General features: G+C 46.7%; 1 protein-coding gene across 1 annotated transcript; it reads left to right on the top strand.

The window, feature by feature from the left end:
* The first annotated feature begins 31,158 nt into the window (after positions 1-31,158).
* LOC135192917 (uncharacterized) lies at positions 31,159-56,394 on the top strand. Its single transcript, XM_064176310.1, has 3 exons — positions 31,159-31,358; positions 32,691-32,764; positions 54,917-56,394. The coding sequence occupies exons 1-3, from the start codon at positions 31,159-31,161 to the stop codon at positions 56,392-56,394; spliced, it is 1,752 nt and encodes a 583-aa protein (XP_064032380.1).
* The last annotated feature ends 15,695 nt before the right edge of the window (positions 56,395-72,089 follow it).

Here is a 72,089-nt window from a genome sequence, read left to right on the forward strand (position 1 = left end):
GTATGTTACACAACCTGCTTACTGCCATGGGTCCTGGCAGAAGAACATGTAGAGGCATAGAGAAGCCTCAGTTTTGGGGCTGCTGCCCCTCCACCACAGATGGAGGAATAGAAACAGGGGAATTAGATCCTAGAGAAGCTGAGCAGTTGGCTATTAACACTGGTGGAGCACCTGGGCAAAATGACTCTTTGTTCACCAATATGGTTAAATGGTCATAGTCTGCTTTATTTCTGTGATGCAGAGACTTATATGCATTCTTGCAAGAGGTGTGCTCCACCAAGATTAGTTACATATAGAGGGTACAGGGTTACATGTAAGGCATGGATAGGGTAATATACCATAACAATCTGAGGGTCAGCCTCTTGGGCTGACTAACTCTACCCACATGCAGCTGGCACTCCACCCCCTGCATCTGCATGTGGGAGGAACTACCCAGCGCCTGGTATCTTAACTCCTAAGATGGATTCAAGGACGCTCCTAGCACACGTTGCTCATGTTTATCATTTGTGTCCTCTGCTAGCAAGAATCTCTCCAACAGTTGGTGCCCTTGCCAAGGGATGGGGGTGTGGATAAAGAGCTGGGGAGGCTAGATAGAAGGCACACACTCTGGGCCCAACTCCTTACAGCTGTAAGACACCATTACCCCTCAAAAGATGACATCATCTTCCATCTTCTTAAGTGGGCAAATATCGAACAGGGGATCTTACACTTGAGGCAAACAGGTGTACAAGGAATAATCCATGGAAATGAGTATCTGCCTCTGGACCCTGACTGTGTCTGCATGAAACCAGTCCTCTTAAAGAAACTGACCCTAGGTAGCCCTTCCACATATGCACACACACTAGGAAGACTGCTTTTGGGCAGAGACTTTAACAATCTTCCAACTGTCTGTGAGTTTGTTAATGATCTGAGGCAGTTTGAATATTGTATCTGCAGAAAGGCTCTAATATCAGCTGTGGAAACCCTTACCTGCAGGGTTGCGCGCTGTGAGCCAGGAACAACTGATAACCTTGGAGGAGTTACAACATAAACCTTGGGCCAGAGCCTGCGTAAAATAACACTACTCAGCGGAAGAGAAAAAGGAATTTATGACACACTGACCTGATTATACTGCAAGGTCTGCTGTACTGATAAGGAGTCAGAGCGTAAGGTTTCCTGTGCTAATTAGAAGTTAGAGCTAAGCAGAAGTTGTGAAATCTTAGCAAGAAGATGAGTTAGAATAGCCAATCAGCAGTATACACGAGAAACTTAATGAACCAATCACTAAGAGCCTTCTGTATGGAATAGAACTCCATTGCCTATAAAAGATTGTGGATTTGTTACAATAAACGGAACTTTCTTGGCATCCAAGAGTCTCCCCGTCCTCTGTTGCTGCACTTACCAGATGCATGAATGAACTTAAGGCCTCTGTTTCTGAACTGCAGAAAGGAGAGGATGCTTACTCTTCCCCTTCTGAATGTGTACACATTACAGATGTAAGAAACACACGCTGCCATGCTTCTTCTCATAGGAGACCAGCCCAAGCCAGACAGGGCACATCTTGGGGCTCACTGTGTAGAACTCTTTATGACCATGGGGAGAACATGGACAGATAGCCTTGTCAGCCCATCTCAGCTTCATGGGCCAGAGTAAGGGAACTGCAGGGTGCAAACACTGGGAATGACTCCTCCAGAAGAAGGACTTTTCCAATGTCCCACAGGCAATCCTCTCACCCGAGGGGTGGTTCTGCCAGTGGCTCAAGTCCATATGCTTCATTTGGTAACCATGTTCAGCATTAGAGGTGCCTTGTCTTCATCCAGGTGGAGGAAAGGGATAATAAAGTCTGCTGGGATGTTTTTGTAAAATGGTTTGGCACTTTGAAATCAAAGAAATACTGAGCTTTGGTGGACAGGGGTGCTCAATGAATTCTGATACCCTCAAGCTACAGAGGGACAGAAACCATACTAATTTCAGGAGTCACAGAGAAGTCACAAGAGTGACTGCAGGCTAAGATAATCCTCACTATAATGATTGGTCTTGATGCACCTTGCATCCTTGGTATTGACTTTCTGAGGGAAGGACATTTTAAGGACCTGAAATGGAACAAGTGTACTGTACTTTTGGGAGAGCAGCTGTAGAAACTGGAGACAAAGAGCAGCTGTCTATCATGCCTGGCCTGTCAGATGACACTTCTGTGGTTGGCACACACATTGTGCAGGATGTGAAGTTACCAGCTGCTTCCTGCAGAGTGCATTGCAGCTAATACCACACCAATCAAGACTTTTTGCTGCCTGTACACCAACTGATTCACTGGCTGGAGAAGCAGAGTGTCATCACAGAGAGAGTGATTTCCCATTGGAATGGGCTGCCCAGGGAGGTGGTGGAGGCGCCGTCCCTGGAGGTGTTCAAGAAAGGAGTGGATGGGGCACTTGGTGCCATGGTCTAGTTGACTGGATGGGGTTGGGTGATGGGTTGGACTGGATGATCCTGGAGGTCTCTTCCAACCTGGTTGATTCTATGATTCTATGATACTATGGTCAGTGCAAAAGAAGAATGCGGAATGGAGACTTACCGTGGACTACAGGGTCCCGAAGGAAGTGACTCCTCCAATCAGTGCAGCCGTGCTTGACATGTTTGGGCTCCAGTATGAACTGGAATCGAGGGAGGCCAAATGTATGCCACGACTGACATTGATAATGCTTTCTTCTCCATCCCCATTGTAGACGAATGTAGGCCACAGTTTGCTGTCATCTGGCGAGGTGTCCAGTACCACTGGAATACACTACCTCAGTGGTGGAAGCACAGCCCTGAAATCTGCCACAGCATGATCCAGACAACACTGGAGAAGAGTGGATCTCCTGAACACTTGCAATTCATTGATGACATCATTGTGTGGGGTGAGACAGTAGAGGAGGTATTGGAGAAGGCTGAGAAAATCATTAATATCCTGTTGGATGATGGTTTTGCCATTAAGAGAAGCAAAGTGAAAGGGCTTGTGTTGTGGCAGGCCTGATAGGGAGAATATAGGCTTATACATGTTCTGCCTTGCCTAGGCATATTTTCTGCTCCATGAGAGAGACAAGAGTGGGAAAAGGAGACAAAAGAACCTGTAGCCACTGAGTCTGAAATGCCCAGGGTCCTATGGTAAACGAGGTACACACACTTGGCTTATGCTTTTCTCACATTTGGGATAAGAGAGCCTATGGCTTTGCCTAATATAGTAAGGTTTGTCCAACTGCCATTCTGATTGGCTATTCTTGTGTCCAAAGGACAATTAATCTCAACCCACATTGATAAAAGGAGATATGCAGGTAAACAACATGCTTTTCTGCTGTGCTCTCTCTGTTGTGCTCAGCCATTCTCTGCCATTGCCTGCTGCAATTGCACACTGCCTTATTGTTTGCCGGTAAACTCCACTGCTGCGATTTACCAGGAGAAGACCCGGGATGCCTGCATGTGATTGGACTGTGTGGTCAGCATGACATCATGCTCAGACTGCACAACATAGAATCATAGAATCAACCAGGTTGGAAGAGACCTCCAAGATCATCCAGTCCAACCTATCACCCAGCTCCATCCAGTCAACAAGACCATGGCACTAAGTACCTCATCCAGTCCCTTCTTGAAGACCCCCAGGGACGGTGCCTCCACCACCTCCCTGGGCAGCCCATTCCAATGGGAAATCACTCTCTCTGTGAAGAACTTCCTCCTAATATCCAGCCTATACCTACCCTGGCACAACTTGAGACTGTGTCCCCTTGTTCTACTGCTGGTTGCCTGGGAGAAGAGGCCACCCCCCACCTGGCTACAATGTCCCTTCAGGTAGTTGTAGACAGTAATAAGATCACCCCTGAGCCTCCTCTTCTCCAGGCTAAACAGGCCCAGTTCCCTCAACCTCTCCTCATAGGATTTGTGCTCCAGGCCCCTCACCAGCTTTGTTGCCCTTCTCTGGACATGTTCCAGCACCTCAACATCCTTCTTGAATTGAGGGGCGCAGAACTCGACACAGTACTCACATGGCCTTCTTCAATCTCATCCCATTGGCCTCTGCCCACCCATCCAGCCTGTCCAGGTCCCTCTGCAAGGCTCTCCTACCTTCCAACAGATCAACACCTGCCCCTAGCTTGGTGTCATCTGCAAACTTACTGATGCTGGACTCACTTCCCTCCTCCAGATCATCAATAAAGGTATTGAACAGGACTGGGCTCAGCACTGATCCTTGGGGAACACCACTAGTGACTGGCTGCCAACTGGATGTGGCACCATTCACCACGACTCTCTGAGCTCTGCCATCCAGCCAGTTCTTGATCCAGCACAGAGTGAATCTGTCCAAACCATGAGCTGCCAGCTTGGCTAGGAGCTTCTTGTGGTAGACAGTGTCAAAGGCTTTGCTGAAATCTGCCTCTGCACCTGGAAGTCCTGCTTAGATGTCCTGGGCATACACACATCATCCAGATAAGCCAGAAGACAAGGTCAGAGATTGTCTATACCTCCTTTCTCCAGAAGCCAGGAAGAATTAAGTACCACAGCTGACAAGACAGAGGCCGCTGAAAGCATTTGGGCACTGTCTGGACTGTGCCTAGACCCCACAAATAGGATAATAATAATTTGTGAGTAAATTATTAAATGCCTCTTTGTAATACTCCATTGCCTTCTGTCATAAGCAGAAAGAGCTCCTTGAGTTCATCTAGTGGGCAAGTGGCATATTGACCACAAGCAGCATTTGACCACGGGAATCTTCTCTTCCAGTTCAATTAATGTTTATATATTTTGCTGGTTATTACTAGATCTAGATACTGTCCATAGAATGTTCCCATGACTGTGTAAGAACAGAAATATTATTTAAATTAGTGGTTGGGGGTGACAAGAGTTCTGAATATAAAAATTAATGAACAATAATAATTTAAAAAAAATCATCTCACATCAATTAATTTCCTCTTCACAATAGGCTGTCAGAGAAATCTGGTTTCTGGGAGTTTGATGGCAAGATGGCTGCCGCCATATCCCTATGGATGTGATGAATAAGGTAGCCACTAGAGTGGAACCCACTAACAAGAAAGAGACACAATCTTCCTTGAGATTTGTGGGTTTTTGGAAGATGCACATTCCTGGATACAGTCAAATTGTGAAGCCTCTTTTCAACATCACCAGAAAGAGAAATAACTTTGAGTGAGGGCCTGAACAACAGGTGGTATTTAACCAAATGGAGTCACCACTCCTTTTATCTCCAAGTCTTCCATTTCTGATTGGATGTTTAAAGGAAAAGATGACATCATGCCACAGATGCCACTTGGAGTAAATGGATGGCTCTAATAATCCAGAGAGTTAGAATGGGGAGCCTTGAATGCCCAGGTATTGTAGAAATGCTTACCTGTGGGAACGCCAAGTGAAGGATGTGAGAACGGAGTGAAGAATAAAAACAGATGGTCAGGACCTTGGTTCCCACTAGCTGCTGGCTACCTTATCTCAGAAGGGATAGATAATGCACACCTTGTTAATGAGAACAACAAGGCATGGTTTATGCTGATGTAGTGGGCTGTCCTTGACTAATTATGCTAATATGTTGGCGTGTGTTCTTCTGGCTGAGTGTATATATATATATGAGCGGCAACAAAATAAAACTGTCTCTGGCATAACTCACATTGAATCATCTGGAGTCCTGCATGGCAAGGCCTTGATCACACTGGTCTGCAGGCAAGCAATCATAACAAGCACCAAAGTCTGCAACACTCATCAACTGGCCAGAAGGCACTGACTTAGGAATGCCACCTGTCATGGAGGGGTGTTGTGGAGGCAGGAATTAATGTGTGGCCGAGTTGGGAATTTTTATACAAAAATAGTTATTTTATTTTCCCAAAAACCCACCCCCAAAACTATATATACAAAGATTAATTTAGTTTAAATAGCAGATTCAGTTGCTTGAGAATTATCTACAAGGATACCATCGATAATCTGACTATTTTGGAAGTCAGAAGTTGGAAAAGGCTTTAGCTATTAAATTATAGCGGTTTTCTTACTAATAAAGTGGAGCTGAGCCAAAATAACTCACAATTAGGCTGACTTCCTGGTGAGGTTCCTTTTCAGAAGTTGTCGAAGAGTCGTTAAGAGGTATTCAGTTCTTACAAAAGGTGTCAATGGGTGAAGCAGTCTTTGAAGATCTATCTGCATCCAAGGCGAGGGGGGAGTGGGGGAACTCTCAGGCAGGCACAAACGTCCAGGCAGTAACTAACCCCAAGCAGGACAAACTCCAAAGCGGGAACCCCCAAAGGCAGGAAGCCCCCTAATATTTATACCCTCGCTAGAAAAAGGCCAGAGTTACCACACCTTAGGCGCAAAAGCGCACAGCCAATCCCAGCTCAATTCCAGCCTGGGCACTGCACGGGGCACTCCTCACATGGACAGGACCCCTTTGCTCACCCCCTTCATAGCTGCAGGGCAGGCGAGGGTGGGAGAGAACCAGGCGGCCTTCCCTCTCCCCCAAAGTCACGGCAGGAGAGGAATTTAGGGGTATACAGGCCTCCAGGGCAAGGAGTATTCTGCCACCTACGCTGATTTTGCCAGAGGGGAGAAATTAATTGGGCCAAGATAATATTCTATTTAAAAAAAATTATTACATTCAATATTCTGAACTCTTGCCACCTCCAATCACTGTATATTAATATTAAAAGGATTCTTACATGGTGTTACAGAGGGGGATTCTCAATACCTATGCCTATTTGGCAGAGGGGAGAAATTAATTGGGGTGAGATAATTTTATATAAAAATATAGATTTATTAATCTCAATATTCTGAACTCTTGCCACCCCCAACCACTGTATATTAATATTAAATTTAGATACATGGTTATGAAAACATTCTAGGATTAATTATGTACAGAAACTTAATAATTACTAGAAAACATTCAAACTATAAACGGAGAGAGGCGTTTTCCCACGGCTTAATGCCACTTGAGGTCTCTATGCTATTTGCCCAGCAAAGGAGGCTGAAACTCTTTCTGCTCTATGGCAGGGACAACTTTATTACAGATGTATTAAAGCTTCTACTCACAACTCCTATTAATTATATAATCACCCTCCAAGGCTGTGTCACAGTCTGTGTCTAATGTGCAGACTTCAGGGGATCTCTGTCCATGGACTTGGAGTCTGGAATCCTCCCGGCTTGAGGGGAGAGGATAAATCTTCCCAGCTTCTGGAGAAATGGTGTTCTCTAACCTTGTTCTCCTGACAAGGGACTGAATCTCTGCCTTTGGTGTTGTTGGCTTCTTCTGGATGTCCTGTCCAGGAATTCTCAGCTGGCAGGATCTCAGGAGCAGGAGAATATCATGCTGTCTCTGACACGGTTGCTCATGGCTAGCAGGCCATGTGTGTGTGCAAACAATTCAGAATCTGCTTCCTGGTTATCTCAGCGGCAACAGCTCTTACCAGCAATGATAGGCAGCGGGCATGCAGGATGTATGCGGCTGCTGGGAGTCTGAGCTCCGTAGGTAAAGGCAATGCAGGATCTGGTCCTGATAACACAGTAGCGTGCAAATGTACACAGCTGGCCTAGGAGACTATAGACTGTTCATGTATATAGATGTGCAGGCTTAAATGAGCTCTGCATTTAAGGTGCGCAGGCAGGTGAGCTGTGAATAGGTCAAAGCATGAGGTCTGGGCCTCTGAGCATCGGAGCTATGCAATGGCATCTGAGCCTGGGAGTCTGAGTGGCTGAGCACTGCAAGTGAGGGTCAGAGACAAAAAGCCAATCAGAATACACACAAGATAAACACCCCACCCCGTGGCAGGTGGAGCGAGTTGGAAAAGGAGAAAAAATCCACCCGTAAGAAGAAGAGGTGGAATCAAAGCCCTAGTAAGAGGCGGGGTGGGCCAAGAAGGGGGGAGTCTACACACAAAGAAAGAGGGTGGGGCTGGAGTCCAACAAAAAGGTACCAAGATCTGGAAGCGATCAGTCAGCCTACTTCTGACTCGGGGTCAGACACCAGTGAGGATGCGTGGTCCAGCGATTTGAACACAGGGTGGGAGGGGGTGGAAATAAATAAAAACAAACATCAAGAGAATCCTAATCAAAATAAAAAAGAGTCATTAGGGAAACAACTGTCTGTCACAAACTGGAGACAAGTGAATGTAGTATGCGCCTAGTGGGTACCATCATCCAAGATAGTATACCTGGTCTGGGTGGCAGAGGGGGGACAAAGGACCTACTCTCCGGTGAATTCCAAGGAGGTGCAAGCTATTATTAAAGCAATCACAGAAAAAGGCCTTAACTTGGCCAGGGTGTCCACCCTCGTAGATGGTCTCTTTGGGAATGATGACATGATTCAGTTTGATATAAGACAAGCTTGTAGAATGATGTTTGATGGATCAGAGATGATTGTTTTTAAACAAGAATGGGAGGAGAACTGTATGAATAAAATAGCTGAAATAACAGGGGCAGATCACCCACTACACAGCTCCAGTGTACAGCATCTAATGGGCAGAGACCCAACGATGCACTCCCCGCAGCTGCAAGCTGCAGGCATACAGCCTCATGAAGTCCTGACAACTACCCGCGCAGCCAGAGAAGCTCTCTGCACAACTTTTGCTGCTGTCACAAAATCATCACCATGGCCTACGATAAGGCAAAGTGAAAATGAAAGTTTTAAAAAACGTGTGGATCGCCTTCAAGCCATGATTGATTCTTCAGCCCTAACCGCAGAAGCAAAAAGTCCAACAATGGCAGAATGCATGCGCCAACAGTGCAATCCAGCAACTAAAGAAATATTGCGATCACTGCCAAATATAGCAACAGTTGCAGAAGTGATCAGGCACATCGTGAAGGAAGAACAAGAGCTTCCAATCCAAGAGGTCGTATGCACTGCAATGGCTAAGACGCAGGAAATTGTGAATGGTATACATAGTGCAGTGAAAAATACAGTGGTGTGTATTAAATGAGGCCAGATGGGGTATCTAAAAGCAGATTGCCCCATGTGATGGTTTTGGTGTTCCCCGCCCCCCACACTTTATGAAATCACCCAGGCTAGGCTCAGCCAGCTCTGGGAACTTTAACCTGCCAGATATCTGCTGGGAACTTAATTCAGCAGAGAGGAGGCAGTCCAGGAGATTTCTAGAGTGTATGGAGGACAGCTTCATGTCCCAGCTGTCAAGTGAGCCTACTAGGGGTCAAGCTCAGCTTGACCTGCTGCTCTGCAGCAGAGAAGGGCTGGTAGGAGATGTGGCAGTGGGAGGCTGCCTGGGGTGTAGTGATCATGAGTTAGTGGAATTTTCAATATACAGGGAGGTAGGGAGGCACTACAACAAAACCTACACCTTGGACTTTCGGAGGGCAAACTTCAATTTGCTTAGGAAACTTATTTCCAAAGTCCCCTGGGCAGCAGTCCTCGAGAACAAAGGGGTCCAGGATAGTTGGACCTACTTTAAACAGGAGCTCTTGAAGGCACAGGAGCTGGCAGTTCCCATGTGCCGAAAGATGAGCCGGCGGGGAAGGCGACCAGCCTGGATGAGCAAACAGCTCCTGAAGGAATTGGGGGAAAAAAAGAGGGTGTATCACCTCTGGAAGGAGGGGAAGGCTTCTCCTGACGTGTTTAAGGAGGTAGCCAGATTATGCAGGAGAAAAATTAGAGAGGCTAAGGCCCAGCTAGAACTTAGGCTGGCCACTTCCGTGAAGGATAACAAAAAACACTTTTATAAATTTATCAACGCTAAAAGGAAGGGCAAGAAGAGCCTCCACTCCTTACTGGACCAGGAGGGGAATACTATAACTGATGATGTAGAAAAGGCTGAGGTCCTGAATGCCTTCTTTGCCTCAGTTTTCAACAGTAAGGAGAGAGGAGGAGAAGAATGGCCTCTTGAACTGGGGGATGGGGTCAGGGAGCGGTGTGTTCCCCTGGAAATTCATGAAGAATTAGTTCAGGACCTGCTGAGCCACCTGGACACCCACAAGTCCATGGGACCAGATGGGATCCATCCCAGGGTGCTGAGAGAGCTGCCAGATGAGCTGGCCAAGCCGCTCTCCATCATTTTCCAGCAGTCCTGGCTCACCGGAGAGGTCCCAGGAGACTGGAAAATGGCCAACGTGGTCCCCATCCACAAGAAGGGTCGGATGGAGGAACCTGGGAACTATAGACCCGTCAGCCTGAGCTCAGTGCCAGGGAAACTGATGGAGCAGGTTATCTTGGGGGTGATAAGAGCGCATCTAAGGGATGGCAAAGGGCTCAGGTCCAGCCAGCATGGGTTTAGGAAGGGCAGATCCTGCCTTTCTAACCTGATCTCCTTCTATGATCAGGTGACCCGCTTGGTGGATGTGGGGAGGCCTGTGGATGTGGTCCATCTGGACTTCAGCAAGGCCTTTGACACTGTCCCCCACAGCAAACTGCTGGCTAAGCTGTCAGCCCATGGCTTGGATGGCAACACTCTATGCTGGGTTAGGAACTGGCTGGAGGGCCGGACCCAGAGAGTGGTGGTGAATGGTGCCACATCCAGCTGGCGGCCAGTCACTAGTGGTGTCCCTCAGGGATCTGTGCTGGGCCCCATCCTCTTTAACATCTTCATAGATGATCTGGATGAGGGCATCGAGTCAGTCATCAGCAAGTTTGCAGATGACACCAAGCTGGGGGCAGATGTGACTGAGTTGGAAGGCAGAAGGGCTCTGCAGCAGGACCTTGACCGCCTGTACAGATGGGCAGAGTCCAATGGGATGGAGTTCAATAGCTCCAAGAGCAGGGTACTACACTTTGGCTACAACAACCCCATGCAGAGATACAGGCTAGGGACGGAGTGGCTGGAGAGCAGCCAGACAGAGAGGGATCTGGGGGTACTGATTGATACCCGCCTGAACATGAGCCAGCAGTGTGCCCAGGTGGCCAAGAGAGCCAGTGGCATCCTGGCCTGCATCAGGAATGGTGTGGTCAGCAGGAGCAGGGAGGTCATTCTGCCCCTGTACTCTGCACTGGTTAGACCACACCTCGAGTACTGTGTTCAGTTCTGGGCTCCCCAGTTTAAAAGGGACGTTGAGATGCTTGAGCGTGTCCAGAGAAGGGCGACGAGGCTGGCGAGAGGCCTTGAGCACAAGCCCTATGAGGAGAGGCTGAGGGAGCTGGGATTGTTTAGCCTGGAGAAGAGGAGGCTCAGGGATGACCTTATATCTATCTACAACTACCTGAGGGGTGGTTGTGGCCAGGAGGAGGTTGCTCTCTTCTCTCAGGTGGCCAGCACCAGAACAAGAGGACACAGCCTTAGGCTGCGCCAGGGGAGGTTTAGGCTCGAGGTGAGGAGAAAGTTCTTCACTGAGAGAGTCATTGGACACTGGAATGGGCTGCTCGGGGAGGTGGTGGAGTCGCCGTCCCTGGGGCACTTTAAGGCAAGATTGGACGTGGCACTTGGTGCCATGGTCTAGCCTTGAGCTCTGTGGTAAAGGGTTGGACTCGGTGATCTGTGAGGTCTCTTCCAACCCTGATGATACTATGATACTATGATAAATGAAGCTTTTTATTTACAGCTGGCACAATATACAAGCAGATATTTACTGTACATAGAGTTATATAAGGAAATAGACAAGGTAAAAGGTAATACAGAAACACAACTCCCCTCCCAGAAACCTGAGTCCCCAGGAGGGGCTCTCAATCACCCCTCACCTTCCTCCTGTCCCTCTCAACCTTACCCCAGTCCCAAGGAAGAATAGAGGTTCAGACAAAAGGTTAAGAAGCAAAGGTGAGTGGAGGGTGTGTTAGAGAGATGCAGCTCAGTCAGCAGCCCAGCCAGAGAGTGAGACAAAAAATGGCGAGAGGGTTATCTAATGTTTTCATTTCTTCTCTCCGAACTCCTCAGGGAGACTTCTGAGGGAAGTGGACATCACCATTGTTTTCCTTTCACAGCCTATTATCTAGTTCTTCTCACCAAGACATTCCAGCTATCTGCAAACTAGCACACTCCCAAAAAAGGGAATCATCACCAACACCTCCCCCATGTGGTAACCAGATCTGGATCTGCAATAAAAAAGGATGCTTTGCTCAAGATTGTAGACAAAAGAAGTCAGGAAACAGGTGAGTGAGGGGACACCTAGACTGCATCCAGCCCTCTCCTGGTTGGAGCATGAGGCAGTCCAACTACACCTACCCAGCATGGGATGAGGCATACCCCAGCCCACCTATCATGTACCCGTCACCCCCCAATTTCACAGATCAGCCAACAACCCAAACACCTCCGTACCAGGGGCAACCACAACCTTGTCCAGGGGAAGGAACCCCAGGGTAGCATTGGTAATATATGATTATCGACCAGTAGTTTGGGTAACACTTCAAATAGTGTTACCATTAGTATCCCTTTCCTAATCGATACTGGAGCAGATGTTACAGTCATCCCTGAAGCAAATTAGGCACCAGAGTGGAAGTTGATAGAAGCCCCCATGGTGGGAGGGGTGGGGTGCTTGTCAAAACCTCAAAAGAGTGCTGGGCTGATAGCAATAACACTTTACACTGAAAAAGGACCAGAGAAAACTATTACTATCCTGCCATATGTCATGTCTGGAATCCCACCCCTGCTGGGAAGAGATGCCCTAGTCCTACTAAAAGCCAGGGTGACAAATTTACCATAAGGGCCACTGCCGCATTCCCACTCCCACAAATCAGGCTAATGTGGAAATCATCTGATCCCTTATCAAAGCCTCAAATGGATGCTCTCTTTGAACTAGTAGATCATAAATTACAACGAGGCCACACAGAACCCTCTGCCAGCCCATGGAACACCTCAGTTTTCGTAATACCAAAAAGGAGCGGCAAAGGATTTTGCCTTCTGCATGACTTACGCGAGGTAAATAAGAGAATCCAGCCTATGGGTCCAAATGATGCTGCCTATGAATTTGATAATTCCAAAAGAACAACCCTGTGCCATACTCAACATTAAAGACTGTTTTTTCTCAATACCTCTGCATGAGAAAGACAAAGAGCAGTTTGCTTTTTGAGTTGTATTTCCAAACAGCCAGCATCCCAACTTGCACTTCCAATGGAAAGTACTACCTCAAGGAATGATTAATTTGCCTACTATCTGCCAAATTTCTGTGGATTGAGCATTGGCACCAGTTCGGCAAGACAACCCAAATGCAACAATCATTCAGTACATGGACGATATCCTGATCGCCACACGATCGGAAAATCAAGTAGATCAATTGGTGTCCACAGTATCAGAAACCTTAAAGTCAAATGGATTCTAAATCACAGACTCTAAAGTTAAAAAAGGTCCACATGTGAGTTTCTTGGGAGTTGGAATCACAAAATCCTACATGACCCCCCCCTCAAATAAAGATCCACCAAAACATCAAGACACTCTATGATATGCAACAACTAGTAGGATCCCTGCAGTGGCTTCGCAATATTGTCATGATTCCTCCTGAAGCCATGGCCCCCCTCTACAATCTGCTGAAAGGAAAAAATCCATGGGAAGAGAAGACCCTGACAACAGAAGCAGTGAATTCCCTTGACTTTATGGAGTGACAAATATCATCAAGCATGCTCGGCATATGGAATCCAGATGTACCACTCGATCTGTATGTACATTTCACAGAAGGTGGAGGGATAAGAGCACTAGCCCAAGGGCCCCCTGAGAAAGCTCAACCGATTCAGTGGGTAGTTCTGGGAAAGGTGTCACGTGCATTCACTCCAGGGGTTTAATGCCTTGGTAACCTCATCATGAAAGTAAGAAAGCTGGCCCTAAGTCATCTGGGTGCAGAACCTGCCAAAATATGTCTACCCTTCTGAAAACAGCTTCCGACGCAATCAGTGGTGATGTCAGAGCATCTAGCCGTGGCTTTTGTAGGATTTGGCAGAGAAATCAAGTACGCTGAAAAACCTTCTTGGACCCAAATGCTGTCAATTGTTGATGTCAATCTCCCACAAAAAGTCATGGACTGGCCGTTAGAAGGACCAACAGTTTTCATGGATGCATCCTGAACAACTTCAACTGCGGTAGCAGTGTGGCAGTCGGGAGAAGAATGGTGCAGTGTCAGAGCAACTGACAATACACTCTCAGTTCAGCAGTTAGAGGTAGCAGTCATAGTTTTAACGTGTGGACTATTCCCTACAGAACACCTTAACATCGTATCTGACTCAATGTTTGTGGCATAACTTTGCCTAGCCATGTCAAGGCTTGGTGTATCAACATCTCCAGTAGCACTGGTGCCAGAAGAGGCACTATTCTCCAGAAAAGGCACTATATCAATCATCCATGTCAATAGCCACAACCCAATAAAAGGATTTTTTCAAATCGGCAATGACAGAGCAGATGCTGCAGTGAAAGGATTGTGGACATTAAAAGATGCACACGAACTGCATGAGTCTCTTCACATCAGAGCCAAAGCACTAGCAAAGAAGTGTGAGACCTTGATCACAGACGATAAACATGTAGTAGCTACATGCCCTCACTGTCAAAAAACACCACTGTGGCCCAGTGGAGTCAACCCCAGAGGTCTTAAAGCCTCCAAAATATGGCAAACAGACTTCATGCTTTGCCAATTATTGAAGCCACAAGCATGTCTGGCAGTGACTGTAGACACCTATAGCAGAATGATTGTAGCCACACAACATCTTACAGCAAACTCCAAAGCAACCATTTAACATTGGTTAACAGCCATGGCATGGCTCGGTATCCCCAGTCAGATTAAGACAGACAATGGTCCAAATTTTGTCTCTAAGTCAGTTCAAATGTTTCCCTAAACATTACCATAGGTCAGGAATTGTGCCATCTTGTGGTGAACTCAAAAACTAGTGTAAGTACTATACATTTAATGTGACCAAAGAGGATGACCTGGGATGGACCATTAGCAAAACTTGGGGTCTAAGATTTTGGGAATCTGGTACGGATAGGGGAGGACTATTCTTCATTAAAAAACAGGAAATAAAGAGCAGTACAGTGATTGGTCCTAATGCGGTAATCAAAAGTGATAATCAACAAAGAAGAGAAAATTTGCATTCTCGCACCGACCCTCAAACTACTGAACACATGAGTCCCACAAATAAGCCAGTTGCAGAGCTCGATCACTTGTCTGACAAATTGTTTTTATGATGTGCTAAATGAACCTTCTGGTCCCTGAATCAGTCAAACCCCAACCTCACTAAAACTTGTTGGCTGTGTTATGATGTGCACCCCCCTTTTTATGAGGGTGTTGTCCTCAATGCCTCTTTCAGTTATTCTTCAGTTAACAGTCCAACACAATGTGGGTGGAACACACCATGGAGAGGGATTACCCTAAGTCAGGCAAGGGGTCAGGATGTTTGTTTTGGTAACACCACACTAGTCAACTGAGGAAGGGAAGTTTGTGCTAAAATCATTATGATTGATAAAAGTTACAAATGGACTATCCCATCTACACTTGCAATGTGGATTTGTCATCAATTAGGAGTAACACCCTGTGTGTCCCTTGAATGCTTTCATACTTCTGCTGACTTTTGTGTTCAGATCTTGATTGTTCCCAGGGTCCTATACCATCCAGAAGAAGAGATGTACTACTATTGGGGAGAAGATAACAACAAGCTTCATAAAAGGGAAGTTCTGACAGCTGTGATGATAGCAGCTCTACTCGGTCTGGGAGTAGCTGGTACAACAACAGGAGTGACTTCTTTGGTAATCCAACAACAGGGCCTATCCCATCTCCAGGCCGTCATCGATGAGGACCTACAAAAACTAGGAAAATTCATGGCTTCCCTAGAAGAATCTCTTTCATCACTTTCCAAAGTTGTTTTACAGAATAGACGAGGGTTAGACCTTCTGTTCATGCAGTCAGGAGGCTTTTGTGCTGGTCTGAAGCAGGAGTGTTGCTTTTACGCAGATCACACCAGAGTAGTTAGAGATTTGATGGCTAAATTAAGAGAGAGATTGGCCCAAAGAAACAAGGATAGGGAAGCCCAGCAAGGATGGTTTGAATCATGGTTTAATCAGTCACCGTGGCTTACCACCCTGATATCCTCCCTGATGGGACCATTCGTGGTGATCATGTTGACTTTAATTTTTGGACCCTGCATACTGAACAAGTTTGTATCATTTGTTAAAAGCAGGTTTCAGACAGTAGACATCATGCTTGTAGAGCAGTAAAATCTATTCTAAGATACCTCCAGTATTATTATGCTGATCTTGCACAATGTAGCTCATGCTTTTACCAAAGATTGTAATACGTGTTAGTTATAGAAGATAGAAATAGTATAATATATCACAACAGACCTAGTTGTATATTTAGGGTATGTGTACATGCGATAGGTATGCACAAATATATTTTGTTTTTACTAATGATACTGTGAAAAATGTTCTCATCTCATATTTTTGCACTAACTATCCTTGATCACACCCCACTATCCCCAACAGTACCTCATTTGAAGTGCCTTATGTTTTTACTACTGAGATCTTTTGATATTTTGAACCACATTGTTATATGTTTAATATGCTCATTTTGTATAAGTTTTATACTTTTCTAAAAAGTGCTATGTTTTAGCTAGTTTAATTTTGCATAGGGAGGGGGGAAATGTGGGCAGCTAGGGCCCGGTGGCTGGAAGATATCACACTGTATGGAAAGACAGGGCCCCTCTCCATACTGCCATAACCAATAATATTCAGCTTATGATGTAAGCAGACGGAAATGACGTATTAACCCACACTATATAACCCAACATTGCCCACTAATAAATGCCATTTGCTTTCCACTGCATCGGTGTCTGTGACTTGATGGTCCATACAGCCAAGGGCTGGTCACCGTGCTGTTCCTGAACCAGGTCACTATGCGCCCCTCTAGGGCAACATATCTGAGTATCACTGGGGAAAAAAAAAAAAAAAAAAAAGATGAAGAAAATGGGATAGAGAGGAAAGCAGGATAGCAGAAAGAATTTTTTTTTTTTTAATTTCTTGAATTACATCATACAGACTAGGCCAATGGGTCTGTTATCCTAGGCAATGAGTATGTTTGCATTTGTTTTTGTATTCTTTGTGCACTTGACCATTTATGTTAGCAGGCCTTTAATGGAGACCAGCTTGTTATGACCAACCTGTTTTGTTAAAATGAGCAGAAGTCTTGCTCAGGTGGCAGAATTGTGGAAGGAACTTGAAAGGAGTACTGAAATGAGGATTATGTGTGTATGGATCATAAGGTTTGAATCATGGGTAATGAATTTGGGTATTTTCACAAGGTTTAATGAATGGATAACTGCAAAATAAAGATCAGTTTAGCACCTGTTTTAAGGGCCAAAACCCACTTAATTGGCACAGATTACAATGTGCTTATTATCTTTTTGCAAGGTGCTTGAAAAAGATGAGAAACACTGCCTTAAACTGTTAAAAGCAAATAAAGGATTGTGGGCAAAAGGCCTAATAGAATAGCCTGAAAGCAACATCTAGGGCATATCTTTGTATCATATTTGGAAATTAGTAGTTCTTAAGCACGATAGACAGACACAGCTCATAGCTAAGGAGTGTAATGAAAACATCAAGATTTATGAGAACTATAGAGTGAATCCAGAACTATGGGAGTCTGAGGAGGAATATTGGACAACAAATACATCTGCGACTCTACAACATCAATTGCCACACAGAGCCAACAAGGACATGGCATACATGCACTCTCCTGTGACTGTGATGATTCATCTGGACTTTTGGTCTTTTGAACAAATGACTTAGTGTCGCTTGCGGAAAAAGCTTTTAGGATTGTTAGATAAGCTTGAGTTGTTAGCTTGCCAGACTAATGCTACTAGTGAAAGCTCTAACAGGTTTATTCTCTTTCTGATTTTAGCACTATTGATTTGTAGCTGTATCATTTACCCCTGAGTTGAACAGGTTATGTAAAGTTGAAGATCAATCCTGGGTTGCTCAAAAGAAAGAGATGGAAATATTGGAGAGATTCTTGCTATCACAGGACATGAAATGATAAACGTGAGCAACCTGTGCTGGGAAGTGTCCTTGGGCCCATCTTGGGAGTTAAGATACCAGGCACAGGGTAACACCCCCATTATGCAGATGTAGAGGGTGGAATGCAAGCTGCATGTGGGCAGAGTTAGCCAGCCCTAGAGGCTGACCCTCAGATTGTTATGGTATATTACCCTATCCATGCCTCACCTGTAACCCTGCACCCTCTATATGTGACCAGTTTTAGTTGTGCATGCCTCTTGCAGGAAAGCACATAGGTCTGCATCACAGAAATAAAGTCAGACTATGACCATCTAATCATATTGATGAACAAAGAGTCATTTTACCCAGGTGCTCCACCAGCAACCCAGGAACTCAGGAATAAAATAATTTCTCATGTGAGAATCCAGAACAAGGGGTTTATGTTGTTGTGTATATGAATTAATGATGGACAAAGTAACAGTGACGCAAGAATATGCAAACACAAGAGCTGAAGCCATAGCTGAAGTTGTTCATTACTACAGCAGCAGTCTTTTTATATGCCATTTTACAAGTTGGTAACTCTGCAAGTTATGGAATAGAGTGATTGGGTAAATTACTGGTTTTAACATTCTTATTGGATAACAGTGAGGTGTTGGCTATCTTGGCATGTACTACTTTCAGTTCTTTGTTCTAAGTTTACTATGCTTCTGTGCAAATATTACATAAGGCAAGAATACCAGTTTATTATGTTTCTATATAAGCATTACACAAATTTACTGTTTTCAACCTCAGTCTTACTGTGTCAAAGGTACACAGGGATGCACTTCAGAGATTCATATCACATTTAACTGACTCCCTTTTTTGATTACCACAGTTTTGCAGCTCCTACATCCCCCTACATTCCTAAAAATCGTACTAAAGAGGGTTAAAAGGGACTTGTGTGTCTCATAGACAATATGTAGCTGGGAAAATTTTACCCAAATGGATGAAACATATTAACATTACTTCTGCAAATAGTTTCACCAGTCTCTTGTACTAATTACCTAATACAAGAATCCTTACTTCATATAGTCTTTTAGCAATACTAAATATAAAACAGATCATTTAGCAACACTAAATACTACAGCAAGGCAAGGGATTGGATGTGCCATTAAGAATTAACAAAGTCAGACACACAAGCAAAGCTAGAAACAAGAACACCTTTTAAAAAATTTTAGAGTAATGAATTAACTAATCTCTGGACATAGCTGAGAGTTGAGTATTCCTCCCCACAATTATAGACAGGAATACTGAAACAGAGAAGCCATAAATTGTACAATATTAAATACTGAGTGCATGTAGACTGTTGGTTGAGTGTTAGTAAGGTGCTTCCCCTCAGCTTACTGTTGTGGAGGGCCTGTAGGCAAGCTTATTTATGCCTGCTCTGCCTGGACATGTCTCTCTGCCTGCACCAGGGGTAAACAAGCACAAAGGAGCACAACAGACCAGGGCCATAAAGCCCAGGACACCTGATTGTGTAAGTCCCCACATGCCCAGCTCATGCCTGCCTGGTGCTGGGCCAACATGATTCCCATATTTGGAGTCAAGGCCTGGGGGTTTTACCTAGTATGGTAAGGTTTGGCTGACTGCCAACCTGACTGGTCATTCAAGTGGCCAATGAGACCGTTAACTCTTGGCCCACATTTAATAAATAGGGGTGCAGAGGCTCATGTGCAGCCTTCCCCACATTACTTGTGGCTTCGCCACATGCTTGCTTGTCTGCCTGTGTACTTCCTTCCAGCTTTATGCCTGCCTTTAGTCAGGGTTAGACTCTTGCTCAGACTGCATGGTATCCTGCCTCTGCACCTGGAGATCCTGCCTGCGTACCCCTGGAGAGAGCAGCCAGCAGGAGCCAGCAGCATAAGGTCAGACTGCCATTTCCCCTGAAACCAGAGGATTCCAGCCTCAGACCACAGGCAGAGACCCTGAAGAATTGGACACTTTGTCAGGGTCCAGAGAAGCAGAGATTAACAGTATCTCTGTCCAGAGGAGCAAGATCTGTTCTTATGGATTTCTGTGTTGCGAAATTAAGGTGCAAATGAGACCATATATCACCACAAAACGATTTATTGAAGGATAAGGTTGGGCAAAAAAGAGAGAGAGGGGGGAGAAAAAGGAGAGAGAGAGATAAAAAGAATGATGGAGAAGAAGGAGCACGGAAGGAAAAGAGCTGAGATCATATTACCCTCAATTGCAGATGGAGGGGAGAGAAAGAGATGGGTGCATGGCCCAGGGATGATCTTCTGTGGAGTTTGTCAGGAATTCTTTGGGTGGTGTGCAGCTCTGGTGGTCTGGTGGTGGTCTGCTCTTGGTGGTCTGGTAGAAGTGCCACTGGTCATCTGTTGGAATGTCACTGGTGGTCTGGTGGGAGTGCCACTGGTGGTGTCCTGGGAGTGTGTGTGCTCAGTGTCTGGCTGCAGCTCCCCAGAAAATCTTCCTGTGTATTCTCATGCATTCGCAGGGGTGCGGTGCCTCTGGAGAGAGGGCTTTTGCCCCATCCCTGGCTCTACCTGTCCATACCCTGAATACATATAAACCTTGAGGGTAGCTGAGATAAGATGTATGCATCCTGTGCATTCCAGCCAGGCTGAGGTCCAGGACTTTCCAAGGCATTATCTGTTGATTTGTATCCCAGAGCTTTAGGCCAAGCACCTAGTCTGAGTCCTGGAGGTTAACAAAGGCAATCTTTATCTTTGTTGATTAGGGAGAGACGATACAATCTTTATTTTTGTTGATGAACCAGAAAGAAGATTTAGACACTCACACACTTGTAATAGGCTGTGACATAGCTCTGGAGGGTGATTATTGATTAATCTGAATTGTGAGTAGATTCCTCTGTAATTTCTATTACCTCTGCCATAAAGCAGAGAGCAGATTTCAGTTCAGATTTGCTGGGCAAATAGTGTAAGACACCAAGCGGCATTAAGCTGCAGGGAAAACTCTCTCTGTATATAGTTTGAAATGTCTGCTAGTTATTAATCACAGAATCATAGAATCAACAAAGTTGAAAGAGAAAGAGACCTGCAAGATCATCCAGTCCAACCTATCCCCCAGCCCTATCCAGTCAACTAGACAATGGCACTAAGTGACTCATCCAGGCTTTTCTTGAACACCTCCAGGATGGTGTCTCCACCACCTGCCTGGACAGCCCATTCCAATGGCAAATCGCTCTCTCTGGGAAGAACTTCCTCCTAACATCCAGCCTATACTTCCCCCGGCACAACTTGAGACTGTGTCCCCTTGTTCTATTGCTGGTTGCCTGGGAGAAGAGGCCACTCCCCACCTGGCTACAACCACCCTTCAGGTAGTTGTAGACAGCAATGAGGTCACCCCTGAGCCTTCTCTTCTCCAGCCTAAACAACCCCAGCTCCCTCAGCCTCTCCTCATAGGGTTTGTGTTCCAGGCCTTTCACCAGCTTTGTTGCCCTTCTCTGGACATGTTCCAGCACCCCAACATCTCTCTTGAATTGAGAAGCCCAGTACTGGACACAGGACTCAAGGTGTGGCCTGACTGTGCTAGTTTGAAGCAGGCTAGAATGTTTTGGTAAGAGAAAGTAGATAATTGGCTGTAAATGGAAAATACTGGTGATGTCTCCTTCCCTTAGAGTCTCACTGAATAGGAATGTAAACATTAGATAACACTTTCGCCATTTTGTCTTCACTTTCGGGCTGGCTTCAGACTCAGCTACATCTCCCTAACCTCACTGCCACTAAGCTTGCTTCTTAACCTCTTGGCTGAACCTCTTTTCTTCCTTAAGACTGGGGTAAGGTTGAGAGGGGCAGGGGGAAGGTGCAGGGGTGGTTGAGAGCTCCTCCTGGGGACTCAGGTTTCTGGGAGGGGAGTTGTGTTTCTGTATTACTTTTAATTTGTATATTTCTGCATATAACTGTATGGATTGTAAATAGCTGCTTGTATATTGTGCTAGCTGTAAATAAATAGCTTCATTTATATTCCCAGAGTCCAACTGAGTTAGCTGGGGTGTTTCTTAAAGTGTGGGGGGGCGGGTGTCATGGAAGGGATCAGAGCCCTTTTGCCTTATTGCAGAATTTTCATTTGTACACAAAATTGTGGCTCAGAGGCCTTCCATCGAAAAAGTCAAAACAATATTTCCTATCTGCTTGCACTGACGCAGCTGCTGTACCAGCAGACGCACAGGCCTTGAGAGAATCTCTCTCTCAGAGAAGCAAAGACATAAACATGGCTATGTTTTGGAAAAAGGGTTCGAATTCTCAGACATGGTGACCACTCGACAAACATCTGCTGGGGGCTGACCCCTGGGTGGTTCCATAAGTTGTTTTTGGTGAGAATTAGCCAATTGTATAGGTTGATTACAACTTTGTACCAATCTGTAAAGTTAACGTGAGTCTGACTGAGTTGGTTGAACACACCTCTTCTGAAATACTATAAAAAATGTACCCACTTGCACCTCTGGCTCCTCACCTTAACTTAATTGGCCCCTCGCTCTCTACCCTGCACCTCTTTTGCTCGATACCCTGATCGCTGATTACACACGCACACACACGCGGCATTCGCATCGCAAACAACCAGCTCAAGACTGCACCGTTCCAGACAGGGGCCCGATCCTTACGAGCCCCGGGAGTCAGCATTCAGCTCGACCGGACCTGTGGAGCCTCGGACAACGCGCCTTAAAATCCATAAAGACTTTGAAATTTCTCTGAACTGCATTCGGGACAGTGAGTAATTGATAAACTTCCTTTTGAAACTGAATAACTTCTTAAGACTTCAATGAACTCTCTCATATCATAGACTCTCTTCATTTTAGTCATTCTGTATATTAAATCTCAACTACGAACCAAGAATCTACACGGGATAATTACAAATAAGTTTGGGGAAGGGGATTTCTAGTGTATAATATTAAATTACTTATACCTTTTTACAAAATATCGGCCTCGCATATCATTACTTCAAACCTCCCCCCCCCCCCAAACAAACTTTCCCGTCCGTGACAGCGGGTAACAGCCAAACCACCACATATTTTTCATTTGGCTTCCCTAACGTGGGGCAAATTCATTTGAGTGATTGTTAATTAACTCTGGGAATCAGAATGAAGCTAATGAAGCAGCTATTTTACTTGGTGGGGGCTATTGTGTGGCCTGTTTGCTGTTTCCTTGTGTACAATTGGATCAAAGACCAAATTGGTTATTTCTTGCTTAAGATAGTTTTCAAGAAGGTCAAAGCTAAAGTTACAATAATTTTCTGGTCCTGGGGTGATTTTATTCTTGGATATGCTGGTTTTAATGTCACTGAAAACCTTACCAGTAACATTACAGAGGTATTTGTCAATAATATTGCAAGCAATCAAAATACTGCTTTAACTACAGCCCTGATGAGGGTAATTAACCCCAGAACTGCGATGCCAGACATTTGTTCAGGTTATTGCTCATGTACAACTGTATTTTTTCTCTCATGTGTCAATTTATGTCTTATGGGTTTGATTTTCATATTAATTCTGGCATTATGTTTGAAAACATCTAATGTAGTGGCTTTAAGAACTAGGAAAGTTTCTGTTTCAAATCCAAATCAAAACAAGGGAACACAACTATCTCCTTCTTCCCAGCCAGTCGCTACACCACCTCCTTCCCAGCCAGGGACAGTTACTCCCTCTTCAGATTCTGGGAAAACTGCCAATGTTCCTAACAACAATGACAACAAACAACAATTGGCAGGTGTCCCAGGAGCACAGGCAGGTACTCAAAATCAGAATGTTCCTAATAACACTACTGATAATACTGGTAACTCTAGTCCAGTCAGGCCAAGTCTGAATAACAATAGTTCAGCCAGTTCGAATCCCCAACCAGCAGACCAGAACCCTGTTAGTTCTAAGGCAGATCTGAACTCACAGACCTCAGGCCAGACCCCCAATGATTCAAACCCTCCGGTAGACACGTCAAAGTCTGTTGCTGTGCAGGCCTTTTTGGCACCTGCTAAGGCAAACGCCAAGGCACAGTTTTTGACAAAGTGTGATTCAAAGGACGATGTAAGAGAGGGGACCTCTGGTGAGCAAGAGGAGGAAGAGGAGGCATTTAGTCTGTGAGACCTTGCAAACATGCTGAGATCTCAATACTCAAATGAGAAGAGTGCTGTGAGGTTGGCTGCCAAGAAAGAGGATGGTTCCAAGGAGTTTAAGAGTGCTATTAGGAAGGTTCTGTTTCTAGGCCAGGGACAACCAGATCAACAAGAGGAAGACAAGGAGGATGACATCCAGGGCTCCAATGATCCACTCAGAGAGGTAAGGGAAGTTAGAAAGGAATACCCAGGTAAATCAGGAGCCCCAATCCTAAGCTGGCTAGTGAGATGCCATAGCACCGATGCTAATGCCCTGCAGGTAGGAGACAAATCTGCCAAGCAGCTGGGACCACTCAACAAGGAGAGTGGAGTGGACAAATACCTAGCAAGTCCTCTTGGTAGGGTTGGCTTGTGGACACGCCTTTTGTTGGCTGTGGCTATGAGATATCCTTCCCGAGGTGATCTGCCATGGGCTGCCAAGAAGTGGAACACCATTGAGCAGGGAATTAAGCTTCTGAAGGAGTTTGCTGTGAAGAAAGTGTTTACTGGAGATCATGGCACCCATGAGCCTGATGACATTCCTCTTGGAACAGGTCTCATGAAGAAGCTTATTAAGCTTGCTCCTTCCTCCTATGCTAACATCTTGGCCAGCAAGTTCCTATCAAGGAGTAATAATGGAAGGTCTTTCACTGTTGGTGAGTTCACTGATCAGCTCAGGCAGGTAGAGGACAGCATGTCACATTCTGGCCTAGTCTCTGCCATAAAAACTCTGGGTAGAGAGCTCAAAGATGGTATTAGAGATAGCATTAAGGATGGCATCAAAGACAGCATGAAAGAACTGAAGGAGGATCTCAGAAACATTACTAATCTGCTAAAGGATACCATCCCTGCATCATCTGAATGGGTGCATGTTTCTGAAATCAGGAACAGCCATTTTGGCTGCCGAGCCGAGAGAGTGAAAAGCTCCGCGGGGATCGCTGCTGGGTTCGGTTTTGCTGCTCCGTTCTGCTGCTCTCCGTGGTTCTGAGACACGATAAGGTAAGCAGAGGGGATGGCTGGGCTGTGGTCTCGCGATACAGCGTGAGACTGTGACGGGGCTGGTGACGTCAGCTGCGGGAGATTTAAAATCCCGCCGCGTGCCGCGCTGGCCGCCATTTTGGCTGCCGAGCCGAGAGAGTGAAGAGCCAGCCTAGCTGCAGCTGGGAGATTTTTTTTTTTTTTCTCCTGTTTCTGACTGTCAGTATCACTGTGCACTATGCCTGTCACTCGTGCTACAAAGGGCAGGAGGAGCGTGTGCACACAGACTGACGTGACCTGGGAAAGCACAGGAGTCCAGGCCACTGGATGCAGGGAGTGCTACAGCCTCTCACTTGCTGCTGAAGGGGAAGGGGAGAACAATTGCACCAGGTGTGAGCAGGTGAACTTCCTTCTCACCTTGGTGGCAGAAATGAAAGACGAAGTTGCCGAGCTGAAGGACGAAGTGTCCAGGCTCAGATCAATAAGGGAGAATGAAAGGGAACTGGATCTGTGGGTGCAGGCTCTGCAGATCCCCCCTGCTAAGGAATCTGCCCCTGGAAACAGTGAGGGATGGGTACAGATCCCTGTCAGGGGTAGTAAGGGAAATCCACCCCGGCCCTCTCCTCCTCTTCCTCTGCCCTTGCACAACAAGTATGAGGCCCTGCATGCAGAGAGTACAGAGGGTGAGAACAACGAGGAGCATCCAACTGTGACATTGCCTAGGGTGGAGCAGTCGCCACTAACTGTGGTGACTAGCTCCACAAAAAACAAGAAAAAGAGAAGGGTTGTAGTAGCTGGAGATTCTGTCTTGGCGGGGACAGAGTGACCCATTTTTTGTCCTGACCCATCTCACAGGGAGGTCTGCTCCCTTCCTGGTGCCCGGGTTAGGGACATCACCAGGAGAATCCCTAACCTAATACACTCCTCTGATTATTACCCCTTGCTGGTAATACAGGCTGGCAGGGATAAAATTGAAAAGAGGGGGACCAGGGCAATTAAAAAGGAATTTAAGGGCCTGGGGAAATTGATAGACGGGGCGGGAGCGCAGGTGGTGTTCTGCTTAGTTCCCTCTGTGGCAGGGGAGTTCACAGAGAGGAACAGCAGAACCTATAATATCAATAAATGGCTCAAGGGATGGTGCAAGCGGCGGCATTTTGGGTTTTTTGACCATGGGGGAACTTTTACTGCGCCGGACCTACTTGATCGTGATGGGATGCAATTGTCTAGGAGGGGCAGGAGAGTCCTGGCAATGGAGTTGGCAGGGCTCATTAGGCGGGCTTTAAACTAGGTCTGAAGGGGGTGGGTGAGGCAATTACTCTCCCTGAGAAGGAGAGAGTGGCAAGGAAACTAGGGACAATTGGGGAATCGAGAGCCCAGCTGAAGTGCATCTACACCAATGCACGCAGCTTGGGTAACAAGCAGGAGGAACTGCAAGTCCTGGTCCACCAGGGTGACTATGATAGAGTTGCCATTTCAGAAACTTGGTGGGATGACAGGCATGACTGGGCTGCTATACTGGGGGGATATAACCTCTTCAGGAGAGATAGGCAAGGGAGAAGAGGAGGAGGGGTGGCTCTGTATATTAGGGAGTCACTCCATGCCACTGAGCTTGAGGTGAGGGATGGAGGGGTTGAGAGCCTGTGGGTTAAAATCAGAGGGAGGACAAACAAATCTGACATCCTGGTTGGAGTCCGTTATAGACCACCCAACCAGGATGAAGAAACAGATGAGATATTTTACAAACAGCTGGAGGCTGTCTCAAGATCAGATCTTGTCCTGATGGGCGACTTTAACCTGCCAGATATCTGCTGGGAACTTAATTCAGCAGAGAGGAGGCAGTCCAGGAGATTTTTAGAGTGCATGGAGGACAGCTTCATGTCCCAGCTGTTAAGTGAGCCTACTAGGGGTCAAGCTCAGCTTGACCTGCTGCTCTGCAGCAGAGAAGGGCTGGTAGGAGATGTGGCAGTGGGAGACTGTCTGGGGTGTAGTGATCACGAGTTAGAGGAATTTTCAATATGCAGGGAGGTAGGGAGGCACTACAACAAAACCTACACCTTGGACTTTCGGAGGGCAAACTTCAATTTGCTTAGGAAACTTATTTCCAAAGTCCCCTGGGCAGCAGTCCTCGAGAACAAAGAGGTCCAGGATAGTTGGACCTACTTTAAACAGGAGCTCTTGAAGGCACAGGAGCTGGCAGTTCCCATGTGCCGAAAGATGAGCCGGCGGGGAAGGCAAGCAGCCTGAATGAGCAAACAGCTCTGAAGGAATTGGGGGAAAAAAAGAGGGTGTATCACCTCTGGAAGGAGGGGAAGGCTTCTCCTGACGTGTTTAAGGAGGTAGCCAGATTATGCAGGAGAAAAATTAGAGAGGCTAAGGCCCAGCTAGAACTTAGGCTGGCCACTTCCGTGAAGGATAACAAAAAACACTTTTATAAATTTATCAACGCTAAAAGGAAGGGCAAGAAGAGCCTCCACTCCTTACTGGACCAGGAGGGGAATACTATAACTGATGATGTAGAAAAGGCTGAGGTCCTGAATGCCTTCTTTGCCTCAGTTTTCAACAGTAAGGAGAGAGGAGGAGAAGAATGGCCTCTTGAACTGGGGGATGGGGTCAGGGAGCGGTGTGTTCCCCTGGAAATTCATGAAGAATTAGTTCAGGACCTGCTGAGCCATCTGGACACCCACAAGTCCATGGGACCAGATGGGATCCATCCCAGGGTGCTGAGAGAGCTGGAAGATGAGCTGGCCAAGCCGCTCTCCATCATTTTCCATCAGTCCTGGCTCACCGGAGAGGTCCCAGGAGACTGGAAAATGGCCAACGTGGTCCCCATCCACAAGAAGGGTCGGATGGAGGAACCTGGGAACTATAGACCCGTCAGCCTGAGCTCAGTGCCAGGGAAACTGATGGAGCAAGTTATCTTGGGGGTGATAAGAGCGCATCTAAGGGATGGCAAAGGGCTCAGGTCCAGCCAGCATGGGTTTAGGAAGGGCAGATCTTGCCTTTCTAACCTGATCTCCTTCTATGATCAGGTGACCCGCTTGGTGGATGTGGGGAGGCCTGTGGATGTGGTCTATCTGGACTTCAGCAAGGCCTTTGACACTGTCCCCCACAGCAAACTGCTGGCTAAGCTGTCAGCCCATGGCTTGGATGGCAACACTCTGTGCTGGGTTAGGAACTGGCTGGAGGGCCGGACCCAGAGAGTGGTGGTGAATGGTGCCACATCCAGCTGGCGGCCAGTCACTAGTGGTGTCCCTCAGGGATCAGTGCTGGGCCCCATCCTCTTTAACATCTTCATAGATGATCTGGATGAGGGCATCGAGTCAGTCATCAGCAAGTTTGCAGATGACACCAAGCTGGGGGCAGATGTGACTGAGTTGGAAGGCAGAAGGGCTCTGCAGCGGGACCTTGACCGCCTGTACAGATGGGCAGAGTCCAATGGGATGGAGTTCAATAGCTCCAAGTGCAGGGTGCTGCACTTTGGCCACAACAACCCCATGCACAGATACAGGCTAGGGTCAGAGTGGCTGGAGAGCAGCCATACAGAGAGGAATCTGGGGGTACTGATTGATACCCGCCTGAACATGAGCCAGCAATGTGCCCATGTGGCCAAGAGAGCCAGTGGCATCCTGTCCTGCATCAGGAATGGTGTGGTCAGCAGGAGCAGGGAGGTCATTCTGCCCCTGTACTCTGCACTGGTTAGACCACATCTTAAGTATTGTGTTCAGTTCTGGGCTCCCCAGTTTAAAAGGGACGTTGAGATGCTTGAGCGTGTCCAGAGAAGGGCGACGAGGCTGGCGAGAGGCCTTGAGCACAAGCCCTATGAGGAGAGGCTGAGGGAGCTGGGATTGTTTAGCCTGGAGAAGAGGAGGCTCAGGGGTGACCTTATATCTATCTACAACTACCTGAGGGGTGGTTGTGACCAGGAGGAGGTTGCTCTCTTCTCTCAGGTGGCCAGCACCAGAACAAGAGGACACAGCCTCAGACTGCGCCAGGGGAGGTTTAGGCTCGAGGTGAGGAGAAAGTTCTTCACTGAGAGAGTCATTGGACACTGGAATGGGCTGCCTAGGGAGGTGGTGGAGTCGCCGTCCCTGGGGCACTTTAAGGCAAGGTTGGACGTGGCACTTGGTGCCATGGTCTAGCCTTGATCTCTGTGGTAAAGGGTTGGACTCGATGATCTGTGAGGTCTCTTCCAACCCTGATGATACTATGATACTATGATACCTCCTGCAAGGCAATTCCAGCCCAGGAGGAGACAAATCTCACCTAGATATCAGCAATCACGTGCATCACTGTGGATAATTCTGCGTGACCAATATGATGCGTACATGAACAAGTGGGATGGTCAAACTAATTCAGCTCTTTCAAAGAGAGTCAGGGATCTGCAGAGTGGCAGGAACAGAGGAAAAAATGCTAGAAAGGCAGCTGTCACTTCTTCAGCTCCCAAGAGCAACTGCAATTGTTCCAACAGTTGCAATTCCTCTCACAACAACACCAATCACTGTGTACACCCTGCATGCCATGTTCAGTATTAGGGGTGCCCTGCCTCCAGCCAGGAGGAGGAAAGGGATAGTGGAGAGAACCAAATCTATTGGAAAGTATTCATTAGGTGGCCTGGCAGTTCAAAAGTTTGGAAATACAGGGCTTTGGTTGACACAGGTGCTCAGTGTACTTTATTGCCGTCCAATTGCAAAGGGACAGAGTCCATATTTATTTTTGGAATCACTAGTGGATCTCAAGAGTTAACTAAGATACAGGCTGAGATCAGTCTAAATGGAAAAGAGTGGAAGAAAGACACTATTGTAACTGGTCCTGATGCACCTTGCATTTTGGGAATTGACTTTTTGAGACAAGGTTGTTTCAAAGATCCTAAGGGTCACAAATGGGCTTTTGGAATAGCATCTGTAGAGATTGAGGATGGTAAATTGAAATTGTCCCTTAGACCTGAACTTTCTGATGAAGCTGCAGTTGTGGGACATCATGATCTAGAGGATCTGGAAGTGCCAATTGCTACTCAAACTGTGCACCACAGGCAGTACAGAACTAACCGTGACTCTTTGTTACCCATTCATCAGCTGATTCGTCAACTGGAGAGTCAGGCTGTCATCAAGAAAGCTCATTCACCTTTCACAATCCCATCTGGCCTGTGTGTAAACTTAATGGTGATTGGAGATTCACAGTTGATTTTTGTGCCCTCAACGAGGTGACTCCACCCATGAATGCAGCTGTACCACACATGCTGGAAGTCCAGTACGACCTGGAATTGAAGGAGGCTAAATGGTATGCTACCATAGACATTGCTAATGCTTTTTTCTCTATGCCCATAGCAAAGGAGTGCAGGCCTCAGTTTGAATTCATCTGGAGAGGAATCCAGTACTAATTCAACTGTTTGCCTCAGGGGTGGAAACACAGCTCAACAATCTGTCACTCAGTCATCCACAGTGCATCGGAGAAAGGTAAAGCTCCAGAGCACAACCACTTCATCGATGACATCATTGTGTGGAGCCAAACTGCTGAGGAAGTCTTTGAGAAAGGTAGCAAAATCATGGACATTCTGCTGCAAGCAGGTTTTGCCATTAAGAGAGACAAGGTCAAAGGACCTGCCAGAGAAATTCAGTTTCCGGGAGTGCGGTGGCAGGATGGTCGCCGTTACATTCCTCAGGATGTGATCAACAAAGTCTCTACCATGGCAGTTCCCACCAGTAAGAAGGAGACCCTTCCTTTCTTAGGGGTGGTGGGATTTTGGAGACTACTCATTCCTGGTTTCAGTCAAATTGTCAAACCTCTGCATGATGTAACTCATAAGAGAAACAATTTCGAGTGGGGACTTGAACAACAAGCAGCCTTTGATCAGATCAAATGAGAAATAGTCCATGCAGTGGGCTTGGGACCTGTGCGATCTGGTTTGGACATTAAGAAGATTCTGTACACGGCTGCCAGTGACAATGGTCCAACTTGGAGCCTTTGGCAGAGAGCTCCAAATGAGACACGTGGTCATCCACTTGGTTTCTGGGGACGTGGCTACAGAGGTTCAGAGGCAAATTACACACCAACAGAGAAAGAGATACTAGCAGCCTACGAAGGAGTGAAAGCAGCTTCTGAAGTGATTGGAACTGAGTCACAACTCCTTTTAGCTCCTAGACTGCCAGTTCTAAACTGGATGTTCAAAGGCAAAGGTTCAGTACCATATCATGCCACAGATGCAACCTGGTCTAAATGGATGGCTTTGATAACCCGACAAGCACAAATGGGGAATCTTGATCGACCTGGTCTGGTGGAGGTGATCACCAACTGGCCGGAAGGCACAGACTGTTCCAAACCTCCAGAGGAGAAAATAACTCGTGCTGAGGAAGCTCCTCCCTATGGTGATCACTCTGATCAGAAAAAGAACGATGCTTTGTTCACAGATGGTTCCTGTCGTCTTGTTGGGAACAAGCGAAGATGGCAGTCAGCAGTTTGGAGTCCTACCAGGAGAGTTACAGAAGTGAGAGATGGAGAAGGAGTCAATTTGCAGAGGTAAAAGCTGTCCAGCTTGCTCTTGATGTGGCTGAACATGAGAATGGGCCTATCCTTTACCTCTACACCGACTCATGGATGGTAGCCAATGCTCTATGGGGTTAGCTAAAGGACTGGAAGAAGCATGGTTGGCAGAGGAAAGGAAAGCCTGTTTGGTGTGCTGATCTATGGCAGGACATCGATGTATGACTGAAGAGAATTCCAATGAAGGTGCAGCACGTAGACGCACACATGCCTAAGAACAGAGTTACTGAGGAACTTTTACACAGTCATCAGGCAGACCAAGCTGCTAAGATTTCTCAAGTTGATACCAACTCTGATCTTGACCTTGATTGGAAACACCGAGGTGAACTGTTCTTAGCTCGGTAGGCCCATGACTCATCTGGACATCAAGGCAGAGGTGGAACATACCGATGGGCACGCGATAGGTCAATTGACTTATCCATGGACGCTATCACCCAAGTCATCCATGACTGTGACATCTGTGCTGCTATTAAGCAGGCTAAGCGAATCAAACCCTTATGGTATGGTGAGAGATGGTCATAGTACAAGTATAGTGAAGCCTGGTAGATTGACTACATCAATTTACATCAATCTCATTCTGGCAAGCAGTATGTACTAATGATGGTAGAGGCCAGCACCGGCTGGCTGGAAACCTATCCAGTTCCACATGCTACTGCATCTAATACCATTTTTGGCACGGAGAGACAAATCATGTGGAGACATGGAACTCCAGAGAGAATAGAGTCAGACAATGGCACTCATTTCAAGAAGAATCTTGTGAAAAACTGGGCCAAAGAGCAGGGTATTGAGTGGATCTACCACATACCCTACAATGCACCAGCTTCAGGGAAGATTGAACGCTAGAACAGTTTGCTGAAAACCACCCTAAAAGCCATGGGGAGTGGAACTCTGAACAACTGGGACAAACATTTAGCAGAAGCTACCTGGTTGGTAAATAGTAGAGGTTCAGTAAACAGAGCAGGACCTGCACAATCAGATTTGGTCCAAACAGTAGACGTTGATAAAGTTCCTGTTGTATGTGAGAAGAATCTGTTAGGGAAAACTGTTTGGGTATTGTCTCCTTCGGGCGAAGGGAAACCTGTCTGAGGGGTGGTGTCTGCTGAAGGTCCTGGGCGCACCTCCTGGGCAATGCAGGAGAATGGTGAAATCCAGTGTATTCCATAGAGAAATCTAACTCTAGCTGAGAGAGTTTAAATTCAGAGTGTATAATACAAGCTGTTAGGAGTTTTTCTGTTCTAGGTACCATCAGCATCCAACACTGAATGAATCTACGAGAGAATCTACAGTACATGAGCATGAACCCAACTTCACTTGTGAGTCCCTGTTCTCATCTCACCTGTGAGGAGACAAACTGTTCTGTGCTTTTGAGTCACCTACATCTGCTATAGCTGGAATAAAGTGTGAACTGAACTTGTATATGTTGTTTTAGTGTAAATATTTGTTTAGATTAGATCAGATAATTCTCAGTGATACTCTGAGTGAAGTAGACAGGGGTGGATTGTGCTAGTTTGAAGCAAGCTAGAATGTTTTGGTAAGAGAAAGTAGATAATTGGCTGTAAATGGAAAATACTGGTGATGTCTCCTTCCCTTAGAGTCTCACTGAATAGGAATGTAAACATTAGATAACACCTTCACCATTTTGTCTTCACTTTCAGGCTGGCTTCAGACTCAGCTACATCTCCCTAACCTCATTGCCACTAAGCTTGCTTCTTAACCTCTTGGCTGAACCTCTTTTCTTCCTTAAGACTGGGGTAAGGTTGAGAGGGGCAGGGGGAAGGTGCAGGGGTAGTTGAGAGCTCCTCCTGGGGACTCAGGTTTCTGGCAGGGGAGTTGTGTTTCTGTATTACTTTTAATTTGTATATTTCTTTATATAACTGTCTATACTGTAACTATCTGCCTTTATATTGTGCTAGCTGTAAATATATAGCTTCATTTATATTCCCAGAGTCCGACTGAGTTAGCTGGGGTGTTTCTTAAAGTGTGGGGGGGCGGGTAACAGCCAAATCACCACACTGACCACTGCTGGCCACACTGTTCCTGATGCAGGCCACGATGCCATTGGCTCACTTGGCCACCTGGGCACACTCCTGGCTCATCTTCAGCCTACTGTCTATCAGTAGCACCAGGTCCCTTTGTGCCTGGCTGCTTTCCAGGCACTCAGTCCCCAGCCTATAGCACTGCTTGGGGTTGTTGTGGCCAAAGTGCAGAACCCTGCACTTGGCCTTGTTTAGTCTCATCCCGTTAGCCTCTGCCCACCCAGCCAGCCAGTCTAGGTCCCTCTGCATGGCTCTTAATACGTTCCAACAGATCAAAATCTGCTCCTAGCTTGGTGTCATCGGCAAACTTACTGATGCTGCACTCAATCTCCTCATACAGGTCATCAATAAAGGTATTGAACAGGACTGGGCCCAGCACTGATCCTTGGGGAACACCACTAGTGGCTGGCTGCCAACTGGATGGGGAACCATTCACCACCACTCTCTGAGCTCTGCCATCCAGCCAGTTCTTGATCCAGCACAGAGTGAATCCATCCAAACCATGAGCTGCCAGCTTGGCTAGGAGCTTCTTGTGGCAGACAATGTCTAAGGCTTTGCTGAAGTCCACGTAGACTACATCCACAGCCTTCCCCACATTCACCAGGTGGGTAACCTGATCATAAAAGGAGATCAGGTTGGTGAGGCAGGACCTGCCCTTCCTAAACCCATGCTGGCTGGGCCTGATCCCTTGGCTATCCTGTAGGTGCTTTGTGATGGCACCCAAGATGACCTGTTCCATGACCTTGCCTGGCACTGAGGTCACGCTGACAGCTCTGTAGTTCTCTGGCTCCTCCTTTCAACACTTCTTGTGAATGGGTATCACATTGGCCAGCTTCCAGTCTTCGGGGGCCTCTCCAGTGAGCCAGGACTGCTGATAAATGATGTAAAGTGTCTTGGACAGCTCAGCTGCCAGCTCTCTCAGCACCCTAGGGTGGATTCCATCCGGTCCCATGGACTTGTGAGGATCCAAATGATGCAGCAGGTCCCTTACTGCTTCCTCATGGATTAGAGGGGGACTGTACTGGTCCCTAACTCCATGTGCCAATTCAGGAGTCTAGCTGTCCTGGAGACAACCTGTCCCACTCTTGAAGATTGAGGCAAAGAAGGTGTTAAGCACCTCTGCCTTTTCCTCATCCTTTGTCACTATATTCCCCTCTCTATCTAACAAGGACTGGAGGTTGTCCTTGGTTCTTCTCTTGCCATTCATATTTAAAGAAACATTTTTTATTTTCCTTGACAGCCGTGGCCAGCCTAAGCTCTAAGTGCACTTTTGCCTCTCGCATTTTTTTTCTACAAGACCTAGGAACTTCCTTGAACTTTTCCTGGCACACCTCCCCTCTTTTCCAAAGGTGATACACTCTCTTTTTAATCTTTAATTCCTTCAGCAGCTCCCTGCCCATCCAGTCTGGCTGCCTCCCTCGTCGGCTTGTCTTCCGGCTCAGTGGCACTGCCTGCTCCTGTGCCTTCAGGAGTTCTTTCTTGAAGTAGGTCCAACCTTCCTGGACCCCTTTGTTTTCAAGGGCTATTTCCCAAGGAACTTTCTGAATTAGTTCCTTAAATAGGCCAAAGTCTGCCCTTCGGAAGTCCAGTGTGGAGGTTCTGTTGATGCCCCTCCTGGTTTCTCCATGTATTGAAAACTCTATAATTTCATGGTCACTGGACCCCAGGCAGCCTCCAATCACCACATCCCCCACCAGTCCCTCCCTATTTGTGAGCAGTAGGTCAAGCAGGGGTGCCCCCCTGGTAGGCTCACATAACAGCTGGGTTAAGAAGTTGTCTTCCACACATTGCAGAAACCTTCTAGACTGCCTCTTCTCTGCAGTGTTTAAGTCCCAGCAGATGTCTGGTAAGTTAAAGTCGCCCACTAGAACAAGGGCAGATGATCTTGAGGCAGCCTTCAGCTGTTTAAATAGTAATAAATCAGCCTCTTCTTCTTTGTTGGGTGATCTGGAACAACCTCCAACCAGGATATTGGCCTTGTTGGCCTTCGCCTTAATTCTCACCCATAATGACTCAACTTGGTCATCCTTGATTTCTACCTCCATGACATCCAGAGCATTCCCAATATACAGAGCCACTCCACTACCTCTTCTCCCTTGCCTGTCTCTCCTGAAGAGTCTGTAGCCATTGATTACAGCACTCCAATCATGTGAGTCATCCCACCACATTTCAGTGATTGCGACAATATCATAGTTTTCCTCCAGCACCAAAGCTTCCAGCTCCTCTTGTTTGTTACCCATACTGCGTGCATTAGTGTACATGCACTTCAGCTGGGCTGCTGCTTCTACCCCTATCTCTAGCCTACCATCCTCAATTTCCTTTGATTTATCTCTAGTGGTGTCATAATAAGTCACTATATATATATTCCCATAATGTCTTCATAACTATGTAAGAATCCTTTAAATATTAAAGTTCAGTGGTTGGGGGTGGCAAGATTTGGAATATTGGAAGTTTAATAAATATCTTTACTTTTATAAATATTCTTTTGCATTAATTAATTTCTCCCCTCCACCACAACCGGCATACGGGCAATATCCCCCTCTGTGACACTTACATATGAGGAAGAAACAAAGAACAGTACTCACAATTCATTCTCATTTAACATGATGAACATTTAAAAATATCGTTGCAAAGAAGACAAAAGAATTTCTGGATAGGAAAGATGTTGAGCCATTCTGGAGAAAATAGTGAAGCTGGTTTGGGGTAAATGGAAATAGCTAAGGAATTTGACTTAAACCTGTCTGTGTTCTCTAAAGATTCCAACTAGTTTCTTTGAAATGCCCTTTGTGTTTCTGTCTGGCTCTGAAAGAGAACCCATTAGTAAACAATTATTTAAACATGTTAGACCAGAGCATGGTCACCTTTCAGAAACAATGTCTTTGCAGAAATTTGTCCTTGACATTGGAGATTTGCTACATTTCTCTGTAGCTGTTATCACGTAAATAATCTCAAAAGAGTGAATCATGTCATGAATATAGTTAGGGAGCACATATAGATCCATCAGTGAATTGAGTCCAATGAAGCAAAATAAACAATTGCATGAAGCTCAGGATCAAGCCCCAGTCCAATACATAAACATGATTAACATCACATTGTATTACATCTTAAACTATTGTGCCTGACTATGCTTAAGAAAAAAAAAAAAATACATGCAAATAAATGGGAAGAGAAGAAAATTCAGAAAATCTATTTTTTAACATTCAATATTGAGTTAGGAATGGGTACAAAGTCCATTTTCTTTAATGTCTTCAAATCTGGGGGTACTGATTGATACCCACCTGAACATGAGCCAACAGTATGCCCAGGTGGCCAAGGGAGACAGTGGCATCCTGGCCTGCATCAGGAATGGTGTGGCCAGCAGGAGCAGGGAGGTCATTCTGCCCCTGTACTCTGCACTGGTTAGACCACACCTTGAGTACTGTGTCCAGTTCTGGGCCCCCCAGTTTAGGAGGGACATTGAAATGCTTGAGTGTTTCCAGAGAAGGGCGACAAGGCTGGTGAGAGGCCTCGAGCACAAGCCCTATGAGGAGAGGCTGAGGGAGCTGGGATTGTTTAGCCTGGAGAAGAGGAGGCTCAGGGGTGACCTTATTGTTGTCTACAACTACCTGAGGGGTGGTTGTGACCAGGAGGAGGTTGCTCTCTTCTCTCAGGTGGCCAGCACCAGAACGAGAGGACATAGCCTGAGGCTGCACTGGGGGAAATTTCGGCTCGAGGTGAGGAGAAAGTTCTTCACTGAGAGAGTCATTGGATACTGGAATGGGCTGCCCGAGGAGGTGGTGGAGTCACCATCCCTGGAGCTGTTCAAGACAAGATTGGACATGGCACTTGGTGTCATGGTCTAGCCTTGAGCTCTGTGGTAAAGGGTTGGACTTGATGATCTGTGAGGTCTCTTCCAACCCTGATGATACTGTGATACTGTGATACTGTGAAATATTAGCATCCATTTTCCATCTCCTACAAGACTTTTTACAACTTCACTTTCACAGGTACATAATATTGTTATGAGTTCTTAGTGTGCAGCATGTTATTAGTCGCAATTCTAATTAATTCTGAAGGTATTTATAAAAATCACATGATGAGCCCTGCATTCTCAGAGAAATGTAATCTAGATTCCTTTCTGAAAATACTGAGGGTTTTTTGTGTTGTTTTTTTTGTTTGGTTTTATCTCCAAGTTTCTTTTTAAAAAGTCAAGAGGAATTTACCAAACATAATAAAAACATTTTTGGTCCTATCATTATAATTTACAGAATCAACTAATACCAGACCTATAGCCTTGAAATTAAAACTGATTGTGAGAAGAATGTGGAGTGTTGTGTCCAGCATTAGAGCCCCTATCACAAGAAACATGCAGAACTAATCCATAAAAAGGGACAGAGAGTTGGATCACACTTGATGTGAAAACAGACTGAAACATCTGGGGTTGTTCAACCTGGAGAAGAGAAGCCAGCAAGGAGACCTTATAGTAGCTTTCAAATAATTGAAGGGAAGCCTACAGCACAGATGAAGAGGGTCTTTTTACAAAGGTATGTTGTGATATCAGAAAGTGTAACGTATTGAAACTAGAAGAAGATAGATTTAGATTAGATATAAGGAAGAAATTTTTCACCACTAGTGCAATGAAACACAGGAACAAGCTGCCCAGAGAAGCCGTAATGTCTCTCACCCTGGAAGTTTTCAAATCCAGGTTGGACGCGACTTTGAGCAATATAGGCTGGGGACTGAGTGGCTGGAGAGCAGCCAGGAGGAAAGGGACCTGGGGGTACTGATAGACAGTAAGATGAAGATGAGCCAGCAGTGTGCCCAGGTGGCCAAGAGAGCCAATGGCATCCTGGCCTGCATCAGGACCAGTGTGGCCAGTAGGACAAGGGAGGTTATTCTTGCCCTGTACTCAGCACTGGTCAGGCCACACCTTGAGTCCTGTGTCCAGTTCTGGGCCCCTCAATTCAAGAAAGATGTTGAGGTACTGGAACATGTCCAGAGAAGGGCAACAAAGCTGGTGAGGGGCCTGGAACACAAATCCTATGAGGAGAGGTTGAGGGAGCTGGGCCTGTTTAGCCTGGAGAAGAGGAGGCTCAGGGGTGATCTTATTACTGTCTACAACTACCTGAAGGGACATTGTAGCCAGGTGGGGGTTGGCCTCTTCTCCCAGGTAACCAGCAATAGAACAAGGGGACACAGTCTCAAGTTGTGCCATGGTAGGTATAGGCTGGATGTTAGGAAGAAGTTTTTCACAGAGAGAGTGATTTCCCATTGGAATGGGCTGCCCAGGGAGGTGGTGGAGGCACCGTCCCTGGGGGTCTTCAAGAAAAGACTGGATGAGGCACTCAGTGACATGGTCTAGTTGACTGGCTAGGGCTGGGTGATAGGTTGGACTCGATGATCTTGGAGGTCTCTTCCAACCTGGTTGATTCTATGGTTGTAGTAGAGGTGTCCCTGCCCAGCAGCATGTCTCCACCCAACTATTGCCTGAGCCTCCTCTTCTCCAGGCTAAACAACCCCATCTCCCTCAGCCTCTCCTCATAGGGCTTGTGTTCCAGGCCTTTCACCAGCTCTGTTGCCCTTCTCTGGACACATTCCAGCACCTCAACATCTCTCTCTGGAATTGAGGAGCTCAGAACTGGACACAGTACTCAAGGTGTGGCCTGACCAGTCCTGAGTACAGGAGATGAATAGTGTCCGTTTCCTTACTGGTCACACAGTTTCGGATACAGGCCAGGATGCCATTGGCTCTCTTGGCCACTTGGGCACAATGCCGCCTCATATTCAGCCTACTATCTATCAGTACCCCCAGGTCCCTTTCCTCCTGACTGCTCTCCAGCCACTCAGTCCCCAGCCTATAGCGCTGCTTGGGGTTGTTGTGGCCAAAGTGCAGAACCCTGCACTTGGCCTTGTTTAGTCTCATCCCCTTGGCCTCTGCCCACCCATCCAGCCCGTCCAGGTCCCTCTGCAGGGCTCTCCTACCCTCCAACAGATCGACATCTGCTCCTAGCTTGGTGTCATCTGCAAATTTCCTGATGCTGGATTCAGTCCCCTCCTCCAGATCATCAACAAAGATGTTGATCAGGACTGGGCCCAACACTGATGCTTGGGAAGCACCACTAGTGACAGATGCCAACTGGATGTGGCACCACTCACCACCACTCTCAGAGCCTGGTCCCCCAGTCACTTTTTGACCCATACCAGAGAGAATCTGTCCAAGCCATGAGCTACCAGCTTGACTAGGAGCTTGTTGTGGCAGAAGGTGTCAAAGGCTTTGCTGAAGTCCACGTAGACTACATCCACAGCCTTCCCCACATTCACCAGGCAGGTATCCTGATCATAAGAGAAAATCATGTTGGTCAGGCAAAACCTGCGCTGCCTAAAGCCATGATAGCTGGGGCTGATCCCTTTGCCATCCCGTAGGTGCTTTATGATGGCACTCAGGATGACCTTGCCTGACACTGAGGTGAGACTGATAAGTCTGTAGTTTTTTGGTTCCTCCTTCTTTTGGATGGGCATCACATTGGCCAGCTTCCAGTCTTCAAAGACCACTCCAGTGAGCCAAGACTGCTGATAAATGATGGAGAGTGGCTTGGCCAGCTCATCTGTCAGCTCTCTCACCAACCTAGGGTGAATCCCATCTTGTCCCACGGACTTGTAAGGATCCAAGTGGCTTAGAGGGTCCCTTACTGTGAAAGGAAAACAATGGTGATGTTGATTTCCCTCAGAAGTCTTGCTGAGGAGCTTGTGAAGAAGAAATTAAAATATTAGATAACACTCTTGCCATTTTCTCTCACTCTCACTTGGGCTGCTGACTGAGCAACATCTTATTTCCTAACTTCACCTTCCATGTGGCCTAACTCACCTTTGCTTCATAACCTCTTGGCTGAACCTCTATTCTTCCTTAGGACTGGGGTAAGGATGAGAGGGGTAGGAGGAAGGTGTAGGGGTGGTTGAGAGCCCCTCCTGGGGACTCAGAATTCTGGGAGTGGCACTGTATATAAGGGATGCTCTGGATGTCATGGAGGTAGAAATCAAGGATGACCAAGTTGAGTCATTATGGGTGAGAATTAAGGCGAAAGCCAACAAGGCCAATATCCTGGTTGGAGTCTGTTACAGACCACCCAACCAGGAAGAAGAGGTTGATTTATTACTCTTTAAGCAACTGGAGGCTGCCTCAAGATCACCTGCCCTTGTTCTGGTGGGTGACTTTAACCTACCAGACATCTGCTGGGACTTAAACACTGCAGAGAAGAGGCAGTCTAGAAGGTTTCTGCAATGTGTGGAAGACAACTTCCTATCCCAGCTGTTACGTGAGCCTACCAGGGGGGCAGCCCTGCTTGACCTGCTGCTCACAAATAGGGAGGGGCTGGTGGGGGATGTGCTGGTTGGAGGATGCCTGGGATCCAGTGACCATGAAACTACAGAGTTTTCAATACATGGAGAAACCAGGAGGGGCATCAACAGAACCTCCACGCTGGACTTCCAAAGGGCAGACTTTGGCCTATTTAAGGAACTAATTCAGAAAGTTCCTTGGGAAATAGCCCTTGAAAACAAAGGGGTCCAGGAAGGTTGGACCTTCTTCAAGAAAGAACTCCTGAAGGCACAGGAACAGGCAGTGCCATTGAGACGGAAGATGAGCCAATGAGGGAGGCAGCCAGAGTGGATGGGCAGGTAACTGCTGAAGGAATTAAAGATTAAAAAGAGAGTGTATCACCTTTGGAAGAGAGGGGAGGTGTGCCAGGAAAAGTTCAAGGAAGTTGCTAGGTCTTGTAGAGGAAAAATTAGAGAGGCAAAAGCCAACTTGGAGCTCAGGCTGGCCACGGCTGTCAAGGAAAATAAAAAATGTTTCTTTAAATATGAATGGCAAGAGAAGAACCAAGGACAACCTCCAGTCCTTGTTAGATAGAGAGGGGAATATAGTGACAAAGGATGAGGAAAAGGCAGAGGTGCTTAACACCTTCTTTGCCTCAATCTTCAAGAGTGGGACAGGTTGTCTCCAGGACAGCTAGACTCCTGAATTGGCACATGGAGTCAGGGACCAATACAGTCCCCCTCTAATCCATGAGGAAGCAGTAAGGGACCTGCTGCATCATTTGGATCCTCACAAGTCCATGGGACCGGATGGAATCCACCCTAGGGTGCTGAGAGAGCTGGCAGCTGAGCTGTCCAAGCCACTCTACATCATTTATCAGCAGTCCTGGCCCCCGAAGACTGGAAGCTGGCCAATGTGATACCCATTCACAAGAAGGGTCGTAAGGAGGAGCCAGAAAACTACAGAGCTGTCAGCGTGACCTCAGTGCAAGGCAAGGTGATGGAACAGGTCATCTTGGGTGCCATCACAAAGCACCTACAGGATGGCCAAGGGATCAGGCCAAGCCAGCATGGGTTTAGGAAGGGCAGGTCCTGCCTCACCAACCTGATCTCCTTTTATGATCAGGTTACCCACCTGGTGAATGTGGGGAAGGCTGTGGATGTAGTCTATGTGGACTTCAGCAAAGCCTTGGACACAGTCTGCCACAAGAAGCTCCTAGCCAAGCTGGCAGCTCATGGTTTGGACAGATTCACTCTGTGCTGGATCAAGAACTGGCTGGATGGCAGAGCTCAGAGAGTCATGGTGAATGGTGCCACATCCAGTTGGCAGCCAGTCACAAGTGGTGTTCCCCAAGGATCAGTGCTGGGCCCAGTCCTGTTCAATACCTTTATTGATGACGTGGACGAGGGGATTGAGTCCAGCATCAGTAAGTTTGCAGATGATACCAAGCTAGGAGCAGGTGTTGATCTGTTGGAAGGAAGGTAGGAGAGCCCTGCAGAGGGACCTGGACAGGCTGGATGGGTGGGCAGAGGCTAACGGGATGAGACTAAACAAGGCCAAGTGCAGGGTTCTGCACTTTGGCCACAACAACCCCAAGCAGCACTATAGGCTGGGGACTGAGTGGCTGGAGAGCAGCCAGGAGGAAAGGGACCTGGGGGGTACTGATAGACAGTAAGATGAAGATGAGCCAACAGTGTGCCCAGGTGGCCAAGAGAGCCAATGGCATCCTGGCCTGCATCAGGAACAGTGTGGCCAGTAGGTCAAGGGAGGTTATTCTTCCCCTGTACTCAGCACTGGTTAGGCCACACCTTGAGTACTGTGTCGAGTTCTGGGCCCCTCAATTCAAGAAGGATGTTGAGGTGCTGGAACATGTCCAGAGAAGGGCATGAAAGCTGGTGAGGGGCCTGGAACACAAATCCTATGAGGAGAGGCTGAGGGAGCTGGAGCTGTTTAGCCTGGAGAAGAGGAGGCTCAGAGGTGATCTTATTACTGTCTACAACTACCTGAAGGGACATTGTAGCCAGGTGGGGGTTGGCCTCTTCTCCCAGGTAACCAGCAATAGAACAAGGGGACACAGTCTCAAGTTGTGCCAGGGTAGGTCTAGGCTGGATATTAGGAAGACGTTCTTGCCAGAGAGAGTGATTTCCCATTGGAATGGGCTGCCCAGGGAGGTGGCGGAGGCACTGTCCCTGGAGGTGTTCAAGAAAAGACTGGATGAGGCACTTAGTGCCATGGTCTAGTTGATTGGCTAGGGCTGGGTGATAGGTTGGACTCGATGATCTTGGAGGTCTCTTCCAACCTGGTTGATTCTATGATTCTCTGATTACCTATTACCTTGTCTATTTCTGCCTATAACTGTATATACTGTAAATATCTGCTTGTACATTGTGCTAGCTGTAAATAAAAAGCTTCATTTATATTCCCAGAGCTAGCTGAGCCTAGTCTGGTGATTTCCAAAGTAGGGGGGGGGGACAGTCAATACCCAAACCATCATACCAGGATACCATCCTTCTCCTCTTCCTCTGGTTGTCCTGGTTGTCCTTGACCTAGAAACACAACTTTACTGAGAGCACTCTTCTTGGTAGCCAATCTCACAAAGTTTTTCTTGTCAGAGTATTTAGATCTGAGTATGTTGGCTAAGTCTTTAATGCCGTATATCCTCTCTTCTTCCTGTTGTGTACCAGAGGCCCCCTCCCCTAGGGGTTAGGTGGATTAGAGAGTTAAAGACAGAATCAGAAACAGAGAGTGGCCAGTGAGAAAGACAGCACAGTCCATAGCGAGAGCTGAGCAGTGTGTGCGTGTGAAGTGCCCATCTTACCTATATTTTGACTAGATGTATTTCTCAGCAGAAAAATGGTGATATAGGTTACTGTTGTTTTCTTTATCTTTCTTCTCACAGCTAAGGATTTAATTTCTCTCAGTAAAATATTTCAGTTAGTCTCAAATCAGCACACTGCACTCCAGTAGATGATAATATAATCCCTTACCTGCACTTCTCCTCTCTTCTTGTTCTCCATTTTTTTCTCTTTATCTTACCTTCTCTCTCTCTGTATTATGCACTTTTATCCTTTTATAAATAATCTCACTTCTGTTACCTGGTCTCACTTGTACCTTAATTCCACAACACAGAAATATATAAGTACAAATCTTGCTCCTCTGAACAAGAGAGATTGTTAATCTCTGTTCTCCAGACCATGACAACACATGCCCCAAATTTTCCAAAACCAATTAGAATGAAAAGTGATTAGAATTAAATAAAAATAAAGTGACTTTTCCTGCTTACATCCATATATATGATCTTTAATATGAAAAGAATAAAAGAAGATAAGCACTGCAAAAAAAATTACTACTTTTTTTTGTGTAAACTAAGTTCTAAGTTTTGGTTGGGTTTTTTTTGTTTGTGGTTTTGTTTGTTTGGGTGGTTTTTGTTTGGTTGTTTTTTTTTTTTTTTTCAATTCACAATATCCATATAATGTATAGTACTTCTTTCTGCGTGGCTTCCACTTTTTTGTAGGAGTTCCTGATTTTGGCAGCATCCTCTATCTTCTAGTGCATTATTTCAGCTAGTTCAGGTCAGCTGGTTTATTCCAAGACCACACATTTACTGAGTTTTTTTCACTCACTTAGAACAGCATTTTATGTTGATCAGACTTTAAAATTGAATTATCAAAGCCTTAGAGTTTCAAAAGCTACTGTAGTTTCATAACATTGGCAGGGAGGTACTTCTTGAAATAGATCCAGACAGATCTTTTTTGAAGGTAAGTAAAACAACACTGAAAACCAATCATTTCAACTTTTTTTTTCTCCTTCTACCAACTAATTTCCAGAGATTCATTCTTCTCTTCTTAAAAGATACCTTTTTTTTTTTTTTTTAAATCTAGAGCAGATTTGCTTCCTATTCATTATATACCTATTTTCCATTCCACCAGCATCTCTGTTAAGCTTAAGTAGCCTGTTGTACTTTCTGATATTTACCTTCTCAAAGTGTGTGCTAGTTTGAAACAAGATAGAATATTTTGATGAGAAGAACTAGATTACAGGCTGTGAAAGGAAAACAATGGTTATGTACTTCACTCATAGGCTTACTGACAGATACAAGAAGAAGAATAAAAACATAGATAAGCCACTACTCCTGCTGGGGAGCTCCGAGATGCATGTCTCTCTCTCTAACCTCACCCTCCATTTCTCTGACTAATCCACTTTGCTTCCCAATCCGCTGTTTGAACCTCTATTCTTTCTTGTGACTAAGATTGAGAGGGGTAGGGGGAAGGTGAGGGGGTGATTGGGAGCCTCTCCTGGGGATTCAGGTTTCTGGGAGGGGAGATGTGTTTCTGTATTACCTTTTACCTTGTATATTTCTGTCTATAACTGTATATACTGAAAATATCTGCTTGTATATTGTGCTAGCTGTAAAAAATAAGCTTCATTCAATTTTCAGAGCTGTCTGAGTCTAGTCTGGATGACTTCCAAAGTGTGGTGGGGTGGGTAACACCCAAACCATCACAAAGTGTTTATTCACTGTAGCCATATTCTGTCATCTTCCGTTTCATCAGGGTGAAAACACCCAGCTGCTTTCAGCTCTGGCAGTTCAATGGGTTATCTATTCTCTGGTCTCTGTGGAAGTCTTTACTTTTGCTTTCTCCCATGATTTTCTTCCCATAATCATTCCCAGAATTTCAGATTGTCCAGTATTATATTGTAAAAATGAAATTTGTTCTTTCATGTATTATCTAGATGCTCATTATCCACATTAAACTGATAATAATAATTGGTGAAAAACGCATGAACCCATGATTATTATCTTTGTCCCTGTCAGTCCTGTTTTTAAACTAAAAATTCCTACTATCTTTCTCAGAGCAAATAGCCTAGCAATTCACTCTGTTAAGTGAATCTCATTTCAATTCCTCCTGTCCTCAAGCTCATGACAGTTACTCCTGTGAGATATTCTCATATTTCTCTGTAATGATAGTGCCTCCCATAATAAGTTAAACTAGCACATTTTATCTCAAATATAGAGCATTGGTTTACAAAAATTTCTGTAATTTTCCTATTTGTTGCAAAATCAAGTTTTGCTGTGATCATAGATGATCTGGATGAGGGCATCGAGTCAGTCATCAGCAAGTTTGCAGATGACACCAAGCTGGGGGCAGATGTGACTGAGTTGGAGGGCAGAAGAGCTCTGCAGCAGGACCTTGACCACCTTCACAGATGGGCAGAGTCCAATGGGATGGAGTTCAATAGCTCCAAGTGCAGGGTGCTGCACTTTGGCTACAACAACCCCATACAGAGATACAGGCTGGGGTCGGAGTGGCTGGAGAGCAGCCAGACAGAGAGGGATCTGGGGGTACTGATTGATACCCACCTGAACATGAGCCAGCAGTGTGCCCAGGTGGCCAAGAGAGCCAGTGGCATCCTGTCCTGCATCAGGAATGGTGTGGTCAGCAGGAGCAGGGAAGTCATTCTGCCCCTGTACTCTGCACTGGTTAGACCACACCTTGAGTACTGTGTCCAGTTCTGTGCCCCCCAGTTTAGGAGGGACATTGAGATGCTTGAGCGTGTCCAGAGAAGGGCGATGAGGCTGGTGAGAGGCCTCGAGCACAAGCCCTATGAGGAGAGGCTGAGGGATCTGGGATTGTTTAGCCTGGAGAAGAGGAGGCTCAGGGGTGACCTTATTGCTATCTACAACTACCTGAAGGGTGGTTGTGACCAGGAGGATGTTGCTCTCTTCTCTCAGGTGGCCAGCACCAGAATGAGAGGACACAGCCTCAGGCTGCACTGGGGGAAATTTCGGCTCGAGGTGAGGAGAAAGTTCTCCACTGAGAGAGTCATTGGACACTGGAATGGGCTGCCCGGGGAGGTGGTGGAGTCACCATCCCTGGAGCTGTTCAAGACAAGATTGGACGTGGCACTTGGTGCCATGGTCTAGCCTTGAGCTCTGTGGTAAAGTGTTGGATTTGATGATCTGTGAGGTCTCTTCCAACCCTGAGAATACTGTGATACTGTGATACTGAACTGTGGAAACACTTCAGCTGCTAAAAAGAATTTTTTTAAAAGGTAAAGGGTGATTTGTACTCACTGAAAAGTGTGCTTTTTAAGCATGTGGAGGTGTTGCTTAGGCTTATAAATTTAAGTGAGACTCTGCAGTAAATTGTCCTAAATCAAGAGGTCCTTAACCTACAGTTTGTTGGGAATGGTAGGACTTTTAGTGCTGTACAGCTGCTTCATCTTGACACACTGGAACATAAGCCATGGGCTTAGAATGTGTAAGTGGAAAAGTACTGAGTTAAATAAAATAGAAGGTCAAAATGACCTTAGAGAATGTTGAAACAGATGAAACAGTGTAAAGCATGAACTCGTGTTTTTGTTAATCCTTGCTTATCTAATTGCTAAGGTACAAGGTCTGTCTTGATGTCTGTACTGAGGTCTTTCTTAATGACCATTTAGGATTTGGCACGATCTCTTCGCTTGTATGTTAAAGCATATAACCAAGTGCTGAAAGTACAATAAACAGAACTTAGCTTGCATCAAGCTTCTCCCCATCTCTTCATCATTATCTCTGTAATGATAGTGCATCCCATAAGTTAAATTAGCACATTTCGTGTCAAATATAGTGTTGGTTTACAAAACTTCCTGTCGTTTTCATATTTGTGGCAAAAGTGAGTTTTGCTGTGATCTTTAGTATCACTGAAATGCAGAAACACTTTAGCTGCTAAAAAGAAATTATTTCTTAAAAGGAAAGGGTGTTTTGTACTCATTGAAAAGTGTGCTTTTTAAGCATATGCAAGTGTTGTTTAGACTTATAAATTTATTTAAGTGAGACTCTGCAGTAAATTGTCCTAAATCAAGAGGTCCTTAACCTACATTTTCATCAAGAGAAACAAGAAGAAAATAACTTTCATTCTCTCTTTTTCTAAAAGAAAAAATATTTTCCCACATGTCCACACATACACACAACAACCCTTTTAGCTATTCATTACATTCATAAAAGAGAACTAAAATTAAGCTATCCTTTGAAGATAACAAAATGCAAAATTAACTATGGGCTGAATGGAGTGCATTTGCCACAGAGAATTATTTGTAATCTATTCTCTGTGAAATGTGCATATCTAATTTGACTCCAATGATGTTTCTTGAAGAAATAAAGTATTTAGTGTCACATCCCTGTTGCAATTTTATACTTAACACACAGCCTAAAAATTTTCACACTATTCTCCTCACTTCTCTTCTGGTTCTTGCTCACTCAAGTAGATAGCACACACTAGGAATTATCAGAGACATTATGTTTGAGAGAATCTTTGTATGAAAATGTCACTGTTCGTACTATGTTTGGAGTTTTCTCTTCCTGAAAAATACTAAAGATAGTTGAAAAGTGGATTCTTTCAATGTCTGAAGACAAGTCAATAGATCTTTTTCAAAGGTAGTGTAAAATCTTTGCAAAACTAAAAGACGCTTTATGGTTAGTTGTCCAGAATTTGCATTAAAGATAGATTTTTTTTTTTTTTACAGTCAGATCAATTAATGACAGTAAACTAGTCTTCATAATGACAGATGCTCTAATTAGGAAATAAATGTATAGAAACTAAGCCACCTTTTTGTTTTCTCTAAGATTGTATATACCTGTTGTTTTGACCTCTTAATAAGGTTTTGGCATGCTCCATAGACAATGTTTGCAAACCTCTTTGAAGACAGAAAACTCTGCAAAGAATGTAAATATTCTCAAAGATAAACATTGTTAGCATTCAATCCCATGACTTGATGAAATTATGAGGAAGGAATAGGGTCAGATTATGGTAATGGTTTCCAGAGAGAGTTATGTTTTTTTTCTGGAACTGGTCAGAAAAATGTAATTTAAGAGGAAAATACACCTATAATATACTGTTACTTTCTAGGAGCTGTAACATAAAATCTAGGACTGCAGGTCCTGTTACCCTACCCAGAGCTCAGATATGAATGGAACTGCCTTCAGTCAGGTATTAATTCTTAGGGTAACCCCAGAACGAAATCTAACCTAAATGAATTGAATGTCAGCATCTCATAGCCACCTTATCCCAATACCAACTGTAAGAATAAATGCTATTTCTGTTCAAGTAATGATAAATTGCCTAAAATCATTTCCTCCACCACTTTGTGACAAGATCATTCTTTTTGGAAATAGTTCTCAGGAATAGTTTTATTGACAGGTTATATTGTTACATATGTAAGTGGATAAGAACCAACAATCTAGAAAATGTCACTCCATATTATGAAGAAATTGAACTTCAAGTTTTTTTTCACCTTCAACACTACATTTACAGGAGATTATCATGCACTGATCATGTCTCACTTGTAGCAAATGAGCCTGTAATATATCACAAATGAAAAAATAGACCAATAATGCAGCATATCAGCAAGGCAATCAAACTAAAGGGCTAAAATCCATTTCATCTGCTCTAGCTATATGTACTTTAGACAAACGTCTTGCATTCTTGTGTAACCAGTAGACAGCAGCAAGCATTTTCAAGATGTAGTTTTATATATCTATTTTATGATGACATTATCGTCATACTGATTTTCCACTTTTTTTCTAAATAGAAAGACAGATTTCAAGTGATTATCTTGGAAGCTGATGCAATGGTGTAATATTTACATTTATGTACATGCACTCCAGCATAGATACCTGGCAAATAGATTCTGGGGAGGGGAGAGGAGGGGAGGGGAGGAGGTTATTCTTCTCCTGTACTTAGCACTGGTTACGCCACACCTTGAGTCCTTGTGGTGGAGGGGCAGCAGCCCCAAAACTGAGGCCTCTCTATGCCTCTACATGTCTGGACATGTTTTTCTGCCAGGGACCTATGGCAGTAAACAGGTTGTGTAACTCACACACGCCCAGCCCATGCACCCCTTGGGTCCGCCCAGGTAATCCCCTCTTGGGAGGGTCCAGGCAAACACCTACTGCCTATTAAGGTAAGGTTTGGCTTACTGCCAACCTGATTGGCCACTTTAGATGCCCAAATGAGCCACGAATCTCACCTCAGAGCCTATAAAGAGGGGTGCAAAGGAGCACCACGTGGTCAGAGGTTCAGACTGTTCAGAAGTTCAGAGCATTCAGAGCATTCAGACTTAGAGGCTCAAGGTCAGCTCTGATAGCATCACCCTGCTGCCCTGACCTGCTTGCATGGCCTAGACACAGAGTCAGGCCCTCTCTTGCAAACATTACTGAGGCACAGACCTCTTGCATTGATTTCAAGGCACAGTTAAGCTGTTTGCGAACCCTTTGAGAAGCAGAGTGCATGCACGCCTGCATTTCATACATATATGGAGAGCCGAGAGCCCCCTGCCTAAGCCTAGAGCAGCCGTACATACTGGCTTGCTATCTTGATTTATCTATGAGCTCAAGTTTCCCTGCAGCTCGGCATAGACCCTGCTTGCCAGCTGTCTTGTAAGCCTGGAAAATTCTAGGCCCAGCAGACCCCTTTCCAGTTAGTCTGCTAACCTACAAACACAGCCTGCTAGCTGGGAAACCGTGTTAGAAGCTGCACAGACAGATCCCTCTCCTGCATAGGGAAATCCTGCCAGCTGATCATCCCAGGACACGCACAACATCCAGAAGCCACAGCACCAAGGCAGAGATCACTTTACTCCAGGAGAGAAGGTTAGAGAAAATCCTGTTTACCCCAGAGACTGGGAAAACCCTTATCAATTCCCCTGCAAGATGGGACAGATTCCAGCCTTCACCAAGACCCGAATACTGGGCACATGCTGTGACAATCCCGGGAGGATGATTTATGATTAATACTTAAGAACAATACATCTAAGCAAGCTTTAATTCCTTTGTAATATTAGTTACCTCTGTCTTAAGAGCAGACACAGTTTCAGCCCCTACTGGGCAAACAGTATAGTTGTTAAGAGGCATTAAGCCTAAGGGAACCTTTCTCTCTGTCTATAGTTGTTAATAATTTGATTATTTCCATTTAATAATCAATCCCTGTAAATATATCCCAAGCTTTTTTCATAACCTTGCATAACGAACCTGATTTCATAGTGGTTGGGGGTGGTACAAATTTGTAAATATTAATTTAAATAAATAATTTTATAAAAAAATAATACTGCCTCAAATTAATTTCTCACCTCCCCCTAACAGAGGAGGAATAGAGAAATCCCCTCCATGACAGTCCTGTGTCCAGTGCTGCGCCCTTCAATTCAAGAGAAAAATGTTTAGATACTGGAACGTGTCCAGAGAAGGGTGATGAAGCTGGCAAGGGGCCTGGAACACAAGCCTTATGTGGAGAGGCTGAGGGAGCTAGGGTTGTTTAGCCTGGAGGAAGCTCAGGGGTGACCTCATTGCTGTCTGCAACTACCTGAAGGGAGGCTGTAGCCAGGTGGGGGTTATTCTCTTCTCCCAGGCAACCAGCAATAGAACAAGGGGACACAATCTCAAGTTGTGCTGGGGGAAGTATATGATGGATGTTAGGAGTAAGTTCTTTCCAAAGAGAGTGATTTGCCCTTGGAATGGGCTGCCCAGGGAGGTAGTGGAGTTGCTATTCCTGGAGATGTTCAAGAAAAGACTGGATTGGGCTGGGTGAGATGTTGGACTGGATTATTTTGGAGGTCTCTTCCAACCTAGTTGATTCTATGATTCTATGATAGGAGAGGATGTGTTCACTTTCTACATTAAATCTGTGTCTTTTTGCATTACTGTTTATCTCAACACGTTAATCAAGACTGACCTCACTTTACCGTAAGAAGTCATAGAATCATAGAATCAACCAGGTTGGAAGAGACCTCCAAGATCATCGAGTCCAACCTATCACCTAGCCCTAGCCAGTCAACTAGACCATGGCACTGAGTGCCTCATCCAGTCTTTTCTTGAAGACCCCCAGGGACGGTGCCTCCACCACCTCCCTGGGCAGCCCATTCCAATGGGAAATCACTCTCTCTGTGAAAAACTTCTTCCTAACATCCAGCCTATACCTACCCTGGCACAACTTGAGACTGTGTCCCCTTGTTTTATTGCTGGTTACCTGGGAGAAGAGGCCAACCCCCACCTGGCTACAATGCCCCTTCAGGTAGTTGTAGACAGCAATCAGGTCACCCCTGAGCCTCCTCTTCTCCAGGCTAAACAGGCCCAGCTCCCTCAACCTCTCCTCATAGGATTTGTGTTCCAGGCCCCTCACCAGCTTCGTTGCCCTTCTCTGGACATGTTCCAGCACCTCAGCATCTTTCTTGAATTGAAGGGCCCAGAATTGGACACAGTACTCAAGGTGTGGCCTGATCAGTGCTGAGTACAGGGGAAGAATAACCTCCCTTGTCCTACTGGCCACACTGTTCCTGATACAGGCCAGGATGCCATTGGCTCTCTTGGCCACCTGGGCACACTGCTGCCTCATCTTCAGCTTACTATCTATCAGTACCCCCAGGTCCCTTTCCTCCTGGCTGCTCTCCAGCCACTCAGTCCCCAGCCTGTAGCACTGCTTGGGATTATTGTGGCCAAAGTGCAGAACCCTGCACTTGGCCTTGTTAAATCTCATCCCATTGAAGACAATGCCTACATGAGGAAATTACTTACCTTCTGCTTTCCTTGTACTAAAAGAGGAAAGACATGTTGCACCATAGGTCTTGGATGGATTTTTAGATGGAAGGAAGTAAAGAAATATGGATTTTATAAAACTGTCTCTGGTTCCAATAATATAGAAAACTGATCTCGTCTTTTTTTAGCTTTAAAATTATACCTAGTAATACATAGTAACATGTCTTTGTTTAGCTTTAAAATTTTCTAGATCATTAGATTAGACTCTCCAGCATTAAAAAAGCACTGGTCTATATAAGCTGAACTAGGACACTAACTACATACATTCTTTGCTGCATTATCAGACATCATTTCATATATAATTGTAATGATTGATTAATATTTACCTAAATGTAATGAACTGAAGATTATTCCACACTTTTTTTTTCAATTGACACATCCATGAAATAATTTAGTCTGCATTTAACAGCAAATTTAATGAGAAGTTACATGAAGTCAAAATTCAAGTGTCTTACACCTTTATATCTGATACAGTGAAACTTAGGAATTGAATCAAGCAAAACCAAAATAAGACCACTTCAATTCTCAATCAGAGATCCACATGATAGTTTAAAGAGATTGAAATAATCCACTTTAAAATTTAATTCAGGATAATTTTGCAAGTATCTTACCTCTGTACACACAGATCCCTAAGAGTTCTATAATACTATGGCTCAGATAAGTCACAGTTTCAGTCTATATGAAACTGCATATGATAATACATTTGTTCAAGACCTACCAATTGGAGTCTTGTTCTTTACTAGTTATAAATCAAAACAACAACAAACAAACTCAAATCCTAAAAAAAAGACCAAAGTAACTGTGAGAGCCTGATCCTCTCTCTTGTTAATCAACAAAGATAAAGATTGCGTTGTCCCTCCTTAATCTTGTTACTTCTGGGACTCAGACTCGGTGCTTGGCCCAAAAGCTCAGAGATGCAAATCAACAGACAATACCTTTGAAACTCCTAGACCTCACCCTGGCTGGACTGCCCAGGAAGCCTCCACTTTATCTCAGCTGCCCCCAAGGGCTGTGTATGCAGGGTGTGGACAGGTGTAGCCGAGAGAGGGCAGAGGCCCTCCCCCCGGCGACGCCGGACCCCTGCGAATGTGTGAGAATGCACAGGAAGATGCCCTGGGGGGGCTGCAGCTGGACACTGAGCAGAAAACTGTATAAAAAGGCAGGAGAAAGGCCTGCCAAAGTGTGGCATCCCCACCAGACCAAGTGTGGTATCCCCACCAGGGGTATTCCCACCGCACCACCAGTGGCATCACCAGCAGACAGAGAGTGGCACCTCCATCGGACCACCAGTGACATCTCCACCGGACCACCGAGGGCAGACCATCACCAGACCACCAGAACTGCACACCACCTGAAGAACCTCTGACAAAGATCATCCCTGGGCCACGCACCCGTCTCTCTCTCACCCCTTCATCTGCGACGGAGGGTAATATGATCACAGCCTTTTCCCCTTCCCTGCTCCTTCTTTTCTTCTCCATCGATCTCTTTATCTTTCTCTCTCCCCCTTCTCCCCTCTCTCCCTCTGTTCTGATCTTTCTCTCTCCCCCTTCTCCCCTCTCTCCCTCCGTTTTGCCCAACCTTATCCTTTAATAAACAGTTTCATGGTGATATATGGTCTCGTTTGCACCTTAATTTCGCAACACGGAATCCATAAGAACTGGTCTAGCTCCGCCGGACGGAGATACTGTTAATCTCTGCTCCTGCGGACCTTGACATTTTTTGGCGTCACGGATAGGATTCTGTGTAGTGAAAGTATCATCGGAAACTGTTGCATTTCTGAGAACCCCAAAGTGTGCACGAGTGTGTCTGAGATGTACTCTGAGAGCAAAGTGAATGCTTGTGGAGCAGAGTGTGGGGATTTTTCAAATGTCTAAATGTGTCTACGTTCCTGGGAAAGAATATTTTAGGGTACAAGTGGTGATTTTATAGTGTGACCTTCCCGAGAATTCTTAGTACCCTGCGGTAAATAGGAAATATTGTGTAAAGTGTGTCCTCTTGGGGAGAGCTACCTCCACAAGAAGTCTAGTAAAATTGAGAATATTGGTAAAGTGTGTCCCCTTGGGGAAAGGTTCCCAAGAAGTCTAGGAAACTTGTGAATATTTTGTAAAGTGTGTCCTGGGGGAAAGAATTTCCCCCGAGAAGTCTCTCTGTTGGTGAAGCGTGTCCTCTCGGGGTGACTGTGGCTGTCCTCTCCGAGAAGCTAGATCTCTGCGTTCCCGGGAAAGAATATTTTAGGGTACAAGTGTTGGTTTTATAGTGTGGCCTTCCCGAGAATTCTTAGTACCCTGCGGTAAATAGGATTGTGTAAAGTGTGTCCTGGGGGAAAGAATTTCCCCCGAGAAGTCTCGTGAACCCAAACGGAACAGTTTCTCTGTTGGTATAGTGTGTCCTCTCGGGGTGACTGTGGCTGTCCTCTCCGAGAAGCTAGATCTTGGTGTGATCTCCCTGGAGGAATTCATTGTGTGTTTTTCTAGGGAACAGTGTTTGTGAGTGAGCTTTCTCTGAGCAGTTTTTGTAGGGAAGGTTTTGAGGTATAAGGTCTTTGTGTTGTTGTGACCTCCCCGTGGAGCTCTTACCTTAAAGGCCATGGCCACGGTGGAGAGGCTTTTCTGTTTGTTGGAAGCTCACGGTGCCCGCCCATCCGTGGAAGGGCTGGATTGGGCCCGTGAGAACTGGAGTACCTGTCAGAGTGTGATGGACCGGATTGTGGCCCTGCAGAAGGAGGCACGGGCCAAGTCGGGAAAGGGCAAAGCCTTCATCTGTGCAGTTTTGGGCACCTGTTTGGCCGCTTCAATAGATGAAAAGCAAAGCCAAAACGGACGAGAGAATAAAATCATTTCCTCCTTGCAGGAGCTGGTAGATTCCCTGCAAGGACATATTGTAACTTTAAAAGACGAAGTGGCAGATCTTAAGGATAGATTAAAAACAGAACAGAAGTGGCAAAGGTGGTTTTTGAAGGAGGAAGAGTTAAAGCAAACAGAGCCTGGCTCCATATACCCCCAGGCAGAACTGGCAGCAGCAGAGGAAGCTGCGGCTCACATGCGTCCTCTCATTAAAACTGAGATGCTGTACGAGGATGAGGATGGCACCCCTGCCATCACAACGAAAGAGATACCCTTTTCTTCCACTGAGCTGGCCAAACTGCGTAAAGAGTTTACACGTTCTTCTGGAGAGTCTGAGGTGGAATATGTATGGCGTGTCTCTAGAACTGGAGGTGATCAAATTAGGTTGACAGAGGCTGAAGCTACAGGCTATTGGGGTGCTAATGTGTTCCTAACTACGGGCAATAGGAGTGGTCCCTGGAGCCTTACTCAGCGAGCAGCTTTTTGGGCTGGGGGCTTTGATTCAAAGGAGAGAGGAGAGCCTCTAGTTCTGAGGGGAGGCATGAATCAGATAATGGAAAATGTGCAGAAGGCAGCTTGTTTGCAAATGGTCTATGATCGAGAACTGAAACATCATTTTGAATCGCCCCTTTCTCTCTTGGTGGACCCGAAGCGAATGACTCCCCTGGTGAGGGGACTTCCTGACTCCCTCAAGATGAAAGGCATTCAGCTCCAAAAGGAGATAGCTGACACCCCACTTACCTCCCGAATACAAGCTACTCTGAGGGAGAACTTAACACCCGGGAGGAACCAGCCCGATGGCAGACAATGGACGTGGGAGGAGGTGGCTAGAGAGCTATTAGATTATGCCAGGCAGTATGGGGTGCCTGAGGAAGTTCATAAGCCTGAGACTAGAGGCTTGAGGCATGTGGAAATTAATCACCCACTGCCAAGTGCAGATCCCCGGAGCCAGATGCTTCGAATCCCCAAACGACACTCGACTGGGGGGAGGGAGCACCTGAACACTAGACAGTATTGGTGGGGGCTAGGCCGGAAGAAAGGTATCCCAAAAGAAGTGATTGATGGGTTATCTTCAGTGCACTTGGAAATCGTTGTAAAAAACTGGCCAGAGTCTAGCCAGAAACCCGAGCCCACTGCACCCCCCTTGATAGACTTATCTGATGTGGGGAAAGGCGTGCCCCCTTCTCAGCCTCAGAGGAGCTGAGAGCTTCACCCCTCTGTGGTGAGTGGGGGAGGTGAAGCCTAGAGATCTGTGAGCTCACCAATCAATTGTAAATTGTACAGGGTCTGGGAAGTGGATTTGGTTTGTGCCTAGCTTGGCTTCAAGCTGAAACAATCAAAGGCACTTACCGGCCCATTCAAAGCAATTAGCTTCACCTGGGCAGGCTCAGGGAGCCTCTCTCTGGGTGGGGGTGCTTTGCCCAGATACCTTATCAGTACCTGAGGGAGTTGACTAAAGATTCCTTGAGATATTGTCAGAAGGATTTGTTTTGTTGCCATACTAATGACTTCTCAAGTTTTGCAGGCTACAAGTTCTCCCCGCAGCATCACTACAACAGAGGACTGCCGACTGCCCTTTCCTCACAGCCTGGCAGTGTCACCAGATACACGGGGAAGCTTTACCTAAGCTTCAATGGACTCCCAACTGAAGGACTGACGGGATGGGGGGATATGGAATTAATGTATTCTGTTTTGTTAAATGACACAGCATTATTCTTTTGCCTGATACACGGGGAAGGTTTACACGAGCTTCAATGGACTCCCACCTGAAGGACTGACGGGGTGGGGGGATATGGAATTAATGTATTCTGTCCTGGTTTGTTAAGCAATTCAGCATTGTTCTTTTATCTAAAATATGTCTTTGGTGTATTGTCTTAGTGAGAAATCATTTGGGTGCTTGGTATTGCAGTATGAGGGAACATGCACATCCTGAGGGGAGATGGAACAATGTCCTTTTCCGTAACACATTGGCAGGGACAAATTCTATAAAAAGGTTACCACCTAATTGGACTGGGGTATGCTATATTGGACTGATTCACCCACTGTTTTTCTTACTCCCAGGTGGAGAAGGAAAGGGTCTGGGAATCAAAGTATATGATAATTTGGGAAGAAAGAAAAGGTCCATCTCCACTCATTGGGCACATGGTAGTGTTCAAAAGTGGGGCAAAAGGTGACTGGACCTCCCCAACAGACTTTTAAATACTATGGTCCTGCTACCTGGAAACTCTGTGAATGGTTCTTGATTATCTGTTAGCAGAAGAAGGAAGAGTTTGTGGAAAATTAAATGATTCCTACTGTTGTCTACAGATTGATGACAATGGGAAAGTAGTGAGACAAATATCTTCTGGGATTCAAAAATTAGCTCATGTACCTGTCCAGACCTGGGAAGGATGGAATATGGACTGGCTCTCCTGGCTTCCAGGGGGACCTTGGGTTAAACAGATGTTGTTTTATTTGTTATGTGTTTTGGCATTGTTACTTTTCTTGCCATGTATCATTCCCTGTTTTATACAACTGATTCAACATGTAGTATCCAATATGCAATTTGTATCCACTGATGGTGTGAGACATGTTCGGGCCATTACCCGATCAAAACCCATGTCTATTGTGAAAATTGTATAAAACTTCCCCATTTTTCCCCTAAACCTTTCCTTTTCCTTTCTCTCTCTCCCCCCCCCCTATCCTTTTTCCCTCTTTTATCTTTGCTGACGGGGTGATGTGAGAGTCTGATCCTCTCTCTTGTTAATCAACAAAGATAAAGATTGCATTGTCCCTCCTTAATCTTGTTACTTCTGGGACTCAGACTCGGTGCTTGGCCCAAAAGCTCAGAGATGCAAATCAACAGACAATACCTTTGAAACTCCTAGACCTCACCCTGGCTGGACTGCCCAGGAAGCCTCCACTTTATCTCAGCTGCCCCCAAGGGCTGTGTATGCAGGGTGTGGACAGGTGTAGCCGAGAGAGGGCAGAGGCCCTCCCCCCGGCGACGCCGGACCCCTGCGAATGTGTGAGAATACACAGGAAGATGCCCTGGGGGGGCTGCAGCTGGACACTGAGCAGAAAACTGTATAAAAAGGCAGGAGAAAGGCCTGCCAAAGTGTGGCATCCCCACCAGACCAAGTGTGGTATCCCCACCAGGGGTATTCCCACCGCACCACCAGTGGCATCACCAGCAGACAGAGTGTGGCCTTCCCAGTGGACCACCATTCCCACCGGACCAAGAGTGACATCTCCATCGGACCACCAGTGACATCTCCACCGGACCACCGAGGGCAGACCATCACCAGACCACCAGAACTGCACACCACCTGAAGAACCTCTGACAAACTCCGCAGAAGATCATCCCTGGGCCACGCACCCGTTTCTCTCTCACTCCTTCATCTGCGACTGAGGGTAATATGCTCACAGCCTTTCCCCTTCCCTGCTACTTCTTTTCTTCTCCATCAATCTCTTTATCTTTCTCTCTCCCCCTTCTCCCCTCTCTCCCTCCGTTTTGCCCAACCTTATCCTTTAATAAACAGTTTCATGGTGATATATGGTCTCGTTTGCACCTTAATTTCACAACACGGAATCCTTTAGAACTGGTCTAGCTCCGCTGGACGGAGATACTGTTAATCTCTGCTCCTCCGGACCTTGACAGTAACAAAGTCAGTTATTTACAATATGTGGATCAATGTCAAAACCACATACCTTTTCATAAGTAAAGCTTCACATCTCTGCTCTCTGATTAGCCTCTTCTTGACAGTAGATATTTTGAGGATATGCTGCTGGACTAATTTGTAGGTGACTTCTCCTGGCATTTCTTATGAGTTAGGATGCCTTTGAAATATATTTTTCAAATGTTACAAATGATGTTGAAATTCCCTCTTGAAATGTCTCTCTCTACACTTGTTAACAGATAGGTATTCATATATCATTTCCTTTTAATCATATCCTTCCCCTTTTACACTTGGTTTGTACTAGTTGCTACACAGAATCACAGAATGTCAGAGACTGGAAGTGACCTCAAAAGGTCATCCAATATAACTGATCCAGGTCAGGAATTATAAGGTAAAAAATTCTCTAGAGACTTGTTCTTCAATCCCATAACTGTGCTATCTCTTTATAAGCTTAGGGCAAAGTCTGCTTAGAATCATAGAATCATAAAATCAACCAGGTTGGAAGAGACCTCTAAGATCATACAGTCCAACCTAGCACCCAGCCCCATCCAATCAACTAGACCATGGCAATAAATGCCTCATCCAGTCTTTTCTTGAAGACTTCAGGGACAGTGCCTCCACCACCTCCCTGGGCAGCCCATACCAATAGCAAAACACTCTCTCTGTGAAGAACTTCCTCCTAACATCCAGCCTATACCTACCCTGGCACAACTTGAGACTGTGTCCCCTTGTTCTATTGCTGGTTGCCAGGGAGAAGAGGCCACCCCCCACCTGGCTACAATGTCCCTTCAGGTAGCTGTAGACAGCAATCAGGTCACCCCTGAGCCTCCTCTTCTCCAGGCTAAACAGCTCCAGCTCCCTCAGCCTCTCCTCATAGGATTTGTGTTCCAGGCCCCTCACCAGCTTCGTTGCACTTCTCTGGACATGTTCCAGCACCTCAACATCTCTCTTGAATTGAGGGGCCCAGAACTGGACACAGTACTCAAGGTGTGATCTGACCAGTGCTGAGTACAGGGGAAGAAGAACCTCCCTTGTCCTACTGGCCACACTGTTCCTGATGCAGGCCAGGATGCCATTGGCTCTCTTGGCCACCTGGGCACACTGCTGCCTCATCTTCAGCTTACTATCTATCAGTACCCCAAGGTCCCTTTCCTCCTGGCTGCTCTCCAGCCACTCAGTCCCCAGCCTATAGCGCTGCTTGGGGTTGTTGTGGCCACAATGCAGAACCCTGCACATGGCCTTCTTCAATCTCATCCCATTGGCCTCTGCCCACCCATCCAGCCTGTCCAGGTCCCTCTGCAAGGCTCTCCTACCTTCCAACAGATCAACACCTGCCCCTAGCTTGGTGTCATCTGCAAACTTACTGATGCTGGACTCACTTCCCTCCTCCAGATCATCAATAAAGGTATTGAACAGGACTGGGCTCAGCACTGATCCTTGGGGAACACCACTAGTGACTGGCTGCCAACTGGATGGAGCACCGTTCACCACCACTCTCTGTGCTCTGCCATCCAGCCAGTTCTTGACCCAGCACAGAGTGAATCTGTCCAAGCCATGAGTTACCAGCTTGGCCAGGAGCTTCTTGTGGCAGACAGTGTCAAAGGCTTTGCTGAAGTCCAGGCAGACTACATCCCCAGCCTTCCCCACATTCACCAGGCAGGTAACCTGATCATAAAAAGAGATCAGGTTGGTGAGACAGGACCTGCCCTTCTATCAGGCCCATGCTATCTGGGCCTGATCCCTTGGCCATCCTGGAGGTATTTTGTGATGGAACTCAAGGTGACCTCTTCCATCACCTTGCCTGGCACTGAGGTGAGGCTGACAGGTCTGTAGTTTTCTGGCTCCTCCTTACGACCCTTCTTGTGAATGGAAATCACAGTGGCCAGCTTCCAGTCTTGAGGGACCTCTCCAGTGAGCCAGGACTGCTGATAAATGATGTAGAGTGGCTTGGACAGCTCAGCTGCCAGCTCTCTCAGCACTCTAGGATGGATCCCATCCAGTCCCATGGACTTGTGGGGATCCAAGTGTCTTAACAGGTCCCTTACTGCTTCCTCATTGATTAGAGGGGGACTATACTGGTCCCTGACTCCACCCACCACTTCAGGAGTCCAGCTGTCCTGGAGACAACCTGTCCCACTCTTGAAGATTGAGGCAAAGAAGGTGTTAAGCACCTCTGCCTTTTCCTCATCCTTTGTCACTATATTCCCCTCTCTATCTAACAAGGACTGGAGGTTGTCCTTGGTTCTTCTCTTGCCATTCATATATTTAAAGAAACACTTTTTATTTTCCTTGACAGCCGTGGCCAGCCTGAGCTCCAAGTTGGCTTTTGCCTCTCTAATTTTTCCTCTACAAGACCTAGCAACTTCCTTGAACTTTTCCTGGGACACCTCCCCTCTTTTCCAAAGGCGATACACTCTCTTTTTAATCTTTAATTCCTTCAGCAGCTCCCTGCCCATCCAGTCTGGCTGCCTCCCTCGTCGGCTTGTCTTCCGGCTCAGTGGCACTGCCTGCTCCTGTGCCTTCAGGAGTTCTTTCTTGAAGTAGGTCCAACCTTCCTGGACCCCTTTGTTTTCAAGGGCTATTTCCCAAGGAACTTTCTGAATTAGTTCCTTAAATAGGCCAAAGTCTGCCCTTTGGAAGTCCAGCGTGGAGGTTCTGTTGATGACCCTCCTGGTTTCTCCATGTATTGAAAACTCTATAATTTCATGGTCACTGAACCACAGGCAGCCTCCAACCACCACATCCCCTACCAGCCCCTCTCTCTTTGTGAGCAGTAGGTCAAGCAGGGCTGCCCCCCTGTGTCTTGGGTTCAAATGCAAGTTCCCAGAGACTCTTATAAATTTGGTAGACCCAATGACAATTTATAGAATTTATAGAGTGCCCTCCCCTCCTCCCCCTCCTTTCCCCAAAAGACAGGGAGAGAGATAAAAGGTAGGGACACCCCAATAAATCAATCTCACTCGATTTGGAAGTTAAAAAGGAAAAGTTTAACAATAACTTAGAAAAAAAAGGGATTGGAGGTAGGGGAGTTTACAAAGGATAAGGAAGGGAAAACAGCAAAATACAAAACAGGGATGGATACAACCCGAGTAGTGTGATGGTGTCTCTGCCTCGTGGCTGGTATGCAGTATCAGTGTGTGTGTGCGGTCATGAACGCAGGTAGGGAGAAAGAGGGCGAAAAGAGGAAGAGACAGGAGAACTCCTGTCTTTTATACCGCAGGAAGTGGGGGGAGTGGGCTAACCATCACCTGGAGTGTGGCCCACCCCTGAGGAGGGGCCAAGACCCCTAGGGTCAGGTTCAGGGTCACTCCCCCAGGAGTGTTAACCCTATACATTCCACCCCTTGGTTAGACCACTTCCACCTTCCTAAGAACAGTCTTCTTCTCCAAAGATGGGAAAGGTGTCCATGGGTTAAGAGTTCGTGAAGTCCTTCTTGGTCCCCGGCTGTATCCCAAGGCGATGTGCTCCTCTGGTCCGGTGCAGGTTGCTGAGATGTGAGCAGGGCAGGAACGGAAGAAAAGTCAGTGAATCAGGAACAGTTCTTGTTGGTACTCAGGAAAAGAGTCTTTTCCCTCTGCGAAGAAAACATCAGGAACAGTCTCTTCATGTCTGGCATCAGGGGAACAGGTGTAGATGAGATGGCTGTAGACATCCTCTGGAGGGAAATCAGGAACAGTCTCTCACTGCAGGGCATCAGTGACGAATCAGATGCAGGGTTCTGGTTGGACGCCGTGGTGTGATGCGATGCTGTAGGACTCTGGATAGCTGCTGCTGTCATGTAGGTTCTGTTGGACGCCGTGTAGTGGTGAGGGTATAACTACAAAAACAACTTGTAACCCCTTATGAACTATGATACAAGTATTGCACAACTATGATACAACTATTATACAAGATAACCTGAAAGTATCTGGAACACATGGAATCAACTCTGAGATTTCAAAACCTTTTCAGCTAAAGAGAGGTTTCTCTGAGGGACACACTCGATAACACCAGTTTCCATCATCACCCAGTATGTGTGACCAGGACCCTCTGCAGATACCACCCCTTTGATAGGTTTTCCCCCACCAGAGGCAGGAGCAACCCACACAGTCTTTCCCAGTAGATTCCTTTCACAGACCACAGGAACTCCATCTCCCTCAACTGTGGGCAGTAGGGCAGACTGAGCAGGACCAGCTCTGTTAACTGATCCCCTGCTGTTCACCAGCCAAGTGGCTTCTGCAAGGTGCTTCTCCCAGTTTCTGAGAGTTCCACCTCCCATAGCCTTCAGGGTGGTTTTCAGCAGACCATTGTGTCGCTCAATCTTTCCTGCAGCCTGTGGGTAGTATGGGATGTGGTAAACCCATTCTATCCCACGCTCTTTTGCCCAGTTGCTTACAAGGTGGTTCTTGAAATGGGTCCCATTGTCTGACTCAATTCTCTCTGGGGTACTGTGTCTCCACAGGATGTGGCTCTGCAGACCCAGAATGGTGTTACGGGCAGTAGCATGAGGTACTGGGTAGGTTTCCAGCCACCCCGTGCTTCCCTCCACCATGGTTAACACATACTGCTTGCCACTACGAGACCGAGGCAGAGTGATGTAATCAATCTGCCAGGCCTCCCCATACCTGTACTTTGACCACCTTCCCCCATACCACAAAGGCTTCATGCGCTTGGCTTGCTTTATGGTGGCACAGATGTCACATTCATGGATAACCTGAGTTATGGCCTCCATGGATATGTCCACGGACCTGTCTCGGGCCCATTGGTATGTGGCATCTCTTCCTTGGTGACCAGAAGAGTCATGTGCCCACCGAGCTAAGAACAGTTCACCTTTGTGCTTCCAGTCCAGGTCAATCTGGCAGATGTGGGCAGCCTGGTCAGCTTGGTGGTTATGCTGCTGCTCTTCAGTGGCTCTGCTCTTTGGGATGTGAGCACTGATGTGGCGGATTTTAACTGGCAGTTTGTCCAGGCGTGCAGAAATGTCTTGCCAGAGATCAGCAGCCCAAATAGGCTTCCCTTTTCTCTGCCAATCATTTCTCTTCCACTCCTTCAGCCACCCCCATAAGGCATTTGCTACCATCCATGAGTCGGTGTAGATGTATAGCATTGGCCACTGCTCTCGTTCTGCAATGTCCAGGGCCAGCTGGATGGCTTTCACCTCAGCATACTGGCTGGATTCGCCTTCTCCATCTCTTGCCTCTGCAACCCTGCGTGTGGGGTTCCAGACGGCAGCCTTCCATCTTCGCTTGCTGCCTACCAGGCGGCAGGATCCATCTGTGAAGAGAGCATATGCCTTTTCCTCCTCAGGGAGGTCACTGTATGGGGGGGCTTCCTCGGCACGGGTCACTGTCTTCTCTTCTGCTGGCTTTCCAAAATCAGTGCCCTCTGGCCAGTTGGTGATGACCTCTACAATGCCTGGACGCTCGAGAGTCCCCATCCCAGCCCTCTGAGTTATCAGAGCCATCCACTTACTCCAAGTGGCATCTGTGGCATGGTGCGGAGTCGAACCCTTCCCTTTAAACATCCAAGTCAGGACTGGAAGCCTTGGAGCTAAAAGGAGTGGTGACTCCGTCCCAATCACCTCAGAGGCAGCTCTGACTCCCTCATAGGCAGCTAGGATTTCTTTCTCTGTGGGGGTATACTTGGTCTCTGAGCCTTTGTATGCCTTGCTCCAGAACCCGAGTGGGCGGCCTCTTGTCTCATCAGGAGCTTTCTGCCATAGGCTCCAGCTAGGACCATTCTCTCCGGCTGCTGTATAGAGAATGTTCTTAATCTCTGGGCCGGTTCGAACTGGTCCCAAGGCCATGGCATGGACCACCTCTCGTTTGATCTGGTCAAATGCCACCTGCTGCTCAGGTCCCCACTCAAAGTTATTCCTCTTTCTTGTAACGTCAAAGAGGGGTTTCACAATTTGACTGTACCCGGGAATGTGCATCTTCCAAAAGCCCACAAACCCCAGGAAGGATTGTGTCTCCTTCCGGTTAGTGGGTTCCACCATAGTGGCCACTTTATTCACCACATCCATAGGGATGTGGCGTCGGCCATCCTGCCATCGAACTCCCAGGAACTGGATCTCTCTGGCAGGCCCTTTCACTTTGCTTCTCTTAATGGCAAAACCAGCATCCAACAGGATATTAATGATCTTCTCACCCTTCTGGAAGACCTCCTCTGCTGTCTCACCCCATACAATGATGTCATCGATGTACTGTAGATGTTCCGGAGCGCCACCCTTCTCCAGTGCAGTCTGGATGATGCTGTGGCAGATTGTAGGGCTGTGCTTCCACCCTTGAGGCAGTCTGTTCCAGTGGTACTGGACTCCTCTCCAGGTGAAGGCAAACTGCGGCCTACATTCTTCTGCAATGGGGATGGAGAAGAAAGCATTAGCAATGTCAATTGTGGCATACCATTTGGCCTCCTTCGTTTCCAGTTCATACTGCAGCTCCAACATATCAGGCACGGCTGCGCTGATTGGAGGAGTCACTTCGTTCAGGCCTCGGAAATCCACCGTGAGTCTCCACTCCCCCGTCTCCTTTCGCACTGGCCATATCGGGCTGTTGAAGGGCGAGTGGCTCTTTCTGATGACAAGCTGCTGCTCCAGGCGGCGAATCAGCTGCTGTATGGGTAGCAGGGAGTCTCTGTTGGTGCGGTATTGCCTGCGATGAACTACATGAGAAGCAATAGGTAACTTGACATCTTCCACCTTGTGGGTACCAACCACGGAAGGGTCATCTGACAAGCCAGGCATGATAGACAGCTGCTCTTTGTCTGCAGTCTCTACAGCTGCTATGCCAAAAGCCCACTTGTTCCCCTTCGGATCTTTAAAGTACCCTTCCCGGAGAAAGTCGATCCCCAGGATGCAAGGTGCATCAGGGCCAGTTACTATGGAGTGCTTCTCCCACACATTCCCGGTGAGGCTTATCTCAGCCTGCAGCACAGTCAACTCCTGAGACCCCCCTGTGACTCCTGCAATTGTAACAGTTTCTGTCCCCCTGTGGCTGGAGGGGATCAGAGTGCATTGGGCACCGGTGTCTACCAACGCTCTGTACTTCTCGGCTTCAGAAGTGCCAGGCCATTTCACAAACACGTCCCAATATACTCTGTTATCCCTGGCCTCCGCCTGGCTGGAGACAGGGCACCTCTAATTCTGAGCAGTGTGACTGCATGAGGCACATGGACCTGAGTTACTGGCTTCACCACCCCTTGAGCGAGAGCGCTGCCTGCGGGACACTGGGGCAACCCCTCTTCTGGAGGAGTTATTCCCTATGTTTGTCCCCTGCAGTTCCCTTACCCTGGCCCATAGAGCTGAGGTGGGCTGGCCATGCCATCTATCCATGTTTTCCCCATGGTCACACAGTGTTCTCCAGAGTGACCCCCTGTGTGTACCCTGTCTGCTCTGGGCTGGTCTCCTGCGGGGAGGAGGAGGAGCACGGCGGCGTGTGTTCCTTACAGCTGAGACTTGCACCCATTCTGAAGGTGAAGAGCAGTCATCCTCTGCCTTCTGCATTTCAGAGAAAGAGGCTTTCAGCTCGTTCATTTCTTGGGTGAGGGTCTCTACAGTGGCAATTAAGGTTTTCCTCGACAAACTGTCTTCAAACTGTCTCAGGTCATTCACAAACTCCCTGATTGTGGGAAGGTTGTTGGGGTCTCTGCCCAGCAGCAGTGCTCCCAATGTGGGGGCATATGTAGAAGGGGCACTCTGAGTCAGTTTCTTTAAGAGGGCTGGCTTCATGCGGACATCATCAGGGTCCGAGGGCCTCTGGTCGGCTCCATAAATTATCTCTTGAACCGCCATTTGCCTCAGGTATGAGATCCCCTGTTCCATATCTGTCCATCTAAGGGGATGGAAAATCATGTCATCCTTAGTCGGGTACCTGTACCTCACAGCTATCAGAAGCCTGGCCCAAAGTGAGTGGGTACCATCGAGCCTTCCCAGCTCCTTATCCACACCTCCATCCCTCGACAAGGATCCCAGCTGCTTCGCCTCCCTGTGATCTAGGTCCACTGTTTCTGCTCCTGCATCCCAGCATTTCAAAAGCCAGGCTAAAAGGGACTGTCCGTTTGCCCTTGCATACTCCTGCCTTATGTGCCTGATTTCCTTTCTGGGCGTGGAGCTGATAAGGATCACTCCATTATCAGGTCCATTTCCAGCTGGTTGCTGTTGCTGGGGGGTGCTGGTTCCCGAAGAGGTCCCTTGCCCTGGATCGGTATCTGCGGGAGGGTTTTGATTTGATCTTGCTGGCCGCGTGGTAATTGGCGCTAGGTGAAGGGGGCTGGGCTGAGGGGGCAGGGTCCGGGGGGCTGCCCTGGGCGGGACCGGAGGCGGAGTTCGGGGCGGAGCCGCGCTAGGGGCGGTCTGCCCGGTCTGCCCTGTCGCCCATCCCCCGCAGCTGCAGCTGGGGCAGTGAGGACTACCCCTCCCCCTAAGCACCCTAATGGTGGCGCCCACTCGATATTTCCACGTGTCCCAGTTCACCGCTATCTTATTAATTCCCAAACCCAAATTTACACACAGTGAAATAACAGCTATCCAGTACCATTTTTCCCCCAAAATATCTGGAGCTTCTGTGCTCCAATGCATATACTCAGATTGATTCCATGTTCCAGAAACATTTCTAAACACAGTGATATTACTAACAGAATTCAGGAAATAGGCATAGACTCGGGCAGGCAAAAGCTTAAAATATTCCCAGAGCATATCAATGACAATCCAGAAGACATGGTAACTTATAAACTTTAACAGCCAGCCCCACAACAGCCATGCAAAAGCGTTAATGATTAAGACTTTCAGAATATCCATTTTTTAACTTCCAAATCTTCTCTGAAAGAATTCTTTCTACCTAGCCCCACGTTGAGACGCCAAATAAATTGTCTTGGGTTCAAATGCAAGTTCCCAGAGACTCTTATAAATTTGGTAGACCCAATGACAATTTATAGAATTTATAGAGTGCCCTCCCCTCCTCCCCCTCCTTTCCCCAAAAGACAGGGAGAGAGATAAAAGGTAGGGACACCCCAATAAATCAATCTCACTCGATTTGGAAGTTAAAAAGGAAAAGTTTAACAATAACTTAGAAAAAAAAGGGATTGGAGGTAGGGGAGTTTACAAAGGATAAGGAAGGGAAAACAGCAAAATACAAAACAGGGATGGATACAACCCGAGTAGTGTGATGGTGTCTCTGCCTCGTGGCTGGTATGCAGTATCAGTGTGTGTGTGCGGTCATGAACGCAGGTAGGGAGAAAGAGGGCGAAAAGAGGAAGAGACAGGAGAACTCCTGTCTTTTATACCACAGGAAGTGGGGGGAGTGGGCTAACCATCACCTGGAGTGTGGCCCACCCCTGAGGAGGGGCCAAGACCCCTAGGGTCAGGTTCAGGGTCACTCCCCCAGGAGTGTTAACCCTATACACCCTGGTAGGCTCACGTAACAGCTGGGATAAGAAGTTGTCTTCCACACATTGCAGAAACCTTCTAGACTGCCTCTTCTCTGCAGTGTTTAAGTCCCAGCAGATGTCTGGTAGGTTAAAATCTCCCACCAGAACAAGGGCAGGTGATCTTGAGGCAGCCTTCAGCTGTTTAAAGAGTAATAAATCAACCTCTTCTTCCTAGTTGGGTGGTCGATAACAGACTCTTACCAGGATATTGGCCTTGTTGGCCTTCGCCTTAATTCTCACCCATAATGACTCAACTTGGTCATCCTTGATTTCTACCTCCATGACCTCCGACGAGGGAGGCAGCCAGGCTGGATGGGCAGGGAACTGCTGAAGGAATTAAAGATTAAAAAGAGAGTGTATCACCTTTGGAAAAGAGGGGAGGTGTCCCAGGAGAAGTTCAAGGAGGTTGCTAGGTCTTGTAAAGGAAAAATTAGAGAGGCAAAAGCCCACTTGGAGCTCAGGCTGGCCACGGCTGCCAAGGAAAATAAAAAGTGTTTCTTTAAATATATGAATGGCAAGAGAAAGGCCAAGGACAACCTCCAGTCCTTGTTAGATAGAGAGGGGAATAGAGTGACAAAGGATGAGGAAAAGGCAGAGGTGCTTAACACCTTCTTTGCCTCAATCTTCACTAGTGGGACAGGTTGTCTCCAGGACAGCTGGACTCCTGAAGCGGTGGGTGGAGTCAGGGACCAGTACAGTCCCCCTCTAATCAATGAGGAAGCAGTAAGGGATCTGCTAAGTCACTTGGATCCTCACAAGTCCATGGGACCGGATGGGATCCACCCTAGGGTGCTGAGAGAGCTGGCAGCTGAGCTGGCCAAGCCACTCTCCATCGTTTACCAGCAGTGCTGGCTCACTGGAGAGGTCCCCAAAGACTGGAAGCTGGCCAATGTGATTCCCATACACAAGAAGGGTCGTAAGGAGGAGCCAGAAAACTACAGACATGTGAGCCTGACCTCAGTGCCAGGCAAGGTCATGGAACAGGTCATCTTGGGTGCCATCACAAAGCACCTCCAGGATAGCCAAGGGATCAGGCCCAGCCAGCATGGGTTTAGGAAGGGCAGGTCCTGCCTCACCAACCTGATCTCCTTTTATGATCAGGTTACCTGCCTGGTGAATGTGAGGAAGGCTGGGGATGTAGTCTGCCTGGACTTCAGCAAAGCCTTTGACACTGTCTGCCACAAGAAGCTCCTAGCCAAGCTGGCAGCTCATGGTTTGGACAGATTCACTCTGTGCTGGATCAAGAACTGGCTGGATGGCAGAGCTCAGAGAGTCGTGGTGAATGGTTCCCCATCCAGTTGGCAGCCAGTCACAAGTGGTGTTCCCCAAGGATCAGTGCTGGGCCCAGTCCTGTTCAATATCTTTATTGATGATCTGGATGAGGGCATTGAGTCCAGCATCAGTAAGTTTGCAGATGACACCAAGCTAGGAGCAGGTGTTGATCTGTTGGAAGGTAGGAGAGCCCTGCAGAGGGACCTGGACAGGCTGGATGGGTGGGCAGAGGCCAATGGGATGAGATTAAACAAGGCCAAGTGCAGGGTTCTGCACTTCGGCCACAATAACCCCAAGCAGCGCTATAGGCTGGGGACTGAGTGGCTGGAGAGCAGCCAGGAGGAAAGGGACCTTGGGGTACTGATAGATAGTAAGCTGAAGATGAGGCAGCAGTGTGCCCAGGTGGCCAAGAGAGCCAATGGCATCCTGGCCTGCATCAGGAACAGTGTGGCCAGTAGGACAAGGGAGGTTCTTCTTCCCCTGTACTCAGCACTGGTCAGGCCACACCTTGAGTACTGTGTCCAGTTCTGGGCCCCTCAATTCAAGAGATATGTTGAGGTACTGGAACATGTCCAGAGAAGGGCAACGAAGCTGGTGAGGGGCCTGGAACACAAATCCTATGAGGAGAGGTTGTGGGAACTGGGCCTGTTTAGCCTGGAGAAGAGGAGGCTCAGGGGTGATCTTATTACTGTCTACAACTACCTGAAGGGACATTGTAGCCAGGTGGGGGTTGGCCTCTTCTCCCAGGTAACCAGCAATAGAACAAGGGGACACAGTCTCAAGTTGTGCCAGGGTAGGTATAGGCTGGATGTTAGGAAGAAGTTTTTCACAGAGAGAGTGATTTCCCATTGGAATGGGCTGCCCAGGGAGGTGGTGGAGGCACCGTCCCTGGGGGTCTTCAAGAAAAGACTGGATGAGGCACTCAGTGACATGGTCTAGTTGATTGGCTAGGGCTGGGTGATAGGTTGGACTCGATGATCTTGGAGGTCTCTTCCAACCTGGTTGATTCTATGATTCTATGATTCTATGACATCCAGAGCATCCCTAATATACAGAGCCACGCCCCTGCCCCTTCTCCCTTGCCTGTCTCTCCTGAAGAGTCTGTAGCCATTGATTACAGCACTCCAATCATATGAGCCATCCCACCACATTTCAGTGATGATGACTGCCGTGGAACAGAGTTTTGGGGAATTTCAGAAAATAACATGCAAGCCCGATTTTATACAATTTTAAATGACTTAATATTATATACACTAGACATCCCCTTCCCCAAACTTATTTACAACTATCCCACCTAAGTTCTTTATATGCGGTTTGTGAATTAAATCACAGGATGTGCATGTACAAGAAATCAAGAATTTAGTAAGAGTTTGTAAAAGGATTTAGGAAGAGAGTCTGTGATTTTGAGAGAATTCACTGGAAGCTTGAGAGATTATTCAGTCTTTCAGGGTTTAGATTAAGTTTGCCAGTTACTCACTGTCAAAATGCAGTTCAGAAAAGTCCTAAATATCGTGGATTTGGGCACACTGTTTGAGCTTCCATGGGTCCGGTTCAGGCTGGAGGCTGTCTTCCGAGGCTCACGAGGATCTGGCGCTGCCTGGAACGGTGCCATCTCAAGCTGGCTGTAGTTTTATTGCTGCGATGCCGAGCAAATGTTGGTCCGTGCCAATGCATGTGCGAGGGTAACAGTCAGAAGAAGAGCAGGGTAACAAGCAAAAGGAGTGCGATGCAAGATCGTTCAATTAAGGCAAATGCAACATTTTTATAGTGTTTAGAAGAGGTGTGTTAGCCAACTCAGACCAACATAGGTAAACCATACAGATTGGTACAAAGTTATAATCAACTCATTCATTGGATAATTTTTACCAAAAACAACTTATGGGACCACCCAGGTGTCACCCCCAACAGATGTTCATTGGGTGATGGGAACCAAGGTCTTTATTCAAAAACATAGCCTATGTTTACGTCTTTTGCCCCTCTGAGGGAGAGATTCTCCCAGGGGCTGTACGTCTGCTGGGATATCAGCTGTTGTCATGCAGGCAGATAGAAGTATTGTTTTGACTCTTTCGATGGAAGGCCTCTGAGCCACAATTTTGTGTATAAATGAAAGTTTTGCAAGAGGGCAAGAGGGCTCTACTACCCTCCATGACAGTGACAATATCATAGTTTTCCTCCAGCACCAAGGCTTCCAGCTCCTCTTGTTTGTTACCCATACTGCGTGCATTAGTGTACATGCACTTCAGCTGGGCAGCTGCTTTTACCCCTAGCTCTAGCCTACCATCCTCAATTTCCTTTGATTTATCTCTAGTCCTGTCATGTTTAACCCCCTCCCCCTTCCACTCTAGATTAAAGCCCTCTTAACAAGCCCAGCCAGTATATGTGCCAGGGTCCTTCTCCCCTTCTGTGTCAGTTGTATCCCATCTGCTGCTTGCAGACCTGTGGCAAGATGAAGTTCCCCAAGATCAAAGAATCCAAAATTATGTTGGAGGCACCAACCTCTGAGCCACTTGTTCATCAAATACGCTTTCCTATTCCTCTCTATTCCAACCTGTGACTAAGGGTA

The sequence above is a fragment of the Pogoniulus pusillus genome, chromosome Z (genome assembly GCF_015220805.1).
Source record: "Pogoniulus pusillus isolate bPogPus1 chromosome Z, bPogPus1.pri, whole genome shotgun sequence".
Taxonomy (NCBI): Eukaryota; Metazoa; Chordata; class Aves; order Piciformes; family Lybiidae; genus Pogoniulus; species Pogoniulus pusillus.

Bases quoted from the DNA above. Each gene is read 5' to 3' on its own strand.
- LOC135192917 (XM_064176310.1), top strand. From the start codon at position 31,159: ATGGGGAATCTTGATCGACCTGGTCTGGTGGAGGTGATCACCAACTGG. The intron at 31,359-32,690 runs GTCAGCAGTTTG...TTTCTGTTCTAG, and splicing joins GGGAACAAGCGAAGATGGCA to GTACCATCAGCATCCAACAC. The intron at 32,765-54,916 runs GTGAGTCCCTGT...CTCCCCGTGGAG, and splicing joins GCATGAACCCAACTTCACTT to CTCTTACCTTAAAGGCCATG.